Below are 71,850 nucleotides of genomic sequence, written 5' to 3' on the forward strand. Positions count from 1 at the left end.
ACAAGATGGAGCAGCTGAGAAGAGCCATTAGCATTTACACCAAAGGAACATGGTCAGTTTCCCACCAGCTTCCACCACTTCTCAGAGCAACATAAAGTCAATAGTGCTCACTCTACATTACTAACATCCCAGATTATCTCAGCACATGGACTAAAAAGCCACAGTTACCCCACAATCTAGTATCTTTCCTTTGCTTCCCAGTCAAATGGACTCTGTGGCCAAGGGGACAGCTTAGCATGGGGGACTGTAAAATGTTCTTACAAAGGGTTAGAAAGTCACCTCCCCAAATTCTAACCACAAAGAAACTTGGCTTTTATAGAAAGCATCCTTCCTTCAGAACATATCCAAGTTCTAACTTCCTTTCTTCCACCAAACCCAAAGGGAACACTGGCCAAGCCCAAGATAAATAATCAAATCAATTTTTTTTCCTAGGACAAAGAAAAATGTTGCTTACTAAGTCTGCTTTGCAGTTCAAGATGGACAGCAACGATGTGCCATAAGAAGTTGGGCAGCAAGGGCATGGAAATCCTGGCAGGATCTTGAGCTAAGAATTTGTGAGGTGGGTCAAGGGAAGGATAGAGGCAAAGCTAGGTGAAGACCCAAGGTTGATACAGGGCAGGCAGAGGCAGCAGTGTGCTTGGATGGGACACAAAGCCAAGAGCGAGGCACAGCTATAGGGACAGTTTGGGTTCACAGGCAGATTTGAGGGAAACAGACATAGAGTGGATGCCAAAGCTCTGACATGCACCAGAAACAAGGAAGACTCCTCATGACACATGAGCCTTTCATCATGCTCACTGTCAGGTCCCTGCTGCCTAGTGCAAGGACATCCCACAAACAGCCTGGAGCAGAAGTGATGCTGCCACAACAACTCCTGAGCTGATTCAAGGGGAAGGGCTGGTTCAGCAGCAGGGGCTCTTTCTGCTGAGCCAAGAGGGAAAGACCCACAAGCTCTACAAACCACTGAGCATCAGTGCAACAGGGGCAACTGTCCCACCACTCTCTTGGCACAGATCTCTCAGCCCCACTCCCCGACTGCAAGACTGCTGGACACCAAGTCCACCTCAAAGGAGATTTCATCATACCTCTTAATGAGCTTGTCTTCTTTCATGTGAGCATTTCCATAGCAACAAAGAGGCAATTCTACTCTCCAATATAAAAGACAAAGCAAAAACGACATGTTTTGGAAGTGGGTTTTTTTGAGGAGTGGAGAGGTTGTTGCAGATGCAAACACCCCTCCCTGGGCTGCAGCATCCCTCCCGGGGATGCAGCACCTCTCCCTGGGATGCAGTATCTTTCCCGGGGCTGCAGCATATTTCCCGGGGCTGAAGCACCCCTCCCTGGGCTGCAGCACCTTTCCCTGGAATGCAGCATCTTTCCCGGGGCTGCAGCTTCCCTCCCTGAGCTGCAACACCGTCCCTCGAACCCTGCCAGCAGCATGCGTCCAGCACCACAAGGTGGCCGCAGCCCCCAGCCCCAGGTGCACCCACAGCAGGGCAGAGAGCAAGAGCCACGGGCAGAGTGATCCCAGAGCCAGTGCAGGGAAGCAGAAAAACCCGCTGAAACCATCTCAGTCATGCTCTCAGGTATAGGGGTGATGGGGAGCATTATGATTATTATCACCTCTCTCCTGGCAAGCCATACAGGCCTATACCCTAATTCATGATATGGCAATTAATTAGCCAGGCTGCAACATTCTCCCTCAGCAATGCTCTGATGGGTGGAGCAGAGGTGGAAACAACCCTGTGCTTCATTCATTGCAGACTAAAGCAATCCTTGAGGGATTAAAAAAAAGCAGTATGTAAAATGTGTAGACCAGCATATGAAAGAGCAAGGCACAAGGCTTATAGCAAGGCTCCTGAGTAGTGTGGTGATAGAAGTATGTGGTGGGTTTGTGTGCTGGTTCAAGGCCAGAGAGATCCTCTCTTGCCCAAAGAGGGACAAAAGAATGACACTCACACAGACGGATTGAAGAGTGATGGAAAGTTTAAATGGAAAAACAATTGGTGAAGTTACAGAAACTACAAAGCACAGTGGCAAAGATATCCCAAAGCATACAGTCCCGTACACAACACCCAAAGACCTCCCAACTCTTCCCTTCTCCCCACCTGAGGGTCTACCCAAAACCCCCAGGGCTCTTTCCCACTGCTAGGCTAGTCTCGAGCTGGCCAGGTCTGAGACTGCTCCCCCTTCTCCTCCTGGCATTAGGCCTACGCAGGCCTAAGAGGCCTGAGATACTCCCCCACCATTACCCGATAAGAGAGAATCTCCCACAGGAGCAGAGAGGGAAGAAAGAGGAAGAGAATGACTTTGCAGATGGATTTATAGGGCACAGGATTTATGGGTAGAAATACGCCGTGTCCTGTGTCCACCTTACTGGGTTGGACACCTGGGACACTGGAGATGTAACTTATGTGGCAGCAACAGGAGGCACCCAGCCTAAAACGCCACAGTTTGGCTGAGATAATTTTTTTTCATAGTAGCTCGTGTGGGGCTATGTTTTGGATTTGTGCTGGAAACACTATTGGTAACACAGGGATGCTTGCTTTATTGCTGAGCAGACCTTACAGAGAGTCAACGCTTCTCACACCACTCCAACAGCAAGTAGGGTGTGGGTGCACAAAAAGTTGGGAGGAGACACAGCTGGGACAGCTGACCTCAACTGACCGAAGGATTATTCCATACCATATGACATCATGTTCAGCATAAAGAGCTGGAGGAAGAAGAAGGAAGAGGGTAAGAGGTTCAGAGTGATGACCTTTCCCGAGTAACAGTTAGGCATGTTGGAGCCCTGCTTTCCTGGAAGTGGCAAATGAATTCCTTCTCTTGCTTCACTTGTATGTGTGGCTTTTGCTTTACCTATTAAACTGTTTTTATCTCAACCCATGTGTTTTCTCACTTCAACTCTTCCTATTCACTCCCCCATCCCACCCAGGGGAAGTGAGCAAGTGGCTGTGTGGAGCCCAGTTGCCAGCTGGGGTTAAACCACAACAAAGCAGTAGAAGTATATGCAAGTAGTCACTTCAGAAACAGCCTGTGTATGCTAGATGAATACCAATACCAGCATGGTGGTACTAATATTGCTTCTGCAGCTCACTGGCACTGGTCTCCATGAAAGAGAAAACTCCCATTTTCTCTGGCCACATCTCCCTGGTTGTGACATTAACACTGAAACCATATCACCACCTTATTCAGGCCTACAAAGTCCACTCCAGATACCATGTAAGTGTAGACACAATCCCAAAACCAGGCTTGGCTTTCAAAGCACCATTCTTCAAAACAAACAAACAAAAAATCCACACACCACCTTTAAGATTTTTATTTCTTTTTATTATTATTTATTTTATTTTATTAGAAATTACAAAGATGCTCTCTCCCGGAGAGCAAAAGAAAAAAACCCTGAAACAGTTCCAAGCAACTTTGTTCCATATAAACACAAGCAAAGCTGCATATTTCATTCACACACATATACCAAAAACATTTTAAGTAAAACATCCTTCACACAGAACATGTACATTAGTCTGAAAATAGAACACATAATCAGGTTGGCCTCACCTACCCTAATCTTACTTTCCTGTTTTCTTTTTAAATTGTAAATTTCTATGCAGGAAACATCTCTTTTTCTACACAGCATTATGCATATTCAAATTAGTATGATTGGCCTTGTAATTAAATCACTGTGTAGCACACAGCATGACATACAGCTATATACTCAAGTTGTCACACTGCCATTTAGACTGTGAAAGTTCAGTGTTGGACACCAGACAAAACTCTTCAAAAGGAATAAAAAGGTATTGCTGGAGGGAAAAAGGAATAGAGCTCTCTCAACTACAATCATCTATGATTCCCATGCAAAACACTTCAAAAGCCAAGTAATTCGCAGATCTTGCTCTCCAAATTGATATCAAAGTTCCCACCAATTTCAATCATGGCAAAATAAATCAGTAAGACATCAATGCTACTGGATATGGATGTGGTCAATATTCAACATTCCAATTTGCCACCCACCCACCTTTGGAAAGGAAGGGAGAAAGATGAAAAAACTAACAGAACTGCAGTCTACTGAAGCAGGTTGGTCAGCAGAGGACTTTACCCATGACCAGCAAAACAAGACAGCTGGAAGATCTGAACTTCATTCCAATTTGCTGCATAATCTAATGGTGGCTTGAAATTTGGGAATTACACAGTTAATGAACTCCCCAGTAGCTGCTCAAGGCTACATTAACACTTAACAAAATCTTATTTGATTCATCAAAAAAGCATACCGGCTGTATCTGACTTTGTAAGCTAGACTGGAAATTCCACTATTTCATCCACATTGAACACCACTGTAAATCTAAGGACAGGAAATGTTCAGAGGGAAGGGCTCACCCAAAAGGTAAAGCTTCCACCTGCATAAAAGGAAATGTTGAGTACACAAATGTCAGAAGGAACACTTACTATAACGTGGGGAACGGGAGGTATAGATTTCACTCTGCTGTCTTTAAATGCAGCAATGCTGATGCACTTCTTATCTCTGCATAAACATGCACCCTAAGGAAAATCAGTAACACCTCTCTCTTACACTGCAATGACACCGCTGAATCAATGGAGGGTGAATTTCCACTGTATTTAAATATACTCCAAGCAGTCAGGCTTGGTTTGTTGCAGTGTGTGTGCTATATGGTGAAATGGGTGTAGAAAAGTGATGTCAAATACAAAAACACAATTAAAAGTAAGTGAACATCTGTACAGGAGAGCGTCAGACTGACACTGGGGAGGCTTTAACCAAAGCCCTGGAGAAGAGCAGATTTTCATTTTTAACACACTTGAAATCTTGCAAAAGAGCAAGCAATGCTGGCAGCAGCCACTCTGTCCTCTAGCTCCTGAAAATAGTGCAAGGGACTTTACTTAGGTGCCCTGGCCTCAAGAATACTTTACTACAACAGTTTGGCAAAGCATCTACAGCAAAAGGCCCAAGGACAGGTATTCTCACACAGTTCAAAAGACACAAGGGCCAAATCAAGCTAAGTCTTGAAACCTCAGTCAAGAACATTCTGTGGGTTGTGGACAATGCTGGATCTGCTGGTCTATGTAAGATACGCAGCCTGGTTTTGGCCCAGTACTACCACTTCAACTGTAAGCTTTACAAAATGTGAAGAAGAGAAAAAGCACCTGCTGAGCAGAAGCAATCTCCGACTTCCAAATAGGAAGGGCTAAAGTCAGGTCACTTAACTCAGACATTGACAGTGTGGATGTCTTCAGCTGAGGTACTTAAGTTGAACTCACCTTTTTGGCATGCAAAGTAAAAATAGACGTTTCTAAAACTGCCATTCATCTGCCCTGCTTTATCCTTTTACTTCAAAGCCAGATGAATGGTACCTAAGAACAACTGTTCCTCTTCAGCTACAAGTGTGGCCCAGAGGAACAAATTTAGCTGTAGACATGTAAAGCTGAGTGACAAGATACCACTCCAAATGCCTTCCTTGTACTTGGGCACTTGAACAGCTCAACTATGTTGTGTGTCTTCAGGATAAGCAGCTTTACTTAAAACCAATGTCATAAAGGTACTCCAGACAGAAATAGTCCTATCCAAATAAAAGGAAAGCTCACAGCTCCCCAAAACTCTGAAGGACCACAATGCCTTTTCTGAATAGTACCTGAATCTCAAACACACTTCTAAGAGGCAAATACAAATACTACTACCCTCTTTCTTACAGATGGGAAAACAGGGACATTGCAGTATGCATAATGGTAACTAAAAGAGAATCAAAATAAAGAGTTCCTAATAAACTGACTGGTTTGCTGTGCTACTACTGACTAGGTTCCAAATTTACCCTCTAGATGAAACCTTTAAAACTGTTATGGACAATTTTATCTCCAATATCCACAAAAGCCTGTGGCCAAACATTTTTAGTAAACATTGAGGAATTTTATGTTTGCCTTCCACTTTCATAAAGTAGAAGAGAAATACAGTTAAGAAAAAATAATTAAGACTAGACATGCTATACAGAAACAAAAATACTATGCCTGGAGCTCATTCTTTCAAAAGATAAGCCTGCAATTTTAAGGACAAATGGGAGGTTTGGTAAATCTCCCTCAAACATCCCAATGGGTTACAGGTAGAAAGCCAGTTTAAGTGGCTGTTCATGTCCATTCTAGCTTTTTTGAGAGACACTCACTGAATCAAGTTAAGGACTGAGTTGATCAGCTGAAGATTGTGCAGAACAAAAAAAAATGCCATCAGTCAGCTGAGCCATAAAAGCAAGCAGCAAAATAGATTTTATTTCAGACTAAGTCATCAAGATAACAACATCCTCAGCCAGTCTGAAGCTGGTGAACTTAATCCAATGAGAGCAATGGAAAAATTTGCATTGCCAGTACCAGTTCACACCAATAGCAAAAGCTGTTTCATTCTCTCCAGAAAACCACATCAACTTCCCTGACCAGATGATCAAAAAATCAACTAGAGAAGAAGCTCTGCTGGACTTGTTACTAACAAGGAATCAGTGGACAGCATGAAGGTGTTGGCTGCAGCAGACATGGAATTGTGGCATTTAAAATTCTGAGAAACACGTACAAGACAAAGAGAGTTCTGGACCTTTAGCACAACACAGTTTCGTTTATTTAAGAAATGCCTTGCCAGGATCCCAGGAGGGACTGCCTTGGCCTCCTAAAGGGAGGGTTTTCCTCAAAGGCAGCCTGCTCAAAGTAGAACAGCCCTTTCTGATGAGCAAAAAGTAAAGGAGACATGACAGCAGACCAGCACAGATGATCAAGGAACTTCCAACTGAGCTCAAACACACAGATAAAAGTACAGAGATGTTGGAGTGAGAATGGCTTGGCCAGCAAGGATATAGGGACACGGACCAAGTGTCCAGAGACAGCTAGGAAGTCAAACCTCAGCTGGAGTTGAAACTGGTAAGAAATGTGAAGGGCTTTTTTAAGAAAGGTTAAGAAAACACAGGTTTACTGTTGAATGATGAAGGCAATCTGGTGACAAATCATGCATTTTGAAGCGAGTATATTTAACACCTTTATTGCCTGTTTTCACTGGTAAGGTCTGCCTTCAGGCCTGCCAGATCCATGGGTCTATTAGCAGAGTGTCACCCACACCAGAGGAAGATTACTTGATCAAAAACCTAAGGCAATCAGCCATGCGGATCAGCCATGGAACGAGACAGGATGCACGTGAAGGAACTGGCTGATGGCTCTTTGAGGCCGCTGTACAGCATCTTTGTGAGGCCAACAGCAACGCTTCCCAAACCAGTGAAATATCCTGTCTTGTTAGCAACAGTTAGCACTTGTGAAACCATATCTGGAGGACTTTACCCACTTCTGTGCTCACCCTTACAGGAAGGGCACTGCAGCAATTTTAATGAAAGGCCACAAAGCTGGTTAGGGGGCTGAAGCACAGGGTGTTCAAGGAGAGGATGAGACAGCTTGGTTTCATCAGATTTAGGAAAAGTAAAGGCTCTCATTGTATACAACCACTTAATGGGCATGCATCTCTTCTCAGAGATGTACAATAATAAAAGAGAGGCAATGACCACAAGCTGGAACATGGGAAATTCCAACTGGTACTTAAATATGGAAAAACATCCAAAGAGGTTTGGCATCACCATCCTTGGAGACATTCAAAACTCAACCTGACAAGGCCCTGAGCAATCTGATCTAATAGGCTGTGCTTGAAGCAGGAGGCTGCACTAGACTAGAAACTTCAGGATGTCCATTCAACCCAAAGTATTCAATGATTCTGTAATTCAGCAAATTTCCTCACAACTACTTTCCACTACTAACTTCCTTGTTACCTGTCAAAGCAAGGCATGACACCATGAATCAGGATGGTGTTACAGAAGCCAGAAAAGAGGGAAGCTGAAGTGCACTACACATCATATCTCACAAGAATTTTATGCAAGGTCCCTCATACCAGGGCCAGCCCTGTTAATCAATTATAGCCATCACAGTGTTCTCTTAGTTCAAGTCTATTACATACCATCAGGATTAAATAAAAAGACCATCTCTTTTCACATCTTCTTCATCTTTTTCTTGCAGCGCTGGTTGAAGACGGGTGAGGATCCCATCAGACTGTCAGCAGAATGAGAACCATAGCTGCTCTCAGAGCCATTGGGGCTCTGTGGCATCCCTGCTTCACTCATGCCTGACATTGGTTCCTCAAAGACATCACTGCCTAGGACTCCATGGCCATGTACATTGGCCTCCTCATTTTCCTGTGGCTCCATTTTCACCTGTGCCAAATTCCAGAGAGGGGAAGCATTCACCTCAGCCCCTAGAGAAAGAACAAGCACACAGTAGTAACTGAGCAAAACCACAAATTTTAAACAACATGCAAGGGACAGCAGCGCTGGTAAAGAATGAGAAAAAGCAAAGCTGCAGATGAACTAGACCGGGTGGGGAAAAAGCCTAAAACACAGCAACCAGCATGAAACAATAAATAAATAAATAGATAGATATAGATAGATAGATAGATAGATAGATAGATAGATAGATAGATAGATAGATATCTGTTGGCTTTAATAGCCCAGTAATTGCAGCTTTAAAACTATATTATCCTTTCACAGAAATCACCCAAAAGAAACAAAGAACCCACATCACTCTACAAAAGCACCATGTCAGCAGCAATGAATACACAAACAGCACATGGACTAGATGCTGCATAAGGACTTAGAGGCAATCCAGAAGTCAATCATGATGATGAGGTCCTCACAACATCAGCAACCTCCTTTAAGCTGTGAGACATACTAGACTTCTGGTACTTCTGCAAGGGAAGTGAAGTGAGAGGGCAGGGGAGTAGGCAGATCAACAGTCTCAAATGCCACTTTCAGCACTGAAAAGTAGGGACATTAGAGCTGCAGTCAGCCAACAGCTTGCCTCCTTGTACTCAACGATCACAAGTCTCATCTCATCCTTCAGCAGAATGGCAAGAAACACTCTTACCTCAACCTTACAGACACTCTTCTGGGAAATAACTCCCTCTCTCTACTTTTTTAATTTTTTTTTTTAACTTCTGGACTAGTGTACAATCTGAGAAGACTGAAGATTTTCTGTACAAGATTATGAAACTGTATTTCTTGAACACCAGATGTTTGCATTTTTTTCCCCAAGAGCAGTAATTATAGATTGCACTATTTCTGCTTATTTAAAGTTTTAAGAGAGAAAAATCCTATTAAGAAGACATTAATTGGGCCCCTTGCTGAGATGGGCATAAGCAGATCAGAACTTAACACTCAAATCTTCTCACTTTTAAATCTGGTGTGGGCTTAAATTCACGTGGAAAAAAAAATTTAAAAAAAACTTGATAGCTTTTCCAAATCTTGTGTCTCGAGAAGCTTGGCTAGTTTGAAAGCACAACCAATCCTCTTGCACTGAGCCAAACCTACTACTATTCTCTATACTACTGACAATATTCCCTTACTACTAGCAATTGCACAGAGAACAAATCTTCCACCATGTTTGCACTGTGACTTCTCCCTTACAGAGTCAGGAATCTTTGCCAAAGCAGCTTAATCCAAACAAAGGTTTTGGAGACCTTTGCGGTAACAAAACCTACACTAGCTCAATAGTCAAACCACAAGCCAGAACAGAAGGGCTTGCTGGTGTCCAGATGCCTTACTGCATAGTCCTTTTTATGTTAATTGTAAGTACACCTCTCAAAAACAATGCACACATCATTAAAACACTACAGAGCACCACAGAGCTGCAGCTTCAGTCTACACAATAATCAAAGGTACTCATTGAGCTTACTGTGTCTGTCTTTCATCAACAGCTCTTCACTGCTCAGCCTTACTCTTTTTAGCTCTATCACCTGTCAGTGTGAGTGTCACTAATGACTAACAGTACTTAAGCATCGACACAGGACCACAGGATGTTTCATCTTCAAAGCACTTTAACTTCAAAGTACTTTACAAATGAGCTAATCCTCATGTTATCCTACTGGGTGGAGGCACATGGTCCCCCGTTTGCCCAGGTTTCCCCAACTGCAATGAAACTGAGTACCTAGCCCACACCCACGTCAGGCATAACCAGAAACACAAGCAGAACACTGGAAACTATAACAAGAGTTTTGCCCTCAGACCTCAAAGCCATGCTGCTGCCTTCTCTAAGGGCCTCACATGTATTTTTGAGATGGTGGTGTCCTAATTGCAGCAGCTTTTTCTCACTTCTTACAGTATTATGCTCTTTAGCCTGCCCACCTCTAGACTGGGACTCCTCACAGTGATGAGATTTCCACAGGCCCTTGTGAAGTGAAGAGGGATTTTCAAGGAGGAACAGAGCACTTGTATACTTAATTAGAAAACATCAATTCAGTATCAGAGAGGCAAGAGGCATTTAATATACAGCTAGCAGGCTAACCTCTGGGTCTCAAGCGGTAGATGCTAATACAAGGCTTTCCAGATGAATCACTCACAACCCCAGATGGGCCAGAGGAGTCTGCTGTTCCCTCTCCCACAAAAATGCAAGCACTTCACATTTCAAAGGTACTATGGAAAACAGTATGAGCTTTCAGAAAAAGCATCACATGGATTTGTGCTTTTTTAAACTTACCAGAATGTGTTATTTAAAAAATCCAAACTAATGGACTCAGAGGTATACTCTAACCTCACTATATATGCTACTTAGCCTAGGGTTAATAGGAGGACAGATTTCATTGGTTTTAACCAGATTTTTAACTGAAATAAGTATTACTGCAGGGACTTCCAGAGTTCAGAAGGTTCTATAAAAACAAAATAAATGAAACAACAATCAAAACTGGCTTTCTTTGTGAAAAGAATGTCTTCTTCATTTTCCAGAAAAATTAGTGCTACTGATCAGTGCACGTAATAAAACTTTTATAGAGATATAAAAGTGGCACAACAGTAGCAGATTGTCCCATGCTGGCCACCAGTGTGCTCCAATGCCAACATCAAGGGATGACACTTTGAGGAAAATACTGCAGTCTCCATACCCCATTACTTTACTTACCATTTTCCACAGACTCAGCTAACTACAGCAGGCTTTGGGGTTGAAATGCTAGAATAGAAGAGACTCCAACAAGCCCACTTCACTAACTCAAAGATAGCTTTCACAAAACAATTACGGTTACTATCAGGGTAATTTTGGAATATATAGAGGACTTTACCAAGTATCATTAGTATCTCCAAAAATTATTAAGTGCCCTACCTATACAAGGTCTTGAATTTACTCCAGCCACAACATTGCCTTAAACTTATGTGTAACATGAATTTCTGGACAAGAATCCAAAACCAACCAGAAAATAACCCCAAAAGATTAAAAAAAAAAAATCAGTACTCTGCTTTCTAGAAATAAGGATAAAACTCTAATCTCTTTTAAACTAAAATATATACATAAAAAAAAACAATTTTGGGGGGTTCGTTTTCACATCAGACTGGAAAAAATAAACCAACCCAACACTCGTATCTGCATCAAATACTCTAGTTCACAAATCAGTGATGGGGGGCCCAAGGGGCCCAAAACCAACCTACCTCACATAAATAAAGCCAAGAACTTTAACAATCCTGTAAAAATAAACACCATGTCAAGCACTTTGTGTTCTACAGGGTCCACGAATGGAGTAAATATTTAACAAAACTTCATAATTGATACCTTCAATTCTTTGGGTTTGAATTTAGAAAGGAAGGAATGGTTTCTCTACCATCCAAATGTTTTTATTAAAACCTGATTTTTTTTTCCTTCTTCACACTGGGATCTGCTATTAAAAATGGAAACATGATCAGATGGAACAGCTAACAGACTGTTTCCAGCAGTAGCAAGAAACCGCTACCTGAAGTCTGTGGGGAAGCTTCTACTTCCAGGTTGGCTGAGAAGCGCTCACTTTGAGCTCCAAGGACTCCAACAGGCAAAGACTGATCGCCAGAAGCCAAATCTCCCTCCAGTTCCTCACTTATGGGGAAGGTAATATCACTAACAGGTTCCTCCTTAATCTTCACAGGCTTTGTGTCTTCTGTTGCCTTTTCAGGGTTGACAATCTTCTCATACTCTTCAGAGAGCTGCTTGCTAACCTATTAAAGATCAGCAGGGGTGAAAAAGAGGCCAAAAAGGTCAGAGTGACTTCAGAGACTCTGATGGCAATTACATTGCAGTGCACTCTGTTTCCAGAGTATTATTAACATCTGACCTGAACGAACAAGTAAACAGGTTATCAGCTACACAGAAAAGACTTTTTTCCTCTTTAAGAACACCTTCTGTCCTGTAACAAGGGATTTTAATAAGAGGTTCAACACTTTAACATGTCTGCTTGATAAATATGAGCACATTTATTTCACAGGCAGTGAGGAAGGAAGAGGCCCAGGAATTTAAACAGAGCACAAAAGAAAAGGAAAGTTTCTCTGTCTTGCCTTTGATTTTACATACAAGACTACCCCTCATCCACCAGTAACAAATTTACCCCAGCAGTAAAAAAAATAATAATCAAGCATCTCAAGATGTTTATCAGCACTGTAGTCACCACTGGGCAAAGCCTGGGTACCTTCTGCCAGATTCACAGCAAAAAACATAGTTTTCTTCAGCCAGAGAAGTGAAACAAACACAAGAATGAGATTTAGAACTACCCTGTACTTCCAGAAACATAACAAATAAGAGCAATTAAATAAAAATTTCAGGTTTCATCTGCGTCTAAATGTTTGTTTACACCACTGAGCTTTTTAACAGCAGGAGCAAGAAGGAACAAGAATAGCAAAGCCCCTTATAGATATACTTCCAAATACAGAGGCAACTGTGGACCTCAGTCTTGCATGAAGAACAGAACGAATAAGACAGCAACCAGCTGCAGGCTGAGAGTGAACTGCATCAGTAGAATGACACACGAAAACCAAATTCTGAAAGGAGACATTTCAACAAAAATGAACTGTTTTTTTTCAACAAAAATCTTAATGAAGACAAATTTTGATGGTGTTGGTTTTATGCAGAAACCTCAGAGTCCATCACAATTACACACCACAGGCACTTACAGGTGTGTCTGATTTATATCACTTCTGTAAGCCACAAGGTGTAAAGCCTGGGAAAAGGAGGAGCACAAGGTAGCTTCTTCACTGGCACTGAGATCATGTGACAAGGAGGAAGGGATGGCAGGTTTTGCTTCAGTCATGGGCTACCTAGTTGATTCAAGTCTTGTTTTTTTACGAACAGAATTTCCACTTCAAATCCTTGGAGTTTTTTGTAAGTCCACAACAGGCAGAAAATTTTCTATCATTCAAATAAAATGTGTATGTTTAATTTCAAAGAATAACTGGAGAAATCATACTCTTATTCTTACAACCTATGTTGATACACCTCTTATTGCAAGGAATTCTTCTATCTCCACAGAAGCACAGTTCTCTCTAGAGTGGAAAGTAGCGCTATCATGACAACTCAGATCAGCACAATACTACCCTATACTTTTAAAGCTTAAGTAAGCCACCCATTGCTCAAGCAAACACAAGCCATGTACAACCAAGTAATTTTTGTTCATCTACTTACTTGTTTTCTGAAATTGTAAGTAGCCAAATATCCCACTAGAGCAAAAAATTCAGTTAATCCATCAGTACTGATTTTATATCTACTTGGTATTTTTGCCTGGGCTATTCAAGGCACGAGGCCTCCTCTTAAACCCAGATAAACCATCATCAAAACATTATTAGCCTCTGTATTGAAACAAATAGAGAGCTCTATCTTCTAGTCAAAAAAAATAATTTTTCTCTTTGCCTTGATGACTCACCTTCACACCCAAAAGGTTTTGTAATTGGATTTTACTTCAGTAAGACCCAGGGCTTGCTGCAGGAAAAAAACAACTGTACTGGAGGTACATTTATTGGTGCTGTGAGTCCCTACTGCTCTTCTCACCTGAAGCATGTAGCTGTGATAATCTTTAATGCGGTGTTGCCAGAATTTCTGCAGCGAGAGCACACTGCCAATGCCCACTTCATGGAAGACCTGCTCCATGACATCAGGGAAAGGGGTGTGCCCAAGTCGAGCTTCTCGATCCACAGCAAAGCGCAGCAGTTTGGTGAACTTCAGGCAGTACTCGTGGGCAATGTCCGTCAGAGTCTCCAAGACGCTCTCGTTGGCACACTCAAAGCCTGTGTGAGCCAGGATGGTCGCCATTGACTGGTAGAGAAGCTGCCGGCAGGAGGACCAACTCAGCTCAGTCACTGGCTCCCCTTTTCCTCTACAAACCAGAAAAGACAAAAATAGCACACCTCCAAAAACTCAAAGGAATGTATTGGTTGGAGATATTGTCAATAATAAGGTGATGTACAAAGGAAAAGCAGATTGTTTGAGATTCTCCACATCTTAGGAACACTACCTAGTAAGAGTTTGATTTTCCTGTCTTCCTGTATCTCCATATCAGCACTGTCAACTCTTATTTTCCCTTCTAATGCTGGAAGATTCCTTGTGTGATGCATGAATATGGAATGCAAATCTTCTGAACCCTTAAGCAATTCCCTTCCCACCCAAGAGCTTTTCTCCTGGAGAAGTGAATTAAATAGGTCCTTGACATAAACAAAAAAAGACATTTTAAATAACATGAATACAAATCATTTCATCTCTCAGTTAATTACATTTTTCTTCCTTATTATCTCTGATGTCATAGGCCTAATAGATACAAAAGCTTCTGGGATAGACAAGATATGAATATATAATGCAAAAGACACACATAAAAAAAAAAGGGATACACATACATTTCATATAAGTACACTACAGCCAGAACAACCATCTGCCTGCCCTCATTTCCAGTAGTCATGAAGCACAATACTGAAAGAAATATCCCTACATTCAATCTAAGAAGTCAACACTAGGCCTGGAGAGGTTCTACCATAGACCAGGATTCCTCAGCCTTGGGTTTGAGACCTCTTTTGAGAAGTGTTGCTAAGAAGGAAAGAGTTATCACACAGCCTGGAGGAGATGGAGAGCAACAGTCATGATCACTTCAAACATCATTAATTTATTAATGATGAATTAACAAACTGAAATTCCACACAGGAAAAAAGAGAAGACGAGGTAAGACCAGGCCTCTGAAAGATAAACATATTTCTGCCAGATTTCTCAACTCACAATTAAATATATGTGATGTATGTGCCCAGATCAGTAGTACAGTCTTCAAATGCTGATGTCAAAAAAATCAAATTTCCTTTTAGCTAAGTATGGTATTTATGTACTTTCACACTTCATTCAGCACCAATGGCAGAATTAAGATAACAATTTCACCCTTCATTTGTTTCTGATCAATTTCTCTCAACATCTTCCGCAGCCCACCCTGAGATTCGCCTCACTCTCACCCTACATTACTTGCCTATCACCACACTATCACACACTCCTTCCATTAACAAAACCCGATTAAACACTACACAGACAGCATTCATGCCTTCATAAAATTCTTGCTAGTCTTGTTTTTCCAACAAGTGCATTAAGTACGCTTCAGTCCCACAGACACTGGGTCACAGAGCCTCATCTCCTTCTGATCCTTAGGATTGACCCACAGAAAACCACTGAAATGCAGCAGTAAAAAAGGTAATATTTCAGGGGAGAGAAAATGGAAGGTTAAACTTAGAGCTATCAGGATGAAAATAATTCATTTTAAAAATCATCAACTCAGCACTTTCTGATAATTCAAAGAAAGGGGGGGGGGGGAAAAATCACACTATATTAGAAGCTGCAGATGATGATATTTCTAAGTGGATATTAAGAGCAGCATGTAGATCTCAGGTCATGGAATCATCCCAGTTATTAAATGCTGGGAAATGATTCACATTCCAATTCTTACTCAATTATGTAACTACTTTATAAAGAAGACAGCAGGTGCTGTGACAAAATTAATTAAAAGATCATCAGTTCCTTTATAAACCAAGTGTCACCCATACTGGTTTTACATCTCCTTCACCTTCCCCTCCATGTGTTTGTGACACTTCTAACACAGCCACATGTCTTCTACAACACTGGGACCAGGAGGTTACAACAGAAAAAAAGAAAAAAAAAAACAACAAACAAACATCAAACAAAACCAACTGGAAAACAATAATCACCTTTTATGCCAATAAAAACCAACCCCTTCATTTTTTAACACAGATAAAGGACATGTCAAACTGTCAGGCAGCCATCAGTTAAGAGCATTTTATGCTACCAAAACCACCAAACATCAGACTACTATTAATACAAAGACAAATAGAGAGCCATTGAATCAAATCTGCCATTCAATCAAAACACTGTGAACAAACTTAAAGTGACACAGAATTTGGCAAGCCCAAGCAGGATACTCAGCCACTTGTAAAGTAGAGCAGAGCAACCACTTAGCAATGCATATCACTGCTCAGAAGCAGCAGAGACTGTCACATCTCTCAAACTCCCAGAGGAAAAGAATTAATTGCCAACACTAATATGCAGCTAGGTCACTAATACTTAAAGGGATATAATCAACTTGAAATCTAATAAATTACAGTCAGACAGAAAAGACATTTCAGGTACTGTACTCAAATCCAGATTCCCACTTCCTGTTCTTGGTAAGGTCAATTACATTTTATTCTTCTTGTGTTTTCTTCTCTTGTTTTCCTGTTTCCCACAATAAACAATAAAGACAGCAAGAACTGAAATGTTGTACATGTTAATGGAAAACAACAAATGAAAAAATATCTTTTTTTCTTCATCTCCTTTAACCTTCAGTTTCTGTTTGATAAGAATGCACATAAACAACAAAACAGTCTTATAGACACATTTAAGTTGAAAGCAAATACCTAATGTCAAGCCTTCCCAAAAAGGCACTGCAAATTTCTTTTCCCTGATGACCACAGGCAAAGAGCTTAGTCATCCAGATACCTAGCAAAGCACCCTTCCAGATGTTATCATTGCACAGATTGCCACCCTCTGCAGCACTTAACTGTGCTCCTGAAAGCCTCTCCATCCACCTACCATCAAAAGCCAAGCTTATTTAACATATTACTAGGGTCATACAGCTCCAAGTAAACAAGAACTCTTTGATATCTCAAATCTCTCACCAGAGTTTAACAAAACTGGCAATTAGGCCTGAGATTTGGATCAATCTTATAAATATCAAAAGGGCAGGTGTCAAGAGGATGGGGCCAGTCTCTTTCCAGTGGTGCCCTGTGACAGTACAGGGGGAAATGGGCACAAACTAAAACACAGGAATTTCCACCTAAAATTCAGTAAAAAACTCTTTATTTTGAGGGTGACTGAGCACTGGAACAAGCTGCCCAGAAAGGTTGTGGAGTCTCCTTCTCTGGAGACTTTGAAAACCCACACGGACACATTTCTGTGCAACCTGATCTAGGTGAACCTGCTTCAGAGGTCCCTTCCAGCCCCTTCCATTCTGTTATTCTGTGAATACATAGTAGGAGATTTATTGCAAATACTGGCGCACTTAATACTCCTCAATTTTATATTTCTAATAGTACCTACGCTTTTATGTAAGGGTTGTCAACACTACATAATGTTCCAGACAAAAATCTACCTGCCAAGCTACAAGTTCATCAGACCCAAAGCCCAGCATCTCTCACTGCTGCCACCAAACCTACAACATGCAGAACTTTAAAACAGAAAAAAGTGTCCTTTTATACCAATCAGGCTTATTTTCAGGATTAATAAGGTTTCAGAATTTACAGAATGTCTACCTTCTGTCAATAAGTCATTCTCCAAAGGTACCACAATCCATTCACCCAAGCTCCCCTCTTGTAGGTCTTTCTTAGAGGAATCTCAGGGTTCATGCAACTATATTCAGGGCAAAGTGTTTGGGCTAAGTCAGAACAAGGATCAACAATGTTCACTCAACTGCAGCAATGAATTCAACTGCTCTGCTCCTTCTTAGGTAAGCATAAGCTAGCAGCAGATGGAGGGAAGGATTGTTTTTTCCTGTAACACATCAATTTTATGAAACATTACATTGTGGAGCTGAATTTCTACTAAATTAGGTGCAACAAGGTTGCTTCACAGCCATTTCCCCCAAAACAGTAAAATAAAGTAGAGCATTAAAAAACAAGATTATACTTGTCCATGCTTCAAAGAACACAGCACAGTAACTCAAACCAAGAAGTTATTTCCTTTTGAGAAAGGACCGCTTTCTACCTCACCCTTTTTAAATACCCCTACAGAAGGCTGCACAGGTATAAAGGAGATGTCAAATAGTAGTAGATAACATTTGGAAAATCACTTGGATGCCAGTGGCCCAGTCCAGAAGACCAGACAGTTTAGGGGCTAAGCCAAATGCTTAGTCCAGCAGCAGAAGCACATTCTGCCTGCTCTAGCTGCCAATGCTCCAAATCCTTCCCAGCATTAAACCTGCTATCCCACCAACATGTGCTTCCCTACTTCTGTATAAACATTTCTTAACTACAAGCCCTTCTCCCACAAGCTGTCTTCCCATTGCAAGCTCCCCATTTCATTCACAAATTATCTTTCAATGCAAAAACCTGTCTGATGTGGTCAGGGACACAAATGAGAGAATGGCAGATAAATCTGTTTAGGAAATCAACCATGCACATGCAGGAAAAAGCCTCTGAAAAGACACATAAGGAGTAGGTTTGGTTTCTTTTGAAGATGGATCCATGCTAATCAGAATAAGCTGAACAACGAAGGAAAAGCTAGCAGCCATGTCGTGGCAAGGGCCTCATTCAAATGGTAGTTTCAAGTCTCCCGTTCATTCTTCAATGATTATGCTTTAATTTTACTTTCTGATTCTCTACCAACCAAAACTAAACGTTATCCCTTATTGTGTATTCCAAGAATTGTAACATCAACAGTCACAAATCACGAGGACCAGATGGTAATTCATCCAGGGATACTAAAGGAATTCAAGGATGAAATAGCTGAATAGCTTTGGCAAGTCACCTCTTGCTTTAAACTGCCTTGGTCCCTGAGGACCAGAAAACAGAAAATGTGAAAAAATTTTCTTCTACTAGCTTCAGAAGAGATACATAGAACTGCATCTGGGAAGCTTCATGTATTCTGGTGCATCGGGGAAATGCAAAGAAACTATAAGAACAGAATTAGAGGACAAACGGATAAATACGTTAAACTCAGAGAGAGTCCAGACAGCTGTTGTAAAAGGAAAACCTTCTTCACAAACCTACTAGAGTCCTCCAAATCCATCAACAAGCAAGCATGTAAGAGATTTCTTCTGTGGTGCCCAGGTATTCCCTTGGGAATCCATGACAGAATTAAGGTTTGTTTCAACATATTTATAAACAGTCTGGAGAAATGGAGGAGAAGAATAGCATTGTGATTTAAAGTGCTCATGGTACAGACTTTAAGGGTCTGAAAAGTCTGAACCAACTGAAAAATAGCAGTAAATTAGGCTTTCCCTTTTACTCATCTCAAAAGGGACAAGGAGGTAGGGGTTATGGGTATAGGGGGGAGGTCAAAGAGAGGAAAACCAAAATTAATCCAGTGGATAACAAAATAAAAGACAAGAATGTGGGGTCTAAGGATTAAGATAAATAACAAGGAAACATAAGAAGACATATTAAAGAATTCAGACTGGCCACTCTTATCTTCCTTTCTTCCTCTATCTAAATATACTTATATACTGCTTCTTAGACCCAGGTTAACTGCCAAAGAAAACAGAACCAAAATAAACATTTAGCTGAATATAGTAACTGACAGTGACACTTCAGAAGGCAGCATAAAACTAAGCACTATCATGTTTTCTCAAGGGAAAGAACAGTCTTCAATTGTTTTCACATACTAACAACAAATGCCGGTAAACAGTCTAACCAGTTTTACTACTGTAACAGCAGCTGCTATTCTTAATTCACGTAAGTGTCTTAAAACAGTTAAGAACAAACATGCAACAACAAACTCAAAGCATAAATGTGTTTGGTTTAGCAAGCACACAATTAAATTCTAGGCTACCCTGCAGCTCATTATAAATCCGCTCTCTGCCAGCCGCAGAACATCCAAGTACAAAATATTCTATTCGGTTTCTACAACCTGGTCCTTAAACTCCCCCATGTGGTTGATGACTGCTAAGTAACATTGCTTTACTCGGACCCCTGAAAACTCGCAAGGGACAACAAAAAGACAACGCTGCCCACCAAAACATGGACATGGCCACACAAAAAATGAAGTGAAAGCTGAAGCCACCAGGGAGAAGGCAGAGCAGAACACTGCAAAGAGGACATGACTGCTCCATTCTACAAGTCACAGCACCAGAAAGAGATGGAGTTACAGACTTTATCATCACAGAACTGGATTTCCCTTCACCCCTCTTGACTAATTACTTTACTTCTTTTGAGAAGGATGATGGTCCTTCTCCACAAATAGCACTAAAGAATCACTCTACTGTTCACAGACACCATGTTACCAAAAGCAGTGTCTTTCAATAACATGCATTTTCTATGACCTTGCATGAGACAAGTTCTCAGTGGCATTTCATTGATGAACATTGTTCCCATTTTAAACAGTAAAATGTATTACCCTCTCCAACATCAGGTTCATCAGTGCACAGACTTTGATCTAAGAACAGAAAATTTTAGTAGTAAGAAATGATCCCTGAATTTAAATGCATGCAACTTACAAATTATCATGAGATTCTGCAAGAACTGCAATACCTCCTTGTGAATCTAGTGCTTGTCAGAGGGGCAGACAGGGAGGTGGTGGCAATACTATTTAATCAATCATATAGCTGCAGAGGCCAACAGACAGGAAACAAATGCACATCTATTTTAAACAATGTGCGTGTTATCCACACAGGAGAAATCTAAATCTTCCCTTTTCAAAGCTTGTTTTATTCTTTATATACAACTGCTTGATCCTTCAGCCTATGGGAATTCACATATACATTTAAAAACACTCAGCTTTCCTGCAGCCAAGAACTAGCCCAAAGAAATACCAACTTACCTGTAGAAATCACTTTCTGGGTCACTATGCCTTAGCTGAAATGGCATTTTGGGAGTCTTGCTATCCAGAGGAAGCAGGTCATCAGGGAGAGGTGGAGAGGCTGGACAAGGTGGCAGGGGTTCATTATCTTCAGTTTTTATGCCTTCTGCTTGCTGCTGGTTTTGGGCCTGAGCCATGGCAATCAGGCTGCGTAGACGCCTGTTGTGCTGGATGAGCTGAATGGTGTGAATTGTGAGGCTACATGGCTCTGAGGGAATGTCCAACATGGTGGTTGGCCGTGGCTTGTTTGCAGATGGCTGATGCAGCGGAGGATCTTGGACTTCAACAGTACGAAACTCACGCTGAAGCAGGTCAAAGGAGCTGCGGTTGGCCTGGTTAGATGAAACTGGAATCTCACCCCAATACCGCAGCATTTTCACACAAGTCATGTATTGTCCTAAGAGTCCAGAAGACAGCTAACAAATACGGTAGGACAAAGGAGCCTCGTCGCCGGGAAAACTGCTAGATTTTGTGAACCAACAGAACCTAGAACTGGGATGACCCTATGAATAAAGCAAATTATAAGTATCAAGAAATCAGTTGTTCAGCACCTCACCAAGCAGTGTAGTTTCCACAATGGCAATAGGATCCAAGCTGGCAGTTAACTGATTACATTGCTGCTTCTCCTGGGGGGAGGAGAAGAAACAAACGTGAGATGTAATTATTTCTGGTTGTAACAGGGGCTGGGCCACACCGACACCTCACTGAGCAGGGCCCACGGTACGCCCTGACTTGCTTGGAGAAACTTCATCCACCGCACCCGGCTCGCCCCCCGCCCCCAAAAGGCCTCGCCGCCCGCTCTCCCTCCCCAGCTCCAGCTCCGGGCCCGCGGCTGTCTCGCATCCCGACCCGCGACTCGCCCCTGGGCACGAGGCCCACCCGGCGCGGAGCTCCCCCCCCGCCGTACCCCGCAGCATCCCCGCCGCTCCGCTCCGGGCCGCCAAGCCGGAAGTGGGCCCCGGTCCGCCACCCGAAGCTGTTCCCCCACCACCAGCCTTCCTTTGAGGAGGAAGGGAAGCGATCGCCGCTGCTACAGCTCTCGCCCCGCTGCTGCTGTCTCACGCCTTGTTTTACTCCTTAGGCTACCTTGGGCCATGGCCGAAGCAACGACGTGACCCACTGGAGCTGCACCCTCCCCGCCCCGGTACCGCAGCAGCAACAGTGCTCGTCCCCGGAGGACTCCATTTAGCAACGGACTCGGGAAGATGGAGGAGGCCATGGAGACCGAGGCAGTTGCAGAGTCCGTCGCCTTCAAGCTCCCGAGCAGGCCGCTGCCTGCTGCGCCCCGCGCAGCGGAGGGCGGCGAGCCAGGACCCAGCCCGCCACTTCCCCGCCCTGCCGCTGCGCCGGCGGCGGCGCCGCGCTACGAGGAGCCGCCGTGGGGCAGCCGCCCGCCGGCCGGCGCCGGCTATGGGCTGGAGGTGCTGAAGGGCGGCGTTGTGCTGGGCTCGGTGCGGCTGGAGGACGGGAGTTGGTTCCTGGTGGGGCGGCTGCCCGGCTGCGCACTGACCCTGGAGCATCCGTCAGTTTCGCGGCATCACGCCGTGCTGCAGTACCGTGGCGCTGGCAGCTCCTCCGACAGCCCTGATGCCGTTGACGCTGCCGGCTTCTACGTGTACGACCTGGGCAGCACCCACGGCACCTTCCTCAACAAAGCGCGGGTGCCGCCCCGCACCTACTGCCGGGTACGGGTTGGCCACGGACTCCGCTTCGGTGGCAGCTCTCGTCTCTTCCTACTGCAGGTGGGTCGGGACCTGGGCGGTTCTGCTGCACTCCCTGGGGCATGTGTCGGGTGACTTAAAAGGTAAAGGTTTCCCCGGATCTGGATCATGAATTTACCCGGCTTCGTCTGCATCTCCCTGGCGTTTCCGGGTGAAAGCCACTTCTGAGGAGTGAGGCAGTTTAGATGTTTAGGAACGCTGCAGCACTTCACACAGCCAGATGCTGCCGTAGTTGTTTTACTGGGGAAAAGTCGTGAGCTATAGGTATCCACTGCCAGCTTCCCGGAAAGGTTTGAGGCTGAAGGACAGAGCAGGGCCGTGGGTTCCCCCACTGATGCATCGCTCTGGTGCACAGGGCAGCTCTGCCGAGGGCTCAGCGTGAGAACAGGCATGGCAGCTTCATCCAATATGCAATAGGTGCAAAAAGCATTTTTCTCCAACAGCGTGATGCATCAGGACAGTTTCTGTGACAGTATGATGCGTCAGGAAAGTAAAGCACTAATACTTCTTTGTGAACAAGGGGAGCTTTTTTTCAGCAGGCACTTAGAGAGCCCTGCATGCATTTCAGAAGCTGCTCATTCTTTCAAGTTCTCCCATTTTGCCTTCTGCCTTTAAAATACAGATACGTTTAAGATTGATCTGTCTACCATAATGCTCGTGTCTTACTACCCACCCACCCCTTTTAGGAAAGAGCATTATTTTTATTTATGAATGCAAACCATAACAAATGGTCTAGTAATTCCACTTTTTGAAGAGCACTATAACAATGTGTTTATGTTATTGTACATAATCTGCATGTATGTTGAAAATACTTCTCTTTGTTTAAAAGAACCTTTCTGCTGAATTGCTGTTTGTGACATAGGGACCCAAAGAGGACCAGGAGTCTGAGTCAGAACTAACTGTCACTCAACTGAAGGCACTGCGTAAGCAGCAGCAAGCAAAATTAGAAAAGACAATGTTGGGAGAGGACTCTGATGAGGAAGATGAAAAAGAGGAAAGAAGTGAGAGGAGTCAGAACACTGATATGAGCTGCTCATGGGGAATGGGTAAGTGATAATGTATAAATTAGCTGATAGACCTTGGAAGGTCTTTAAGCCATTTTTCAGTGAATACTCACATTGAAATTCCAGCTGAATGCCAAGTGTCCCAATCCAGGAGAAGTTTGAGTACAAGTTAAGCTTTTTCATTATAGAAAGAGAAGTATTGTGACAGGGCAAGCTTATATCTGGTGGAAAATATGCTAGATCTTTTAAAAGGGAGAAGGTAATTTGCCTGCACCTATAAAAGGCCATGAAACTCAGAGTTTATATTAATACTTTGTTCTTGTGATCATGTCCAAACTTCTGCCTGAGGTAAGATTTGATTAATTGAGACTTTTCTGCAGTATGACTGTTTTTAAACAGGAAGTCCACATCTTAAAATTACGAAAATTGTTATTAATGAGCTTTTCAGTATGAAATGAATTGGTTTTTTTAATGGAAATATCCAAGCATGTAGACCCTTGAAAGTGCTGAAACTGCAATGACATTCATCTGCAAAACTGTATCCCATGATGGAAAAACTAATAGCAAAAAAAGAAGCAGAGTTGATCTTTTTTTTTTTTTTTAATAGGATGCAGAAATAATATTCAAGTTAAGGGAAGTAATCTTAGAATGATGTAGCAGCTACTTCCTTCAAGCTAATGAAAACTGAAATATGCTGGTTCTCTAACAGGTCATTTTTTTCTTTTGCATTTTGTATGTCTTCTTCTAGGGGAGGATGCTGAAGAGGATGAGGTTGAAGAAAACCCTATTGCTGTTGACTTTCAGGATGTACAAGATGCCTTCTACATGAAAGATCCTAGGAAGGCCTTACAGGGATTTTTTGACAGAGAAGGTACCTTTTTTCCTAAATACAGTTTTTTTTTCTATTTGGCAGAGTGTGATGTTCATGCTCATATTTTTCTTTGGGAATTAAGGTCTGGGAGGTAAACATTTCTGTTACACTGTAACTGAGGTTTTTGTTTGGCCAGGTTTTGGAGGGGAGAGCAATGGTGTTTTGGTGTTTTGGTTTGGTAAGGGTTTTTTTACTAAAACTTAATTCATCATTGTTACCTGAGATGTAGTTACTAATTCCTAAACTGGGAGTTGCAGAGAGCACCTTGGTATCTCTCTTGAGTGACACTCATCCACATGTGTGCTTTGAAGCTATACTCAAAAATCCAAACCCATCAAATTCCAGGCTGTTGTGTTTGGAGATGGCAACAATTGTGTGACAGAATTGGAAGGTATAAAAAGATAGAGGACAACAATGCATTGGTCTAAGTTTCTGATAGTTGCTAGTAAAACTTAGAGATGACTCAGATATTTGCTAAAGTGAAAAATTAATCTTCAGGATAAACAGCATCTGTGAATCCAGATTGCAGACTGTTGATACTTAAGTGTCATTTACTTCAATACATACAGAGACAAGATTGTTTTTAATTTGAATTGCATATTCTTCAAGAGGCCACTTAGACGTGTTTTTTGATCTAAAAAAGTCTTGATTGTGGAAAAACAACCAAAGAGTTGTATCAACGGAAGATACCATGGCTTAAAAAAAAACACGCAAAAAAACACAAGGCAGCAAATTCAATCCTTTGATATGTAACAAGAACATTTTATCTCTTTTGTTTGACCATGGCATTCTTCGCTGTAAAGATCATTCCTGCTTATTTCAATTTTGGTTACTACATCAACTTTCTTTTCCTCTCTAGGAGAAGAGTTAGAATATGAATATGATGATCGTGGGCACAACAGCTGGCTTTGCAGGATCAAGTATGTGTATCTCCATTCATTGAGGAAGTAGAAGCTGACTTCTTTGAATACACAAAACAAGAGCTGTAGGAATTACTTCTCCTGTGACACTTGGCAAGGAAAGACCAGCTGTAATTAGACCGAACCCCTGATACCCACACAGGAGTTCAAGGATCAGTGTGTAGTTCAGGGTACTCCTTTCTGGTCCAGCAGCATTTGGTTTTCCCTAGAGATGAAAACTGCGAAAGCAAGAGTCCACTTGTTTGGAGAAAAAAGTGAAATTGAAATAAGAGAGAAGAAACTGGCAAACAGTATCTTTCAGTTCCTAATAGGACACATAAAAAGATCATTCATTCTACTGTGTACCCAGTTTCTGATATAAGCCAGTTTTTGATGAGTTCCTGAAAGAAGCTGATAATGTCATTCTTTTATTAGACAGGAGAGAATGAGGTGAAAATTAAGTCAAGAGGATAGGTCTCAAATGGAGAGGTACAACATTTCAATAATTGTACTAGTTAAGAAACCTGTACTTCAGCATGGAAAGTACTTGTTACTGGTGTTGCATGGATTCGAGATACTGATGCTTACAATGATTTGGGGATTGGTGTTTAACCTTTTAACTGCCTGTATTCCCAATGGAATTAATATAGGAAGAATTATTTTTTAGACTAGTGAAATAAAAATGTATTTGCATGTTTTAGGAAATCCATGCTTCTGTTTTGATTGGTACCATATGAAATAAAAAATTAAAATATTTCATACATAAAAAAAGCCTAGAGTGAAATGAAAAAGTCAATACCCCTGTCATAACTAAAGTATTTGGGCAGCATCTGTGAAAAGCTATTTGTATTTGACCTGTTCTCTGATCCTTCAAACTGAACAGGTTGCCTGTGGATGATGCATCAGGGAAGCAGCTGGTGGCAGAGGTTCTCCATTCTGGAAAGAAGAAAGAAGCAATGATACAGTGTGCGCTGGAAGCTTGCAGGCTACTTGATGCTCGGGGAGTACTGAGGCAAGAAGCAGGTGAATAGCTAGTCAAATGCTGTGATCATTCTAAAAGCCCAAAATTACAGATTTGAGATTGCTATCTTGAACTTACTTGCATGCCACTGAGCAATAAAATAATTCTGTTTCTTGCATTCTGCCTTACCTTTCCTAGTATCCCGAAAAAGGAAATCGAAGAACTGGGAAGATCAAGATTTTTATGACAGTGATGATGACACCTTTCTTGATCGAACTGGTGCTGTAGAAAAGAAACGACTCAACAGAATGAGAAAAGCTGGTAAAATAGAAGAAAAACCAGAGACATATGACTCCCTGGTAAGAAGAATTATTGTGACGTGCTAGGCTAGTTCTCCCATGTGCATGTATTATTACTAAGAAGGAAAATAAAAAATACTTACTTATCTTTTCCTGTTAGCTTCAACTCTGAAATAATTTCAGACCTTTAGTTCTCAGTTGGCCAAGTGAAAATAAAATCGTGGGTTTTTTTTATCTTTGGACAATACCTATAAATACCTGAAAATATTGCTTACTTTTTTTAGTGGAAGCATACTACCCTGCTTTTGCCTGTGTAGTATTGCCTTCTACTTGGTAGATCGTGACAGTGGGTGAATGATATACCAGAACAGGATGTTTTTCAAAACTCAAAACAGTTTTGAAGCATCAGAAAATAACTGCAAGCTTTCAGATGCACAGGGCACATCCCAAAGATGGATCTTAATCTTTTCAAAGAATAAGCAGCCTAGATTGACAGATGTATAACAACTAAAAGTCCTACACAGATCATAGCAGGGGGTTGAGAGGGACCAGGGTTGGAGGATCACAGTGTCAGTATAACATTACTGCAAAAGTATTATACACATTATTATGTTTCAGAAAGAAAACTATATGAACAGTATGTGAAAGGACTGATAAGTTGTTCATGAACAATCTAGACTATATTTTTTTTCAGCCCAGAAATTTCTGGTCAAAGATCAGAAGTAGAAAGAAGGAGGTAATTTGGTAGGATATTTGAATAATTCTTAAAATGGAGTTTTAAGAAGACAAAAAGATCTTCTAAGCATGTTCTTTCATAGGTCACAAAGCTAAATGAAGCTGAAAATGAGCTTTCTGAGATAACAGAGAAGCTGAAGGCTTCAGGGAAAGGTAAGGCATGACCTTTATTTGATTATAGTACTTTCCATAAAGAACAGTGAAGAGATAAAAATGCATCTTATGGATTTCTGTCCTAAGTGCTTTTTGCTTCTAGTGTCCACTCTTTGCAAAGGGGTAGGACAATTTGCAAGTCACCGAGTTAGCTACAGAGGATACCTCATCCAGTACTTTATATACTTGCTAATGAATGCAGTTTTTTCCAAAGCAAATGACATTTAAGATAAGGCGGTGAGTGTACAAGCTCCTGGATCTTAAGAGAGTAAGCACTGTTACTATTTATCTGCCCATACTAGTGAAACCAACTCAACTGAGGAACACTTTTTTTTTTTTTTTCTGCTCCCTCCAAAACCATTTGTAAAGGAAGAACAAATAACTGGCAGAACAGGTAGTATCTCTTATTTCATTTTTTTTCATTGTAAATGCACCTTAAAAATGAAAGTCTGGGAAAGAGTCAAAGAAAAGGAGTCAAAGAAGTTGACACTTAGTCCATATGTTCAGTGAACTTGCTAGCTTATGGGGGTGCCATTCCAGTTCTGGGACTATGCCTTTGTAACAAAGGCAGAGCCTTTCCAAAGTGGTGATTGCATCTGGTAGTGAGTTAGATTTTCAAATCATGGTGTACAAATAGCTGCATTTTGCTTTCTGTTACCGATGGTGTCTTGTGGAATAAAATGAAAGCATGAAGGAAATGTATTTATGCTGGTTCTTCATACAGAAATGTTTTTAATGGAGTTGGCATTAATAAAGATTGCAGCATCAGTCAGAAGAGTTTCTTTCCAAGAAGCCTAACAGCAATCTGATAGCTGGGCTAGCCTTTGTGCATCATATGGGTATGTTTCTTTCTAGCCAAAAACTCATTTGTATCAGCCTTTTGCTTGGTGATTCTTTATACAAGATCACTGTTGAGGAAACAATACTGTTCCATTCTAACTGAGGGGTCAGCTCAGTGACTTTGAAGGAATTGTTTTCTGTTGTGATAAGTAGTTAACAATTGACTAGTTGACAAATTGTTCTCTAGAGTTCTCCACGGCTAATTACTGACGGGCTGATTGGTATCTTTCATTCACTGATGCAGCTGAATGAAAATCAAATACATAGAGCTCTTCAGTGTCACCTTTGGTTGCCTGTTCAGAAAGAAAATTATCAATATGTTGGTGTAGTAGTAAATAGTTCTATAGCTTTTTTTTCCATTGGAATATGAAGTATAACAGCCATGATTGATTCACCTTCTAGTTCTGCAGCTAAAGCAGCAAGCTGTGGGACTATACCTTTAATTTTTCTGAATTACCTGACTAGAAACTGAGCTGCATCTTTGAACTTTGGGTTAAGTTAAATGATCATTCTGCTCAACTCCTGTCTGCTGGAAGTTCTGTTTATATGTTGTTTGTCTTGGTCCATAAATAGTATGCAGAACAATAAGAGTATTTCTATCTTGATTTCCTTTATGACATGTTTTGCCATCATTTATCTTGCATGGACGTGAATACTACAACTGCTTCTTACCTTTTGAAGACTCTTAATTCTTTACATCTTTGAACAGATACCATTGGGACTTTCATATATTTGCTAATTTAAACTGTTTTGTTCTAGATCAGAAATACCCTTTTCGATCCAGGCCTTTTGTAAACATGACCTTGTTAGACTTTTCTGTAAATATTTAAGTCATGCTCTTAACAATAACTTCTTCTGTTTTATTATGAAACATTTAAAATGTTGAGTGCTACTTAATTACCTCAAAATAACTCACTAGTCACATAGTGATGCTTGTGCATATATGCTTAAATGCTTTTAATGCAGCAAATGTCAAATTTGCCACTTTTCATACAATATTAAAAGGCAAAAGACTGCCCGTCAAAAGACTAGTTAAAATTCTAGCAACATTGTTCTTGCCTCCAAGTTATCTTTTAACACCATATAAAAACTTAAAGCATTGTTCAAGCTAAAGAAAGGAGTTTTCCTAGGGTTTTTGTTTGTTTGCTTGAAATTCATGTGTCAGAATTATGTGTTTATTGTTCTTAGTATTTAGAGCTTTAGGTTTTCCTTCTGAATTTTATTTTAATTAATCAAATATGCATAGAATTGTTAATATTTGCAATCAGATGGAGCAGAAAGATTGTTGTTACTTCAAGTACTTTTCGAGTGTTTTTTCGTTAGAAAATCCGGTAAAACAAAGATAAATTTTGTGTGATTGGCCTAACATATGAAACTATTCTTGTGTGCACTCAGTCATCCAGGGGTAGGAGGCAGCATCATATGTTGATTCATTTCAAGCTTTGCAAATGTTATTACATAAACATTCCAGAAAAGTCAAAGTGGGAAACACAATGCAGTGGTATGGGATTCTTGGCAGTTGTGTTTATTGTGGTGTGACTACAAGAAAGCCATAAGTCACTTTTTAGGGAGAGCAGACCTTGAAGTGAGATGAACAATCTAGAACAGAGACATTTATTCATACAGAAACATACAGTTTTAAGGGAGGCTTTGTTATGCAAGTGGATTAAAGTTTACTGTCAGGCTTTTGTTAAGAGAACCTCTATTGTTTCACCTTTCAACAGAAACCTTCAGGGAGGATACTTGTACCTTATTGTCTAAAGGTAGGACTGAGTTCTCTGGCCACCTGTTACAATATGTATCTTCCCTTTGTATTGCCTAGTCCAGTCCCAGCCAGCAGCTCAAGATTCCTTGGATGAATTCATGACTGAAATAAAAGCAGGATCCACCTTAGACAGTGTGGCACGAAAGAAGCTTCACTTGCGGTCGTTTGAACTGAAGAAAGAGCAACAGAGACTGAAAGCGTTAATAAAGCTTGTCAAACCTGCAGAACTGCCTGAGCTAAAGCCCCAGTAAGTCTTGGCTAAAGTGTCAAACAATTACTTTTATCATTGTTCTTATCCAGAAGCAAGCCAAATAAGTAGACAGCTTTCTAAACACAAAAGCCGTATGGCCTCCCAAACTACCTGTCTCATCTAATTCAGGACCTGCTGTGTCTTTTGGCTGCTGCAGCATCTGTTTGTGATGCAGACGCATCACAACACTGGAGTAAGACAAGCCAACACTGAGAGGATGAGGGGGGAGGCATTGGAAGCATAGTGTCAGGTTTTTAAATACTTTCTTAATCCCAATCCGCATCCAAAAGGAACTAAAAAAAATTACAAGTACTATGCACAGCATAAAAATGATTATCAGTCTGTGAAATGTGCCTGCAAGTCAAGTGCAGTGGCTGTTCAACTACTGCCTAGCAGCACTACTGCAGTTCAGGAGGGTGTGTGCTGGGTTCATCGTTTGCTAGTGGCAGCTTTATTAGAGCTTTAATTACTTAATTATTTCATTTAAATTAAACTTTGTCCTCTCAGTGTGTTTTTATATATACATGTGTAAGTATGTGTATCAACTGAATTTGAGGGAGATTCTGTGATACAGATGTTGGTGCTTTTTTTCGTATTTATTTATTTTTTGCTTCCTTTTACGGCAAGTGTTTGAATCCTACAACATGTATGTGGGATGGAGGAGTCATCTCCTCCAGCTTCCTCCTTGGGTGCTGCAAGTGAGAGAGAAATAAAAGGATTTGTATATATCCACTTCTAATTTGCAGATTTATTTTTGCATTTGTAAACATAAGACTTGTTTGGTGCTTTATATGCTGTTTTCATTTGTATCTAATGTTTATTAGGAGTGGGAGTTACACTCTGGAAGCAGAAAGCAAGCCTAAAAAGATCACCCTCCCTCTCTTTGGTGCAATGAAAGGGGGGAGCAAATTCAAGCTGAAAACTGGAAGCCTAGGGGTAAGTTGGACTCATAAGTGCTGCGAGCCAGAGGCTACTTCTTAGACGCTTCGTCAGGCTAAGGAGACTGTAGGTAGCAACTGTGTCCTTTCACATGCACATGGAAACAGCGTAGAGGCACAGGCCTGCAGCAGTGGAAGGTGCATAGGGCAGCAAGCAGTGGCTGTTGGATGTTGTTTGCTGCCAGCAGTTCCCATTCTGAGCCCTCGTGAGCCAGTCTCCTGGGGCACAGCAGCAGTCAAAAGGCAGTGGATTGAGTAGAGGCATTCTGGGAATATCAAACTCTCAACCATTGCTGTATCTCAGCAGCTGGTCCTTTACTTTCTTTTGGTTTTCTTGATCTTAGAGCTAAGATCATATCCAAGATTGATGCAGTTTCTTGTGTCCCTCTTACGAAAGGACTGCACTCCTCTTCTGTGGACTGGACATAGACATCTTCTGTCCCTGCTAATAGCTATTCCTTAAAACCTAACTATTCTTCATCCTGAGAATGTTTCCTTACCAGATAGCTATCTGTCACAGCAATATGCGTGCTTTCTCTTGTAATGAACATCCGTGGCATCTACCTCCATTTATCTTAGCACTGATGCACAAGTCTTTTGCCTGCAGAAGTTGCCTGTTAAGCGTCCAGATATCCCTGAAAGCTTGCTGAAAATGAAAGATGATGGACCGGAGGAGGAGGAAGAGGAAGAAGAGGAAGAAACGGAGGAGAAGCAAGTAGAAGATGCAAAAAACAGAGAATCAAGCATGGAAATTAAAAAGGCAACAAAGGAAGAAACAGGAAAAGAAACAATTACTCCCAATGGTTCTCCTTGCAAGAACAAGAGTGTAGAATCCCTTCAGGATGGTAAACCACTGTTTTTGACTTTTCCAATAATGAAGCTGTGTCTGTTAACTGCTGTATTTTTCAGAGCTGTGTGAGTCTCCTAAGGTTTGATTCGCAGGTTCTCCACCAGGTGTCTCTTCTGAAGATTTTTGCCATGTGTCCAGAGTGTGTGTGCCAACAGCTGAGTTCCGCATGGTTCCAGTTTTTCATGGTTTTGGTGAAATAGAAGAAATCTCCTAGGCTCAAGAAGGGTCTTATTTTGATACACCCTGCTTTCATTAAATTGAGTGTCCATACAAAAACAACTACAATGAGTTATTGGCAGGGAGAGTGCCTGTGTTTCAGATCAATTTGTAAGGAGGAAAAATAATTTTAAAAATGGTAATGGAGTTATCTTTCTTGTATCTGTGTGATTTATGTCCAGACCCTCTTTTTCTGTATAAGCTTGATGCATTTGAAAACCCAGCAACAATGTTGCTCAGTAAAAGATGTGTTTGACAGAAACCTAATTCTAACTTTTTGTCTTAATGCTGGGCAGATTGCTCTTGAAAAGCATGTTTTAAGTGTTCACAAGTTTTTCTTTAATATTGTTCTTGGTGGATGAAATAATTTGGAGAACTTTTGAGAGAAGAGTTCTTTCTGCAAATGTAACTAAGTGTTCTCTTTTGTACTTTGGCTCCGAGATGCTAGCACTTTACTCAGACTTACTGCAGAGCAGTCACCTAGCTCGCTCTTTTTTCTTTTACAGGGGTTCCTTTTCAGCCTGAGCCAAAGATACTGAAGAATAAATCCCAGATGGGACCCTCACAAGAGAAACCTCAAGGTGAGTAGCACAGTTTAGGTTCTATTGTACAGTAGCAGGTGGGTTTACTGTCAGTTAAAGGAAACTAAATCTAATCTAGAGATTAAAGAATCTAGAATTGAAATAAACAATTGTATTTTGCTTGGAAAGTGGTAAGTGTATGATGAAGACAGGTCACTTCAACAATATTTCAGGTTTTGCTTTTCGTAGTCACTACCTGCTTTGAGATTTTGTTTTAAAAAAATATCGTGAGATGAAAAGAAAAATTATTTTAATTTAGGAGCACAAACATAATGCTTTTTCCACCCTCTTATTCTCTTACAATAGCTCTTAACACTACAGAAGGACAGAACTTTCCTTTGTAGTATTTGTCACTTTATATAATGTTAGCTAGGAAGCTGTTAGTGACCCAGATGATCCCCTATTTGTACACAAAAAAAGACATCCTCAAAATGAAGACTGTTTGGTGTACTGAACATGAAGGATGTCTGTATGAATCGTCTGTTTTTTCATAACTCAGACTCTCAAGAATGCTATCCTGTCATCATCTCATCTGTAGACTAAGGCACAAAGTTACAGCTTTTTAGGAAAAAAAATGTGTTGGTCCTACACATTTCCTACAGTTTCCTTCTAAATCCATCATGGCAGTGATTACAGATAGAGACTATCCTTTAGAAAATAAACATCTACCATTAACTAAAATGTCTTGGAGACCCCCAAATAGAGGACCTTATTAAAGTGCATTCAGGTAAGTGACTGACAGTGTATTAAACGGAAGTTAATAAATCTATGAAAAACAAAAATATGTTCCATAGTCTTAATTATGAATTTTGTTGCAACGAACTGTCTTGGATTTCCTTTTAGATGTTTTTTATGTGAACTTCCTATAAGATTGTTTTTGATAGAATTGGTCATTTGTGATGTATCAAAAATTTTTCTTCACAGCGTCTGAAGCAGTACATAAGGAACCTGAAGAGACCTCTGAGAAGGTTAAGAAAATCAGTTGTTCAAGCAAGGTCAGTTATGATACAATGATTCCCATAGCTTAAGAGTTTCAAGGAATCATTTAGTAAACTCTTTATTAGTGAAATGGCAACAATTGGTGACTGGAGTCACCATCCCGAGAGGTGTTCAAGAGGGGATTGGACGTGGCACTTGGTGCCATGGTTTAGATAGTCATGAGGTTTAGGGTGACAGGTTGGACTCGATGATCTTTGAGGTCTCTTCCAGCCTTCTTGATTCTATGATTCTATAAGTATCACTTGGTGATAGTAGTGCTTTTCTGCTGAGTAAGACCCAAATGCACAACCACACAGATTTTAGTCTCCAATGAAAAGGTCAAGCACAGCATATCAGGCATGACAGAGACTCTCAATTCAGTCTTTTTTTTTTTTTCCCCCCACTTTTTCACTTGGCAGTAAGCCAAGTGTTGTAGAATATATGTGCTCTCTGGGCTAGTATGCATTGCATATTCTCTGTAAGATGTGGAAAAGGATAAGTCTAAGAAATTACTGTCTTTGCAACCAAATTATGAGTGGCTATACCAGATAATGTTCCTCTTATATAGTATTGTTCCAGTTGGAAAAGACCTCAAAGATCATTACGTCCAACCGCTGATCCAACACCACCATGGCCATTAAACTCCGTCCCAAAGTGGTTAAGTGTATGAACCTTGTACATTCTGGGACACAAGCAATTGTTGCCCCCTGAAACAGGGAAGGGAATTCTTGTGACAGTGTGCTGTTAGCCTAATGATAATTGTGAGACTCTTCTCTTTAGAGTGCATCCCACCCTTCTGTTGACTGCCATCAGAGAAGATTACTGTACTTCATGGGCCAGAGGTTCTGACCACTATGACAGTTTCTATCTGCTGGCCATTTAATTTTATCCCTGCAGCCTGTGTGTGCTAACTGCTGCTTTGTTAGTCCTGGCAAAGGACCCAAGGATATAAAGGCACAGCAGTCCTTTGTTGCTGGACTACAAAGTATGTTGATAAAAACAGCAAGAGTAAATTTATACCGTTAAAGTCTAAGTTATGCCATTTCTATGAACATGGGAGAACAAGGCAGCTTTTCATGCTGAAGCAGTCAAGTCAGCACCTCTCATCAGCACAGAGCTCATTCTCACAGTGAACATTCTCCAAATGCCAGGTGGCTTAGCTGTATTCTCTCCCCCATCACAAATCACCTTTTCTGCATGTTTTCTCTGTCTTGGGGCTCAGATCTTGATATGGAAAACATCAACCAGAAGTCAGCACTTTTTTTGTTGTTCTTGGTGGTGGGTCTTTTGTTGGGTTTGCGTTTTTGTTTCGGTTTGGTTTTTTTTCTTCTAATATTTGAATAATAACTTTGAATCATGAAAACCTGGAAAAACAATTATAAAGTGACTGTTCTAAAGCTTTATTTTAAAAACTGTTCAAGTCTGCAGTCTAATGTTTTGGAAAACATTAGTCTTTGGAAATTTTGGAAAATAGCAGTCTTCGAAAAGAACTGTTTTAGAGCTTAATTTGGGCAAGGAAAGTTTTCTGAGGGAATGAAAAATTGCTTGAACTGCATAGCTTAAGACTGTGTCATGATACTACAGAGTAATGCATTAGTGCTGAGTAACCTGGCTACATTCTGAGCTCTAAAATCTTTCTCTCTATAGTTGTATGATTTTTTTTTTCTCTTTTTGCTCTTGATCACTACCTGCAATTGTTGACAACAAAAGTTATTGAGTAAAGGTGATGCTGATGTGGCAACATTTTAAAATCTAGGAACAAAGAGACATCACTGTGTTCATATTTAAATTGCAAGTGACGTATTTGGTTTGCTTCAAACATTTTAGTGATGCCAGTGACATAAAAAATCTCTCTTTTCTTTTGAAAAACTAAGTTACCTTTACATAACAGCTGAACTTTTGTATACTCCAGTTTGAAAGTCACATTAAATGTGAAGTTTTCAGTGGGATTGCACACTGAAATCAGTAAAGCACTTCTTGGAAATTCTGCTCTGAAACTTTTCTCTGCATAAAGAATTTTTTTGTCAAATGACACATGAGGATGACAAGAATAAACTCTCCAGAAATGGATGGTTGTTTTGAGGGGCAGATTGGACTGGATGACCTCCAGAGGTCCCATCTAACCAGCATTTCTATTACTCTGTGACTCCACTAGGAAAAAACAGGATGTTTGAGGGTTTAATATTTCTTCTTTTTTCTGTGTTACTGTTTTCATCCCTGACCCTTGACCTTCACTTTTCAGTATTTAATGAGCAATTTAGTGGCTTGTGGCACATTGCTAGAAGGGTGCAGCACCTTAAAAGTATTTTCTCCTTTTGCAGATCCAACAACCTTTCTTTTCCTCACAGTACCCAGATGATGACCCAGACTACTGCATATGGGTTCCTCCTGCTGGTATGAACCATTTCCTTGGCATTTTTAGTCTTACAATTCAAGAATCTAGCTAATGGGTAGTCAGGGTGTCCCTTTAACTTTTCAAGAAAATTCAGCAATCCTTTATCCAAAACCTGATGTTTTTTGGCATGTTGTGCCCCATATTTGTTGTATGGCCCTGCAAGTGTTGCAGTGATATAAAGATCATAAATGTTGTAGCTTCATCTCAATGGACAGATGTATCTGAAATTTGTTTCCCAGTTTTGTAACAACTGAGAGAGCTAACTTCATTCACACATAATATGACGATTTGTTGAATGGCAAGCTCAAACCTTCACTAGGAATAAATGCTTCAGCAATCTTAGTATCCTTAGCTTCTTGTAGAAGTCTGAAAATCTTGGGTTTTGCAAAAATTATTGGATTATAAACGTTGGGTGGTGTTTTGGAGAGAATGCTTTGGTGACACTCTGGTGAAGGCACTGAATAACCAATATACACATCCAGGATGTGTTAAAGTTGGGGAGAAATGTAATTTAGTTTCAGAGTGGTTCTAGCCAAGTGAGGTTATTCTTAAACGGTGTAATGAATTTTCAGTTTCTCTAAAATAGAAAATTAATTTTCAGACACTGAAGTTTTCACAGTCAGATCAAAGCTTAGCTTTTCACGTGGTAGATTCATTACTATAGTTTTTATGAGGCTGTTGTAGGCTTAGAATATAGATAGGCTCCCAAGGGAATAAGAAAAAGGAGAATAAATTTCACTGAAGAAAACATTAATGTGGTGAATCATCCTTCAATCAAAAGACTGCATTCTCTGGCACAAAATACATGATTCAGTGGCTCATGAGGAGTGACCTGGAATAGCCAAGTGAACTATGTCCATAAGAGGGAGTTTCTTTTTCTGTCTCTGCCTGCTAATCAGATCTACCTTCTAAGCTGGCATAATGATGACACCAGAAGGGGAAGAAGAAGAAAAAGAAAACAACAGAAAACCACACCACCCATCAAAACGAGGAATATATCATGTAATCTTGACACTATTAGTAAGGTTAAGAGGAGTTACATACACAAATCGAAGGACCATTTGACTTGTAATAGCCAGTCCAGCTTCTTATCCTCCTTGTGCTTGTCTGACTGGTGCTGCCTAGAGACTCTTCCATACTTGGATACACACTTTTATCATGGATGAGTGCAGGGGAAAGAATTAATGCAACTATTTCTCTTTGTCCATTAGGTCAAAGCGGTGATGGCAAGACTCATCTCAATGAAAAATATGGCTACTAGTCCCCCAGAGTCTGTCTGAGGTTTGAAGGACTGCTCTATTTTGGACTCTTTTCACCAGACGTTAAGTGAGGGATAAAAATGTTGTTTTTTCACATGCTGTTCCAAATTCAAGGGAATCAGCAGCCACTCTGGCTGTCACCTTTCCCTGTGTGCTCTTTGTTTGTCTTTCAGATAACTTTTTTAAAAGTAAAAAGCTGTGTATTCTTCTGCCTCTTCTTTGCCTTTTAGCTCTGTCCATTTTATTTACCTTCAAACTGTAGGCTCCTTTTGTAAATAAAAGTATACAAAAAAATATATAAAAAGCTCCCAACACCTGTGTAGTTCCAGGCTTCACAGAATTTCTTCATATTGGTTTTATGCAGTTAGGACAAATATCCCTGGTTTGCTTCTGTGGCTGCAGTTTGAAAATACTGTCAGGATAAGTGCAACCTAAAACTTGCTGTGTGGTTGCTTTTGGTTTTTTTTTCTTCTGGATGGGAAAAAGCCACCTATTTAAAAAAGAAAACTGTTTTCACTTCTCCCTTATGCAGAATACGTGGAATGGACTGTAAAGGGTGTAGAAACACTGAAGAATTGAATTGGCTGAGTGGAGACCTTACTGCTCTCTATAGCTACCTAGAAGGAAGTTGTAGTGAGGTTGGGGGGGGTCAGTCTCTTCTCCTAAGTAACTCATGATATGAGGAGAGAAAATGGCCTCAATTGTGCCAGAAGAGGTTTAAATTAGATATGAGGGCAATTTTCTCTACTGAAAGAGTGGTCAGGCATTGGAACAGGCTGCCCAGGGAGGTGATGGGAGTTGCCATCCCTGGAGGTGTTCCAAAGCCATATAGATGTAGCAGTTCAGGACAGGGTTTGGTGGGCATGGTGGTGTGGGATTGATGGTTGAAGATCTTAGAGGTCTTTTCCAACATTAATGATTCTATGAAGGTAACAGAAGAAATGATACCCTGGAATTAAAATGAAGCCTGTTTTTCCCCTGTAAGAGCAAAGTATCATCTTAATGCAGTTCAAGGCACATTTCCTCTTAATTTATCACAAATAGATTCATAGATTCACAGACTGCATTGGGTTGGAAGGGACCCTTAAAGGTCATCTTGTCCAACTCGCCTGCAGTGAGCAGGGACACTTCCAACTAGATCAGGCTGCCCAGGGCCACATCAAGTCTGATCTTGAATGTCTCCAGGGTCAGGGCATCAACTAAATCCCTGCAACCTCTTCTGGTATTGCACCACTCTCACACTAAAGAACTTGAATGCCTCTGTGATATTCTTTGCCAACAAAGGTTGTAGAGCTACAAATAAAGGTTCAAAAAGCAAACAGGCATCTTTATCAGGAGGTAACATTTAGTACTGCAAATGTTTACTAGAAGGAGCTAATCCTTTGCCCTGCACAGCAGGGTACCTTGATGCAGGCAGCCCCCTCCCTGCTGCACCCCGGGCAGCCCCCTCCCTGCTGCAGCGCAGGCAGCCCCCTCCCTGCTGCAACACAAGCAGGCTCCTGCCAGCGCAAGGCCAGGCCCCGCCTCATTTTCGTACTGCTCTCCGATTGGCTGCTTGCTGGTTCACTGGGGAGACTGTTGCTCACATGATCTCAGAGCAGCCTCTGATTGGCTGCCCGTCGCCTTTGGCCCCGGAAGTGCTCAGGTATGACACTCCAGGCTTTTCTGTGCCCTAGATGAATAGCTATCTGAAGGAGGATACTAACATTTCCTGCGTATTTTGTTACTTGTTCATTGATCCACTTCCTATATGTGTTTATATATGTGCCTGCTGAGTGTGTACCTGCTACATATATTTAAAAGTTTAAATAAGCATTCATAAAAATGGAAGTTTAAATTGGATAAACTCCTTAAGAGGTAATAAAATGAATAGTGGAAGCTTAAATGTGAATGGAGGTAATTAAACAAAAACAAATAGTGAGTTCATGCTTTCCACTTTCTGAGGATGCAGATTAAGCTCTATTTGAGGTGTAGGGGGAGTTAAAGAGGGCAGTGGGCTATGAGCAAACTAGAGCAGGGCTATGGACCCCTCCAGGGTGGCCACCAAGTCCTGCCTGTGTCTGCTCAGACCCTGTAGGCTCTCAGAGTGAAACGGTCTTTGTCTGGTCTTTGCACTTGAAGTCAAGCCTTGAACTTTGAAGCAGTGCTTTCCTCCAAACTGCAGGCAGTGGTAGCATTTGGGATCTGAAGACCCCAACTTGGTAACATCATCATCACTCATCAGTTCATCTAAATAGTTGCTAACTAAGGGGATCTGGTCTCCTCGATGACCTTTATAATTGTCCTAGAGACTCTGCTGTGGTAAAGGCAAGGATCACACAGGGCATCTGAGGGATTGTAAAGCTCTAGGTACAATCATACACTGGCTAGAAATGCTAGTGTTGAGCTCCAGGGTCAGATGGACAGGGTTACATCTTCATGGATAATTTGTAGGAGAGAGTGCCAGAAGCTGTGGAGAAGGGATAACCATACAACTCCTCTGGTTCTTGCAATGGTAGTGTCGACTCAATGGAGCTCACTCCAGTTTTATTCCACAGAGGACATAAAACAGTCTGGCAGCTTGCATTTTGTAGTGTTTTAGTTAATATTCTCCAGCTGCACATCAGCATCTTCTTTCTGCCTGTAATCTTCAACATACTTAGCTTTCTTTTTTTGATTTTTTTTGGGGGGGGTGGTTTTGGTTGGTTGTTTTTTGGTTTTGTTTTTTTGTTTGTTTGGTTGGGTTGGGGTTTTTTTGTTAGTTTTGTTGTTGTTTTGTGGTTGGCTTGGGATTTTTTTGGTCACCATCTGTGCACCAGGCTGGGCAACTTGAAGCTTCCAATTTCTGGCAGAGATGCTTATTTATGTAATCCAAGGAAAGGCTGTTGCCCCTCCATTCAGAATGCCAAATCTCATAGGTTTCATAGACTCTCTAGCCCTTCTGCAGAGCCTTGTTCAGTTTCATGGTGCACCAGGGGGCTGTAAGGTAGTTCTGTTCATTGGTGGGGTGCAGAGATCCTGGCAGGTTTCAAAGTACAGCACAGAGGACACAGAGCTATTTATGCTCATGAGAAGCACAGGTAAAAAGATCCCACAGGTGGGTACACCTTTGTTCTGACCATTCCAAAGCAGGTGGTCAGTGTGTTGAAATTCTCAAGGAAAGGAATTCTGGATTCTGAAGTGGGTGTTTTTTAGTTTTGATGATGAAAGGATGGAGCTAGCAAAACCATAGCAATGTGTCTTCGGACACTGGGGCTGCTTTGTGGTATGGACAAAAGGTATTTCTCCTGCTGCCAAAAAGCACATCTCCAGGGATCAGGGACTGGGTAGTTTGGTCCTGGCTCAGACCATGAGCTCTGCATCAGTTTATGTTCATAGCAGCTCACTTGTGCTCCCATACAGATCTGATGGTAAAACCTGCTGACTCAAGCAGCCCATGCTTTACAGTTCCACTGTGTAATACAAATATCAAGAGGTGGTCCTCACTGGATGGCTCCAGTCGTTTTCATGGTAGAATTGAATACAGCCACAGAAAAAGCACCCATTAGACTTGAAAGCTGCTGTCATTCCACAGGTAATCACTTAACCATTCCAGAAGCAAGTTCCCACTTGGTACTCACGACTGTGTAACACATGACAGGTATGAATATTTTCCTCTTTGCCCAGGTGTATATTTCATTGACCAAATATCTTTTTCCTCCAGCAATAGCCATAAACCGGTATGTAGGCATGCAAGTAGAGTCCACTATATCATACAGAAAGGGATCTACACAGTGATAAACATTCACCTTTTCATGATTACTCTCATCCATTGTGTGGTGGGCCATCACCATAATCTTATTTCTGTTTGATCAGATGATGTTCTATAGTTCCATTCCTATTGCAAGTCAAAGATCCGATGGTCTATCAAGAACTGCATTGCTTTTTTTTTTTTAACACCAGGCTGTGCATCCTGTCATAATCCCACTGATTTTCAGCAGCATTGAAAAACTTTTGCAGCCCTTGATACCCAGCAGTTAGTGAAAACTGCTTCGTTTCATGAGTAAAAAATGTAGAGTCTTTGAAAACAAAAACTCTAGATGCACATCAGTTTAGCACTCTGGGTGATTAATTTGATGCCCATTTTTTTTCTTTCAGAAGCTAGCTAATGAGCAGACATTGTAGAGTTGGGTGTTAGGTAAGTGAATCTTGGAAACTCTGTGATCAAGCACCTGACTGAAGTCCACGGTTCCCCTTAAGCTCCAATTCAGTTTTGCTTTCCCTGCCTTTTTCATCCCACAAATCATCTGGCACTAACTTTATGGCAAAAATGTAATTTGGGCTGTGTATCCAGTTTCCTGAGTATGTCCTATGTCACAGAGAAGAGAGCCCTGCCCCACATCTGGGGTTTTGATCCCATGCATGGAGTGTTGCTGCTGGCTGACATTAAAGGTCTGTACATGGCACAAACAGCACTTCCAGCCTCTGTGTTTGAGGTGCTTTGCCACACTGATCATGCACTTCCTCCTGTAAAATCAGAGCCAAACAATCTGGTCTCCCCAGGCCCCTACAGCGGTCTGGAGTAAATCATCAGAAACTTGGTCTACACACCTAAGTGTTTTGTGAGCTTCATGCAGCAATACCTCACCCAAATTAACAAACTTGTGTTTTTCTGCATACTGCCTAGTCTTGAACCTCTGGAATGGCCATTCCCATTGCTTTGCATGCTCTGTGGAAGCCACAGACTGGTCTGACATCTCCTCTACCACCACTCTTACATTTAAGGGAAAGGGTAAAGAGAGGCTTTCAAATACCATGGGGACTTGGGAGGACAGCTGCTCTGCCATAAGCAGTCTAACAGGACAGCATGCTGAGTCCCCTCAACACCTTAGGGGAAAGGAGCTTACCTCACCATTCAGGATTCTCTGTGTCACCTCTACATCAGCCAGCTCTCCTGATTGGCAAGGTCATTATTTTCCAGCTGTCCCTAGAGCTTGTAGTTTTGACCCAGCACTGTTGCATTTCCTCTCCAAGGCTTTCAAAATCACAGATTAAAGCGAACAGCCTCCAGATGGAGCTCGTGATGCACAGACCTCAAGACTACAGGGAGGGAATCCCTGGTGCAGCTCTGGCTATAGTCTCCCAAAGAAGCTTCCTCTTGCTTATCTAAGGAAAACTGAAGCTGTATCTAACACTCTACTTTCAGGAATGGAAAGGAGCATCCATACGGTCCTTGAAAGCATTCAAAGGGGCAGAACATCTACTTGGTTTCCTACTCATCAAATTGGGTTTACAGCACCGTGAAAAGCTATAGATGCAGAGAGGTATCTTTAACCTCCTGTTAGGTTAAAGGCCATCCTGTAGCCAGCTCATAGGCCTTCTGCAGCATTCAAGAAGTGATTGTTTAAAGCTGCTGCTCCTGCATAGAGGGTACCATTAGTTGTTTTTTTGGTTGTTTTTTTTTTTTACCATGTTTACCTCATTATCATACTTATTTTCCACTGCTACAAAACTTCCATTTCTGTATTCACCTAATAAATATTTGTGGGGCATCGATACCCTGAGGCCCATGTGCACCTAATATTTGGTCAGCTGGCTGCAAGACATTTTGGTTTGATACCTGTATAGCATTTTGGTTTGATACCTGTATAGCAACACCTTCTGCTGTTCTGGGGCACAGAATTATATGTACACACTCAACAAAGCTGTAAATGTTGGAAGGAAGGGGAGTGGGATAGGATTGCTTTTTATTCTGAAAATAGAGTGCTGTCTTAGGAGTGCTCAGTTTCATTTTCAAAGTGAATGTGAAGTAAGATGTGAAGAATGTTCTTCGAGTCAGAGGAAAGATCTCTATACTACCCCAATTTGCTCAATTATGCTTTTAAATTTTGGAAGTGTTTTGCTGATTGTGTAGCTGTGTGGATGTATATGCAGGTGTATGCACACTTTCAACCATGTTTTTCTGCTTTAACCTGTTAAACCACTTGAAACTCAAATTCCTGATTTGTTGGACAAAGCCTGCTGAAACTGCAGTCTTAGGGCATTGTGAGCGACTTGTCTGTTTGTGCTGAGTACTTGTTTCAAATCCAGCTTCTTGTAACACCTGAAAATGAGACGTGCAGGCTAAGAATCACATGAGTCCACCTCCAGGTGATTGCTCAAGGGAAGTCTAATTGAGATTAGGCTCATGGAACAGCAGATCAAAACTCACCATGCTGGCTCAAGTGATGAAGGTACTTGAGCACACTGTAGAAGGCTCACCAGCTCCCCCAGACTCGAGGTGAAGTCACCAAGCCTCCTTTTTTTAGGCATCATGTTTATACCCCTGTATATAAAGGGGTACTTGCAGAAGTCTTTGACCATACATTCATTATGCAATGTGTGCAGTAACTTTGGTTTAAATGCAGCACATGAACTCTGACAAAAATTGATGTTTATGCGAATTGCAAAAACACTGATACATAATGAAATTTGTAAGAGTTGATATGTGTCACACAAGCAGAGCATAGTAAGTTCCAGAGGGAAAGTTGTACTCACTGGCTTCTTACGCTTTTGTCCAGGGTTAGGTAATAGATTATTTTTTATTTTTTTTTCTTTTAATGCAGAAGCCAGGGACTAGCAGACACCTTTTGAAGTTGTCCCTTGGCAACAGCTTTTCTTCATTTAATTTGATCCTGTATCTTTTCTTTCACCAGACTAGTTTGCTGCTGCTGGCACACCTCTGTTCTGCCATTGTTTCTCCTGTACATTGAGTCCAGTTCAAGCTTCACTAATCCCTGTGGGACAGAACCATTGTGCTGAGCCTTCTCCTTTCTTTGTCATCATCCTCAAGCCCACCTTCACTATACCTATATCCAAAAACATCCCCTTCATACTTTTCTCCCATTCCAAGAGTTGCACAAGCGGTTTTGCTCTAACAAGAGTTGGGGTTCACCATAAACCAGCATGAAAAATTTTCTTCCTCCTCCAAGCAGAAACTGAATCTGAATCTGTATTTTGAAATTTTGAGTGGGGCCTCCAGTCTCAGTGAAACCTGAGCCAAATATTATTTTGTTGGGTGTCTGCTCCCAGCTGCTCCTTTCCTTTGGGAGCCTTTTCTGGGGGGCCCATTCAGTGCAGAATAAAGTGGGCAGTACACTAGCTAAACACGACGTCACCTGGTTTAGCTCCAGCCCCAGTCTGAGTCTGTAGGCTGTGTGCTTACCTCTGCCAGAAGTCAGCTGAAAGGGTTGGCTCCCAAACTGACAGCTGTCCAGTTTGCCACTTGAGCAGAGCTAAGCAGGCTGAGTTGGGAAAGATCTGAAATTTGCTCTTAAAAATTTCTTTGGGAGGAAATGGCAGACTTGTAAGCTCATGATAGGGTTGGATGATGTTTCTTTGCCAAAAGCCAGAGGAATATCAATGTGAAATCTCGTAACTTACTCATTCATCTCCTCATTTCCCAGCCATAAATAACTGCCCCATTTCCATTACACCTCTTCAAGAAACAGCAATCCAGACTGCTCCATAACAGCAAGGGAGTAATATCCTAATTGCTCTTACATGCTAGTGTGATTATAATGGGGTCAGTGCTGAAAAGATTATTTATTTTCCAGTGTTGAAAGCACAGCTGTAAGTACACAGACCTTCTCTGTGCTTCCTCCTGAAGCAGCTCTCTTGGCCTCTCAGGTGTCTCACCGCAAAACAGATGAGACTATTTTCTCTCTCCAAATTAGCAGATTTGACTGAGAAGTGTCATCTGCTCTTGTGAAGCAGTCAGACAAGGAGACATGCTGTGAAGAGCTGATGCTCTGCAGATTCTCTTCTGCTGCTCAAAACACATAGACAAGTATAAAACAGTTTAGGCTCATGCCCAAGCATAACCAACTACTGAGGTTGAATCCTGACTCACTCCCAACCTCTGACTTCCTTACAGCATTTACCTCTTACTGCCCAAGCTGCCCAGCAGTAAAATGTGGCTAATTTCACAGAAATACAGCTGTACTCAAGAAACGAAATCCTGATCTCTCTGAAAGATATTTGCACTAGTTCTAGGACTTCTGTGAAGTGCTTTGCTGGCTTAGATTGAAAGGTGACATCCTTCTGAGGATGGGAATGGTGTTTGGGGGTGGAGGGAAAGAGGAGAGGATGACAGGATCTCTTTTGTGCAGGGAAAGGCAGGATTCAAGCTATGCTTGAAATTACTACAGAAAAGCTTTCTAGGTGTTTGTATGGGTCACTGAGAGAGAGCACATGGACAGGAGATACAATTCTATCATGCTTAGCTGTTGTGACACCTGTGTAATTAAATTCCTGTCTCAAATTAGGCCCTGATTATTCCCCAAAGACAAAAGTGAAGACATGCTCTTTTTACAACATAGAGCAATGGTTAAAGTTTACAGCTCTGACTGATGATTGCTTTCATTTTATAAAATGAGAAAAGCATGAATGAATAAAAAGACCTCTAACATCCATTAAGGAGAGAATCAGCAAATACACCAAGTTGGGAGCAGATGTTGATCTGTTAGAAGGTAGAAGGGCTCTGCAGAGGGACCTTGACAGGCTGGACAGATGGGCAGAGTCCAACATGATGGCATTCAACAAGTCCAAGTGCCGGGTGCTCCACTTTGGCCACAACAACCCCATGCAGAGCTACAGGCTGGGGTCAGAGTGGCTGGAGAGCAGCCAGGTGGAAAGGGACCTGGGGGTACTGACTGACAGCCGCCTGAACATGAGCCAGCAGTGTGCCCAGGTGGCCAAGAGAGCCAATGGCATCCTGGCCTGCATCAGGAATAGTGTGGCCAGCAGGAGCAGGGAGGTCATTGTACCCCTGTACACAGCACTGGTTAGGCCACACCTTGAGTACTGTGTCCAGTTCTGGGCCCCTCAGTTTAGGAAAGATGTTGAATTGCTGGAGCATGTCCAGAGAAGGGCAACGAGGCTGGTGAGAGGCCTTGAGCACAAGCCCTATGAGGAGAGGCTGAGGGAGCTGGGGTTGTTTAGCCTGGAGAAGAGGAGGCTCAGGGGTGACCTCATTGCTGTCTACAACTACCTGAAGGGAGGTTGTAGCCAGGAGGGGGTTGGTCTCTTCTCCCAGGCAACCAGCACCAGAACAAGAGGACACAGTCTCAAGCTGCGCCAGGGGAGGTTTAGGCTGGAGGTGAGGAGAAAGTTCTTCACAGAGAGAGTGGTTGGCCATTGGAATGGGCTGCCCAGGGAGGTGGTGGAGTCACCATCCCTGGAGGTGTTCAAGAGGGGATTGGACGTGGCACTTGGTGCCATGGTTTAGATAGTCATGAGGCGTAGGGTGACAGGTTGGACTCGATGATCTTTGAGGTCTCTTCCAGCCTTCTTGATTCTTTGATTCTATGATTCTACAGATAGTTTTACACTCTATTTTATACTCTTATTGTTTTATACTCTTATTGTTTTATACTCTTTTATTCTCTATCAGAAACAGTTTCTGTGTCTGCAATCATTTGCCATATATTTCTCTCTAATCATCCTTTCACAGGCTAGATCACAGCAGCTATGCTTCTGTGCAGGGACAGACCGACTAAGAAATCTGGAGTGGCTTCCCTAGCAAGAGGATTGCTTCACAATCAAACAGCTAAACAGCTTCCTTTTTTTTTTTTTTTTTTTGTCATCTCCATGTTGGGAGATAAATTTGGCTTCATTCTGCATATGGCAGTAAGCCCAAGATCCATGCAGCTGTGCCCAAGAGAGTCCTGTATCCAGCACCATTTTACAACAGCTCTTCTCCAGTCCTGTAGATCTGAGTGTGGTGGGTAGAGAGAGAGGTGCAGAGTATCCACAAATAATATTGTTATCTTGTTTAAAAAAAATACATAAAATCTACAGCAAATTAGAGTTCATTGTTTTTCTTACCTTGTCTCTATTTGGATTTTGCTGAAATGTGTCACAACTGTAGGGTTAAATCAAACTGCTTTAATAATGACATGTCTTTGTCTTTACTAGCTGCAAAGACTTGCTTAATGTTCTGCTGTAGTTTTTAACAAGCATCCAGTGTCAATGGGACTCCATCAGAAGAGCTTTCTTAACTATGATTCTTGCTCTACTTTGTATTTTGTAATAATGATGTTTGAAGAGGAAAGAAATGTCGTGTCCCAAGCCATGAGGGAGGCATGTGTCTAAGGAACTGGAGCGGTACAACAGCAAAAGGAACAAAATGCTAGGTCTTTCCTGAAGCCACTCAGAGTTTTCTGGAAACACAAATACTTGTGCTGGGACAGACCAAGACTCTGCTTAGCTTGTTATCTCTTGGGTGCACAGAGGAGGAAGCACAGTAAACTCTGTGTTTGTATGCTTACATACACATATATGTGTGTATGCATATAAACACATACACATGTATGTGTCAGACTATCCTCAGACGTGCACAGTGGTAATACAGAGGCAACAGTCACAAGTTGCAGAAAGGAAAATTCCATGCAGGTATTAGCAAAAATTCTTCACACCTGGAGAGGCTCGGGACTCAACTGGAAAAGGGCCTGAGCAATCTGACCTAGATTCAGCAGGCTTTCTGCAGATTAAACATGATAACCTCCAGAGATGTTTTCCAGCCTGAATTATTTTAATTCATCTATCTATCTATCTATCTATCTATCTATCTATCTATCTATCTATCTATCTATCTGTCTATCTACCTACCTATTTATTTATTTACATGCATATAGAATCATAGAATTATTAGGGTTGGAAGGGACTTCAAGGATCCTCTAGTTCCAACCCCCCTGCCATGGGCAGGGACACCTCGCACTAGATCAGGTTCCTCAGAGACACATCCAGCCTGGCCTTAAAAACCTCCAGGGATGGAGCTTCTACCATGTCCCTGGGCAACCCATTCCAGTGTCTCACCACCCTCATGGTGGAAAACTTCTTCCTAACATCCAACTTATTCTATTTTTATTCCATTCCCCCTAGTCCTATCATTACCTGACACCCTAAGAAGTCCCTCCCCAGCTTTCTTGTAGGTCCCCTTCAGATACTGGAAGGCCACAAGAAAGTCACCTTGGAGCCTTCTCTTCTCCAGACTGAACAGCCCCCAACTCTCTTTCTCCATAGGAGAGGTGCTCCAGCCCTCTGATCATCGTCATGGCCCTTCTCTGGACACACTCCAGCACGTCCAGATCCTTCTTGTAGTAGAAGCTCCAGAACTGGATGCAGTACTCCAGGTGGATGCAGTACTCCAGGTGGGGTCTCACCATAGCAGAGTACAGGGGCAGAATCACCTCCCCCAGCCTGCTGGCCACACTTCTCTTGATGCAGCCCAGGATGTGATTTGCTTTCCAGGCTGCAAGTGCACACTGCTGGCTCATGTTGAGCTTCTCATTCACCAGCACCCCCAAGTCCTCTTCTTCAGGGCAATTCTCAAGCCAGTCCCTGCCCAGCCTATGTCAATACTTGGGATTGCCAAAACCCAGATATAGGACCCCATGAGGTCTTGTTGAACCTCATGAGGTTGTCGCGGACCCACCTCTCCAGCCTGTCCAGGTCCCTCTGGATGGATCCCTTCCCTGCAGCATGTCTGCTGCACCACACAGCTTGGTGTCATCAGCAAACTTGCTGAGGGTGCACTCAATGCCACTGTCCATGTCACCGACAAAGATGTTGAACAAGACTGGTCCCAGGACTGATCCCTGAGGGACTCCTCTTGTCACTGGCCTTCACTGGGACATGGAGCCATTGGCAGCCACTCTTTGGGTGCGGCTGTCAAGCCAGTTCTTTATCCACCAAGTGGCTCATCCGTCAAACCCATATTTTACCAGCTTGGAGACCAGGATATCATGTGGGACAGTGTCAAAGGCTTTGCTCAGATCCAGATAAATGACATTGGTTGCTCTCTCCTTGTCTTTCGATGTTGTGACCTTGTCATAGAAGGCCACCAGGTTTGTCAGGCAGGATTTGCCCTTGGTGAACTCATGTGGATTGTACCAAATCACCTCTTTGTTATTCTTCTGCCTCAGTAGTGCCTCCAGGAGGATCTGCTCCATGATCTCACCAGGCACAGAGGTGAAACTGACTGGCCTGTAGTTACCTGGGTCATCCTTCTTTCCCTTATTGAAAATGGGAACTTTTTTAAATCTATGAAGATACATGTATGTATGTTTGTGGTACTCTCCCTCATCATACTCTGTGTGAAAAAGGGTGACTTAACCTGTTGCAGTGTTGGCTAGTCTTCTCAGTGGAAGAGGGAAGACCTTTTGGCCATGATCCTCCAGACATGTTCAGTCAGTGGTGTTACACATGCAAATGTCAGTGAAGAGATCATTCCTCCTGAACTGAACAGCGTTCCTGGCATGGGCCATTGTCATGAAAGAGTTTGCAAAATTTGACTTGGAACTGTAACTTAAGGTCAGAGAAAACATGCTATACATCAGATTTCTGTGACCAGCTGGCTGCTGGATCTTTCTTTTGTGAATCTCAGTGTTTGGCCAACAGATGAGGATGGTTGTTGTGGAACTAAAAGATCAGGGGAAATTATGACCGTTCTGTAAGGAATGAGTGTGTGACTTGAGTGCTGTGTGCGAGGGAGTGAACAGACTGTTGGCTCTTAAACTTTGGGTTTAAGAGCCAACAGTCTTTGGATCCTATTGTCTTTTGCACAGAAACAGTTTATTTCTACATTCCCTTCAACCTAAACCAATTTATAGCTCATCCTTCCCCTTGTGAGTAGGGGGGAAGCTCTTATTTCAGAATTCTTTAAATAACCAGACTCAGTTTCACCCTCATAAATTTGATCTCCTCTTACTAAATAAGCAAATATTTTTCCTAAAACCAGTGTGGCTTATTCCTAGGTTGACCTTTTGTCAACGAAACATGAAGATATTGTCACGTTTGGAAACACTTCTCTTAGGCCCATAAACTACACAAACAAAAAGAGGAGAAAAAGGAAAGGCTGGAGCTTAAAAAACTCATTTTGGAAATGTCAGCTGGGCAACCAACAGCATGAATCATATACAACAGTGAAAGAAGCAGAGAAACAATGTGTGTACAGTAACTGCAGTGAAAGAGCTGGTAACTCATTGTATACATAACAAATCTGTTCATTCAGGTAGGAAACAATATTTCACTTAGTCTCATGGCACAGCCGGGGGTTTTCCACACAGCAAGCTGGGTTCAGATGGCACAGTCTCCTCAGGCAAGCCACGGTGGAAGGAAGCTGTCAGGGTACCCTGCAGAGGTCCTCAACTGCCACAAATGGCTCTCCAAGGCTTTGCCAGGAGGAATGGTAGGAAGTCATGGAGTCTCTCCTCCAACTGAGCTGTGCTTACCAGCCTGGTAAACAGTTTTTATGTGCTGCAGGTGAAGGAGCAGCTCCTCCAAGGAGCCTATCACCTTCTCTTGCCAGTGAAACTAAAGGTAAGAGGTGTCTGCTCTTCATTCCCCCCAAAGGAATTATCTTCCTGGCAAGGGATGCCAGTCCTGCAACTTCCTCTAGAGGTCCTCCAGAATTCTCCTGCCTGTCCACAGAGATTCAAGGGAATGAGTTTGACCCACGCATTAGCAGGATGGCCCAAAGCAGGCAAGTGCAGTTGGCAGACACAAAGCTGGTCTCTGTTTTTCCCCTTCCAGTCTGAGCCCAGGCAGGTGTCAAAGGAAGCCTGTTCAAACAAGTTGCTTCATAAATCTAAAAGTAAAGATCTCTCTAGAAACTGAAAAACACTGTTCCCATGACAGTTTTAATGTTGTTAAGAAGAAGGGCTCAGAGCAAGCACAGGAGAGTTCAGGAAACTTGAGTGGCACAACTCCTGCTAGGAAAAGCTTGCTACTCATCATACAGGTCTTCAATAGCAGCAGGAAGAGATGACCTATCTCAGTGACCTCTCTTGGCTTTGCCCTTTCATAGAATCATGGAATCATGGAATCATAGAATCAACAAGGTTGGAAAAGACCTCAGAGATCATCAAGTCCAACCTATCACCCAGCACCTCATGACTAACTAAACCACGGCTTCAAGTGCCACGTCCAATCTTTTTTTGAACACCTCCAGGGATGGTGACTCCACCACTTCCCTGGGCAGCCCATTCCAATGGCAAATTACTCTTTCTGTGAAGAACTTTCTCCTCACCTCGAGCCTAAACTTCCCCTGGAGCTGCTTGAGACTGTGTCCTCTTGTTCTGGTGCTGGTTGCCTGGGAGCAGAGACCAACCCCCACCTGGCTACAACCTCCTTTCAGGTACTTGTAGAGAGCAATAAGGTCTCCCCTGAGCCTCCTCTTCTCCAGGCTAAACAACCCCAGCTCTCTCAGCCTCTCCTCATAGGGCTTGTGCTACAGACCTCTCACCAGCCTCGCTGCCCTTCTCTGGACAAGTTCAAGTATCTCAATGTCCTTCTTAAATTTTGGAGCCCAGAACTGGACACAGTACTCAAGGTGTGGCCTAACCAGTGCTGTGTACAGGGGTACAATGACTTCCCTGTTCCTGCTGGCCACACTATTCCTGATGCAGGCCAGGATGCCATTGGCTCTCTTGGCCACCTGGGCACACTCTTGGCTCATGTTCAGCCTACTGTCAGTCAGTACCCCCAGGTCCCTTTCCACCTGGCTGCTCTCCAGCCACTCTGACCCCAGCCTGTAGCTCTGCATGGGGTTGTTGTGGCCAAAGTGCAGCACCTGGCACTTGGACTTGTTGAATGCCATCCTGTTGGACTCTGCCCATCTGTCTAGCCTGTCAAGGTCCCTCTGCAGAGCCCTAACAGATCAACACCTGCTCCCAGCTTGGTGTCATCTGCAAACTTACTGATGATGGACTCAATCCCCTCATCCAGATCATCAATAAAGATATTGAACAGGATGGGGCCTAGCACTGATCCCTGGGGGACACCACTAGTGACAGGCTGCCAGCTGGATGTGGCACCATTCACCACCACTCTCTGGGCTCGGCCCTCCAGCCAGTTCCTAACCCAGCTGGTTCAAACCCCTCTTATCACAGCAGCACCACTGAGCCAAGAGACAGTGTGGACTGCTAAGTATGTAGTGCTGAGGAAATAGGAAGGACATTATCAGCCACCAAAAGTACTGGCAGGTAGTTGGACTCTGATAGATCTTTTTCTCACCCACTGCCAACGCACCAGGCTTCTGCACGAGCCAACAGCTGTTGATCCCTCCTTTTCCCTATCATACTTACAGGCCTGAGTAAGCCAAACAAGAACTTTTGCTGAACATGAGAGTCCAGTCCAGGCTCCTGGAGCAAACTGTGTTTCACATCTGTTCAGGGAGCCATCTTCTCCTGACCCTTGCTTGTGACTTGTACCCTCCCTTCTGGTGGCACATGCTTGCTTTGAAACACACACACATAAGGCATCATCAGCCAGACTGAAGGAGAAGGAATGTGCTGAAATCCATCATGGGATTGGGTTAGGTCTACTTCACCAGTGGAAGTTGCTCACTTGTAGAGAAGTGTCACATCGAAGAGGTGACTGGGAAGCCATAGGGGCAGGCAGGCAGGTGGCTGAGTTGACTGCTCACAGAGCTATACCATTCTGTTTCCATCTTTTCTTCCTTGACTTAGACAAGGTGTATGCTGGGCTAGCCTCTGTGAATCACCACCAGTGCTGTCATTAACTGCAAAACTGGTGGAAGAACCAGATACTGAGTTTACACTGCTTCACTAGAGGATCAGCCACAGGGCAGGCACTGCCCATTACTTGCTGCTGTCAGTGGAGTGACAGGAGTCTATATGTGTTTTGATGTCCACATTACAGCTTCATATGCTTTTACTGATGTCCCCCTGCCACCACATTGGGTAGAGAGCATGGGGAGAAGAGTTCTTAACAGATTTAGGGCAAGTACTTAGCAAGAAAACAAATGCATACACAGGAAATAAGGAACAGATGCATGACTGCATATTGGGAAAAATAAATTAACATACAAGTAGGCAGGCAGGAGCAGCAATAAAGGGTAGTTAGACCACAAAGGCAGCATCAGCCTGGGACCGTATCTCCAAATATTAGCAACACCTAAGAGTGCTACAGCAAAGTGAACTCTTCCATTTTCTGGTGGTGATAGTCCTAGGCCAGGACTTTGGCTACAATTACCTGATGCTTTGATGACTGGTTAGTAATGCTCCCCAAGAACAATCACTGAGGAATAGGGGAGAGAACCAGAGAACCTCTTGGTTCCCTCCTTTTGAGGCAAATTCTCTCTTTCTGCAGCAACTAAGCAAACCAGACAGAACTTTGGGGAGAAATTTAAAAGGTACCATGTCCTGCAGCTGCTCTTGGGTTTGAGTGTGGCCAGCCCCTTTCATCTCCCACTCTGTATACTGGAAGGTGTTCGTTTTTCTGCTGGATCTGTTAAGGTTGTTCTGCTGGATCTGTTCTTCTATTGTACTTAGTGCTCCATAAATCTTTACCCAGCAGTGTCCCAGGGCACCAGCCTGCAATACTGTGCTGGACATGATCCTGCAGCATCTGCAGGCATGCAGTACAGCCTTGGTGAATTCCTCAAGGGCCAACAGCAGCCCTTTGGCACTGTAGAGTTTTAGATGGTTGTGCAGGGTTTGGGTTTGAGCATGCTTACCATGCACCCATCTTGCTCTCTTATTTCCACCTGTGGCTCTCACTCAGAGGTCTGCCCAGCCTTATCTGAATAAACTGAAGGCATCAATGGCACAGTCAACACAGTGATTTGTACTTAGGTCCAAGTAAAAAATAAATTTAGCTCTGAGTGTCTTTTTATTCCTTTGCATTGCCCCAGGTTTGATTGCACCCATGTAACTGCAAATGCAGGGAGGTTCTGATGTATATTGTATTTTTGATCATTCACTGAGCACCATCAGATACCTTGAGAACTTCATGGACCACAAGCTGGCCAGTGCTGCGCTGCATGAAAGGAGAGATGACTGCCCTGCTGTAAGGACGCCTGAGGTGCTGCAGCTGTCAGAAAAAAGGAGAAACAGTGACACAAACACAACAGTAGCTGGATGGCCCTTCTGTGCCCAGCTGTTGGAAGGGCAGCTCTGCTAATCAAGCACCATGGGAAAGCTGACTCTCTCAGATTAACAGGACCCACCACAGCTCCCAAAACATCCTCAATGCTCCACCATCAGGCAGTGCCAACCATGCACAGTCCTTCAGGCAGCTCCTTTCCAGTCATGCTTCAGGACTGAGATGGCATTTCTTTATCCAGGTTCATTTTCAAAGTATCCCCAAGATACTCCCAAGGGCTGGGAGGTCCCCCACTCTTGCTCCCTACAGCCCTCTGTGGTGTCTCTGAAGATTCAGGAAGGTCAGACGTCAATGTCCCCTGACCTCAGTTAATTAGAGAACTGGCAAAAAGTCACTAACGTAGTCCTTGTGACCAGCCCACCTCCACTCCAGAAGGGAAGTGGGGTCTCCACCTCCTGCCTCACTTGTTCCAGATAACTGCACTCTGCTTTCCAACTAGATTTTAAAGCATTTGGTTAATATCCGAGTTCATTCCTTTGTTTCCCAGATAGGGCAAAGGTTGGGCACTTGGAATAAAGTATCCACACAAGACCTTCCTCCCAAGTTACAAATTACACAAGCATGCTCGCTCTTTCTTTTACCCCTTCCCTCCAAACACAACAGGTATTGTTCCTCTTTTGCCTCCTTTATCTGTCATCTACCTCCCCTGAACTTTGCTTTTCAAGTCCTAGCAGCTCCCTACTCTCCTCTCTCACTGTAGACTGCACAGATCACTCAACAGTGCACGTAGTAGGAGCTGGCCTTCCTTAGGTCTCTTTAGTTATCATGCTCTTTCATTAGCTGCCCAGAGACATGCTGGAAGCACATTGCAGGCTGTCCTTCAATGGTCAAGTATTTTGGTGGTGTGTTGGCATGAAGATCTTCTCAAATCGACAGAGCAGTCTGAAAAATAAAGCAGCACCAACTGCTGGAGCTCTTAAGCACAGTGTGCAGGCAGGAGTGAGGTGGTACTTCCCAATCTCAGAAGAACATTTTCCTTCACGTCCTCCAGCCTTTTGCTGGGGGAAATACTTATATCTTCCACATCTCTAGATTAAAAGGACTGCTGCCCCTTTCTGCCAAACAGATCAACTCAATGCATATACATGCAGTCTCAGAAGTCATTTCCCCACAACAACAACCATTGTTTTCTTCCTCGTAGAGAATTCCCTGAGCAGCCTGCTCTGGTCAGTTTTCCTCTTTAATCACAGGATAATGTGAATGGAAGGGACCTGCTGGGTTGTATCAAGTCCTTTGCTATCATAGGCAACTAGGTCATAAAATCTCTGTAGAGATCTATCCTTAGCTCCATGGAGCTATTCCAGAGAATGTTTGGATAGCAAGACTAATGTTTATATTAAACATGCACCAAAATCCAACCTCAAGTGAAGGTTTCAATTCTGGTTTGACATTTCCTGAGCACAGTCACAACAACACATGAAATATCTAAACCTGCAGGCTTGCATTTCACACTCTGTCTTATGTGAGTGTGTGCCTCCAATCAGGCTTAGTATTCCGCAGTGTTGAAATAACAAGCTTGCATTTAGCTGAAAGGACTCAGATGTATCACCCACTGAATGGGTCCCATGATACAGAAAGGTTTCCAGAAACCAACTGGGGTCCTGCTGAGAAACAACCACCTCTGAAGACATTGCAGCACTCCCTGAATGGCTTCCAACAATGTGAGAGCTTCATTTGTGAAACTCCTAAGGAAATTTCATCCTGTTGTCACTGCAAAAGAGGGAATTTAAGGCATGCAGAGTGTAATTATTCCCACTGGGAACTGACAAAAACAACAAGGGTGGCATGCCATTGCTTTGAAGAAAAAAAAAAAAAAGAGGAAAAAAAAATATAGAATATCTACTGCTGTGTGTGGCCAGAACTTTTATGTCCCATCTCCTCTGCAGCTCTCCTCCTATCAGCCTCCCAGGCCCTCGAAGTGTCACAAGAAAGCATGTACCAGGCTGAAGGTACACTCAAATGCCACCAAGCGACCACAAGTTATTTGGCTGCCTGGTGTTGGAGCACAGATGTACTCTGACAGAGAACAATGACTCAGGGCCAGGCCACCAGATAAAGGTTTGGAAGGTAAAAATTTTGTTTACAGCATGTTATCAGCAAATCACTTAGATCCAGGTAGGCATTTAGGCATTGAATTCTCCTGGATTTAACTGGGAGTTTGATGTCTAAATACTTGATTTGTAAAATACAGATAACAGCACCTCAAATTTTCAGAGTTTCTGAGTAGACAGAAACTCCACCTGGTGACATGGGCAGCACTGGCAGACACCAGGAGCTCCTGAGCCAGGACCAGAGCCAGAAGCTCAGTGCCCTCACACTACTCCTGCCCTGCTGTCCAAAGGACTTCCTGTCAATATCCACAAGCCACGAGGCTTCCTACTTGGGTAACTCACTGCTCCTGCAGTGGTCCTGCTGCAATTAGCCAAAGACAGCCTGGGCAGCTGGACATCAGTGGGCTACCTGGCTGGAAAGGCCATGGAAATCACTCATCTCTAAACTGTCAGGAGTAGCCAGCATGGATTCACTACAGGGAAACCTTGTTTGACTAAGCTGATAGCCTTCTACGAAGGCATGACCAAATGTATAGATGAAGGGAGAGCAGTGGATATGGTCTATCTTGACTTCAGCAGGGCTTTTCATACTGTCTTCCATAACATCCTTGTAGGTAAACTCAGGAAAAGTGGGTTACATGATTGGACTGTAAAGTGCATTGGTAACTGTCTCCATGACAGAGTTCAGAGAATTGTAATCAATGGCACAGAATTCACTTGGAAGCCTGTGGTCTTCCTGTATACCCTGCCCTAGGTGATCCTGCTCCGGCAGGGGAGTTGGACTCCATGATCTCTGGAGGTGCCTTCCAACCTCTAACATTCTGTGATTCTGTGATTCCCAGGCTTCCCCACCACCCTCTGGGCTCTGCAAAGCATCTTCTGGTATCACCAGAGTTTCAAAAGACCTGGAAAGCAACACCTGGATCAGATCTAGGCTTCATTAATCTATAAAATGCCCTTTTTTCTCTAATCAAAATCTTCTCTTCCCAAAGTACAAAGGAAAACACAGCAAAGAGCTCTGGGGGAGGCTGGGCCTGGAAGAGGCTCAAAAGAACCTAATTTCATTCTGCGGTGTGGTTTTGTTTTGTATTGTCTTTTGGGTATGCTTTTGCTCCAGATGTCAGCAGTAGAAGTGAGCCTCCAAGCCGTGGGTGACAAAGCAGCAGGAAAGGCAATAGGGCTGTCACAAGCATGCTGATCAGCTGGTGTGGACATCCTGTGCAAAGGCAGCACCGCCCTCAACTCTCACCCATGGCAGCACCTGGGCTTTGCTTACATTTGCAAGGCTATTCACGTGGCTGACTGCTGATAGGAAAGACAGCCCAGACCCTGGTTGTTGAGGACCTATGTCTCATCTGATCTTCTGTGAGTGAAGTTCAAGTGAAACCACTGGATGGGTCTGACCAGTGGCTGGAGCTGGATGTCATGGGCATGGCACAGTCCTGCCAGCTGCCAAAATGCAGGAAATGTCCCACTGATAATCAGTTCACAATCACACAGAAACACTCCGGTTGGAAAAGACCCTTGGGATCACCAAGTCCAACCAATAACCCTACTCTGCAAGGTTCACCTCTAAACCATATCCCCAGGCACTACATCCAAATGACCTTTAAACACATATCCAGGGCTGGTGACTCAACCACCTCCCTGGGCAGCCCATTCCAATGCCTGACCACTCTTTACATGAAAAATTTTTCCCAATGTCCAGACTAAACCTATCCAGTCACAGCTTGAAGCTGTTTCCTCTTGTTCTATCACTAATTATCTGTGAGAAGAATCCAGCACCAGCCTCTCCACAATGTCCTTTCAGGTAGTTGTAGAGAGTGACGAGGTCTCCCCTCAGCCTCCTCTTTTCCAAACTGAACAGCCCCAGCTCCTTCTGTTCCTCCAGGCCCTTCACCAGCTTTGTTGTCCTCCTCTGCACTCACTCCAGCACAGTGCCCACAGTGATTAATCTACAGCATCAGATCTAGATTTCAGTAGTTGTTTTGATGTGTGCTAAATAATCCCAGTGCCTTACTGAAAGCATATTTGCAGAGGTTTAACAGTGATTAAACTCAGATGTCTCTCTTACATGGGAGCTCAGCTTCGGTGAATATGCTGTTAATTATCAAGTGGTACTTTGTTTACATGCCATAATTATGATATTAGAATCTATACACAAACTTCACTGGAGACAGTGATCTTTTAATGTGTGGTAGTCTTTGCAACTGACACCAGGATGTAGAGGTAAAGGTGACAAGGTGAATGTGATGCGAGCATCCATAAGATTAACCAACACCACAGACACTGCTCAGTGGGGTCCCTGGCATCCAGCAAGATGGGCACAGCTTCCAGTTCATCATCTAATAGCTACTAGATGGCCAGCTGAAATCCCTGAAAGATGAGTACTAGCAAGAGACCAGTTTGGGATGCTCTGTAGCTGTGTAAGCTTCACACAGATAGGGCTCACATTTAGTATGAGGATGATGCTCCCCTCAAGCAATAGGATGTAGGATCCCGAGCTGACAGAAAGAACTCAGAAACTTACCTTGTGGAGAAAAGTTTTTTGGACAACCAGAGAGACTTTCAGAGGACTGACAAAGACAGTATGATTCAACATCAACTGCCATAAATCAACCACAAATGTCTCAGTACTATTTCTTTTTCCAAAGCTGTCAACACCTCACTTTCCTTCTCTAGATTTGTATCTCCCACTTTGTGACTGTCTTCCCCACCTGCAGTGTGAGCTTTTGGAGAAAAAAAATCTACTGACACTGAATGATTTACCCAGAGATTTTTGCCTAGCAAGTCATAGCCAGAGAGGACATAGCCAGCACATTTAGGCTAGAAAAAAATCAGTAAGCGGCTAGAAGTATCTTGAGATCTTATGTTTTCCCTCAGTTCTGAATGTGGACACCCCTGCCCCTTTCCAAGGCAAAGTCACAAGATCACAATGGCATGAACAAATCTCTCTTCCCACAGAACTGGTGGAAAGAGTCAGTGCAATCAAGTAAAGGTGAGAAGAAGTTGCATTTTCATGCTTTTCACCTGTGCCCATGTTCTTTCCTGTCACACCCCATCATCATCCCAGCCACACTGCAGAAAGGATGATCAGAGACTGTCTGGTTGAGGTGTGCTTCTCCAGCCTCCGCCCAGGGGTTTGGTGGGAAAAGTCAGTGTATGAGGTCTAAATGAGGGCTGAAGCTCTGGGCAAACCTCCTGTATGAACCCAGACAGAGTGTTTCGTTGGCAGTGTGGGTACATGCTGTGCCTGCCTGTAGGCACCCTCACAGCCAGCACCTGGGCACATCCTGCCAGGGATGCGTCAGCCCCACCTTGCCAGTCAGCTGACACCACTGCTCAGACTCTCTGGACTGCATTGCATGACCAGCTGAGCAGAATCCAAATGACTGCTCCTCTCTTTAAACTCTGTGTCAGCAAAGTAGACTTAATTTCTTTGTCATGTGTTGAGAAGATGACTTTCTCCAAAGCAGAGAGGAGTCATGGGGAGAGAGGCAGCCAGTGGCTGAGATTAAATGATACCTTCAGTAATAAAAGTGAAGCAGATTTGCCTGTAATGAGTTTTTGTTTCCGAGAGCCATGCCTGGAAAATCTCAGTTTTTACCTAAGAGATAGCAGAACTGTCAGGACATACTCCATGTGGCCACACAAAAAAACGCAGGCATGACCCCTGGGCTCTTAGGAACAGTTGAAAGGGGAAGGGGAAAAAAGCACTAGCAGAGGAAGAGAAAACAGTAAAACCCACATTCATACAGCAAACAAATGTAAGAGCTCCTCAGTAATTTACACATCTGGCCCTCTTCCTATTTTTTCCATTTTTCATCTACAACAAGTATCTCTGAGCTGTGCTGAGACAATAAATCTGGGCCCCTTTGAAGACCTTGGGCAGCAGTACAACCACAATACACTTTATACACTGAACATTTTAGAGAGTCATTTTCCCTTTGATCTGCAGAGTAGTACCCCCCTTGCACACACCAACGCATATACGCAGCCTGCTGAACCCACCATGCTGTGGTCTATTGTTCCCCTGCCACTGGTGATGGACATTAGAGAGGTCGTAGCTGGATGTAATACACAATATACATCCTTGCAGAGATGCAAATCTGAGCAAAGCCTTTTTGGTGAAAAAAAAAAACCATGATAAAAGATGTGACTACTCCAAAACCAGTAACAGACTGTAAGGTCACAGTGGAAGAATTAATTGTTCAGTCATAGGGGCAGGAAGTGGTTGTAAGCAATTTTAGAGTTTGTTTATTTTTAAAGCAAGTGAGAGAAAAGGAAAGAAGCTTTATTTCATGATGTCTTTCTTGTACCCCCAGGGACCATCGCCAGGGTCACGTCCATGAGATCTACTATGCCTCTGAACTAGCAGAGTAAGTGAGGGCAATAGCTATTTGTCATCCTTTGTGTAAGCCTGCTCTGAACAATTTGCCTGTGGGTTTCGCAGACAAGTGTTGACAGTGAAAAAATAACAAGGCACCAATCACTGCCACTCTAGTAGCTGTACATCTAAGTCCACGTGTCTCCCACCACCATCAGGCTGAAGAGATGCAAAGTATTTAGGAACCGCATGTTACTCACCTGTGCCTCACCCACGTACTTCCCAAATACGTACCCAAGTACTTCCCTGGGCCTGCAATGTAGCTGTAGATTAGCAAGCAAGATTGGTCTCTAAGCACAGATATTTGGGGCAAGAAATAAAAACTTCCACAGCTCAAAGAAAGAAAGTGGTATCTGGTGTGAGAGGAATGCATGGCCCATGCTCATATTTCCTAGTCATGGCGATGTGAAGTCCCTGTTTCATCAGATCAGTCTTCAGGGGTCAATACTCATAGAACCCTGTTTCAGTAGGTAAGGGTGAACGATCCTACTGAGCCAGAAAAGAGGTTGTCATGTCTGGTGACTCTCCTCAGACCACTGTCAACCAAGAACTGACCTAGATCGAACCTCTTTGATGTACATAAACTAAGAGGATCACAGCAGAAGCAAGGAGGTCCATGAGCATGTTACCTAAGTTGCAAACAGATCAGCTACAGCACCATCTGTGTGGTGTGCATGTTGGCGAAGCACGGTGTTAAAAGCTGAGGAACAGACAGAAGGTCCCTCTCTCGTTCTCACTCACATTCTCAATATCCAGTCCCTTGCTATTCTGCCATTCCGCAAGCAATAATTCGAACTCTAGAACACTAACTTCTACTGAAGGTGAAGAGTTCAGCTCTTGTACCCATAGGAAAGCACACTCAGAGTGTGGAAGAAAGTTAATGCAATGTTGTCTTCCTGAGTCTGAAGAGAGCCTAAAACAACAGCTCTGACAGGTGGAAAAGCCTTTATTCAACAGTAAATTCCTAATTCTGGGACAATTGATTTAAGTATCATGGTTTGGCTTCCTAGGATTTTAGTAGAAATATCTAGCTTAGATGTCCATGCCAGGTCTTACTCCTACACTTTCCCTGCTGCCATATTGCCTTTTGTTCAGTAACAAGATATTCAGTTTCTTCCCTGCCATTTTTAATAGAGACTGAGTTTGCCAGTGCGTCAGTCTGGTACCGTTTCAAAACATGGATCCAGCAAAGGAAGGGGCCCAGAGAGGAGAGGGAAGGATGCCCAAACCATGTTCTAGAATCAAGATGCTTTTTGGGCTCATTCCTGCCACCAATCCCCTAAGCAGCTATTGTCACTGGGAGTTTTCACATATTTCTGGGCAGCAGCATGGGGAAGAACTGCACAAGGCACACACAGCCAGAAGAACAGGGCAATAGCTGCTGCTTACTAAATTAACAGTATCCTCCAACCCCTGCCCTCCAAGAAGCAAAGGAAAGACAAAAGACAATTGTCTGACACAAATTAATTTCCTGGAAAGACTGCAGAGTTAAAAGCACAAACAGTGCATACACATAGAGCCCAAACTCTGCAATCTGACCCAGCACAGGCTATGGTGAGCAAGCCTGACATGGGAGATCTGGAAAGCTCTCCATCCCTGCAGGAGGAGATGGATACAAACTGTGCTTATCCCCTGTTTGGTGCAAGTCAGCAAGAGGAGGGAAATTCTGGTGTTTGGAAATATGCAGGTCTGTGTCACAGGCAGAAAAGCTGAGCGAAATGCTGCCCTTTATGGGTCCCTCCTTAATAATTTTTCAGGTTCTTTCTATCCATCTCAAAAGGACTTGCTTCCCAGCTGCTTCCCAGGTTCCTCTCACACCTGATGTAACAGTAGGTGTCAGCGAGGACATTAGCAAAAAGTGATTCAAACCCTAGATTGCCCTCTGATCCTTCAAACAGGAGCTACAGATAGCAAAGTCTTAAGGAAATACATTTCAGGCTTTTCCATCTTCCTTTCAGGGTCCAAGAAGTGACAGTCTTCAGGGGTCAGACACTGAAATGTGCAGTCCAGCTGTACCCCAGTAGTGAACTACCTCTGAGAGACTACAGAGAGAGCCAGACTGTGATCTAGGTCTTTTAACTGCCAGAATTATTAAAACCAAGCTTCAAGTTGAGAGTTCTCCCAAACAAAATCAGAAAACCCTTAAAATGTAAGGTGTTTTCTAAAGGGTTGAGTTCTTTGGTTTGCTTTCTTGCTTTGAAGGTTACATGCAAGCTTTCCCCTCCCCTCAGAAGCCCTGTTGTCACTGCTTTTAGGACAAGAGAGATGAGAGCCACATGTAATCACAGTGCTCCTAGAGCTGGAATTTCAAGAGAGTTCAGAGAACAAACCTGAGTGCTAGGAAAGGGGAGTAAGTTTCTCTCTACTTTCTCAAGTCACAAATTGGGGCTGGATGTACAGAGCTTGGAATTTGTTGGCGGGGGCCAATGTTTTTCCCCAAACAATTAATTCTGCTTTCAGACTGTTCACATGGAGAATAAGTATGGAACTAAACACTGTCTACCTCCTCTGTGTGCATATAATTAATGGGGATATCAATTTTGACCCTCCCTTCTCATACTCTGCCCCTTAGATGCCATGCCAGCTCACCACACCATTGCACAACAGTGAGGATGCAATACAGCAAGGGTCCAGTGCCCATGGGCACAAAGCACATGTCAAAGTGTCGTGGACTGCTGCCACTGGAAACACTGAAGGGCACTGACAGACCCTGTCTGTCATACTCTCTGTTGAAGATTAGAGGAGCTCAGAGATTAGGACTGGAAAAGACCTCATGAGGTTGTTTAGCTCAACACCAGTCCCAAGACAGTATCGATATCACTTCACTGCTCCCAATGTCTTTGTCCAATCTCTTCTTTAAGACATCTCCTCTAATAGATTTTTCACCACACTTTATATGATCCATTAGTAGGGAAAACCTAGGACATGCTTAACAGTTTGGGTAGGGACAGAGAAAATAAACATATGAGTAACTTTACTTTCCAGGCTGAGGGAAGAAAAGTCAAACAGAAATAAGGAGAAGAATGGGAAAGTTGAGAAGAGCAGCAAAAAATCTGCACAGATTTTGATTCACATCTCCTTCAAACATCCAAGAGCCCAAACAAAGCCCAATCCTCCTCTCGTCACATCTGGAGACCCAAGAGACTTCCAGATGGTCTACAAATGAAGAGTGTTTGCCATGTCTGCACCCCATGAGGTCACATCACCACTGGGAGGTGATGCGTGAGAGTGTGACTGTAAAACCCTAGTCTTTGTTACAACTCAGTGCTAACTCCAGGAGTTAGGAAATACAGTCAGTGGCATATGACACTGCTTCCTCATACTCAAACAGCCTCTTCAGGTTGTCAGATGTTGGTAGTGCCAATGTCAGGGCCTCGATGCCACAGCAGCTCTCTAGCAGTTGGTTTGTTTCAGTCCAAGGTTTCTAAGGAGTTACAGCTCTGCTCAGCACACTTTAACATTACCCCTACTGTTGATCTTGGCATAGTATTTAGCCATCTTCCCAGCCATAAATTTCCTTCCTGGACTCCACGACTTGCTTTGTAACTGTACTCCTTGCACTGGGACTGCAAAGCCTAAGGGACAAGAACTTTGTCTCCATGCTTTCTATTTTAGGTCTATGCAGCTTTACAATACTAGCAGACAGAATAACTTCCCAGATGACTTTGCAGCCAGTGCAGTTCTTTGAAACGGTACTTTTTGGCTACTTAGATGGTCAACAGTAAGAGCAGAGATAAATTTCAAGCCTGAGCTGCTACCACATGGGGAGGAGAAGATCTTTGTAGCTTGCATGCAGACAGAACCTGCAACTAACTGTAAAGTCTTTCTCCTGTTCTCCTAATGGATCAGCATGAAATTCCACCTCAGAGTCTCAGCAGTGTGCCCAGGTGGCCAAGAAGGCCAATGGCATCCTGGCCTGTATCAGGAATAGTGTGGCCATCAGGAGCAGGGAAGTCATTGTGACCCTGTACTCAGCACTGGTTAGGCCATACCTTGAGTACTGTGTACAGTTCTGGGTCCCTCAATTTAAGAAGGACATTGAGATACTTGAACGTGTCCAGAGAAGGGCAATGAGGCTGAGGAGAGGTCTGGAGCACAAGTCCTATGAGGAGAGGATGAGGGACCTGGGGTTGTTTAGCCTGGAGAAGAAGAGGCTCAGGGGAGACCTTACTGCTTTCTACAACTACCTGAAGGGAGGTTGTAGCCAGGTGGGGGTTGGTCTCTTCTCCCAGGCAACCAGCACCAGAATAAGCAGACACAGTCTCAAGCTGCACCAGGGGAAGTTTAGGCTCGAGGTGAGGAGAAAGTTCTTCACAGAAAGAGTAATTTGTCATTGGAATGGGCTGCCTGGGAAGATGGTGGAGTCACCATCCCTGGAGGTGTTAAAAAAAATTGGAAGTGACACTTGGAGCCATGGTTTAGTTGTTGTAAGGTGTTAGGTATTAGGTAATAGGTTGGACTTGATGATCTCTGAGGTATTTTCCAAACTGGCTGTGATTCTGTGATTATCTGGCCTCTGTTTCCTAAGTTTAAAGCCTTGAAGGAGGTGTATTATCATCAGAGGCTTGCACTGATCTGTGTACCAAGCTCTGAGAGCTCAAGCAAGACCCAAGTTGGCCTCAGAGAAGCCCAGAACTTGTCAGGCCCTTGGCTTACACCAACGACCTCAGAAGGCGTCTGATGACAGCACGAGCCAGCATCAGTTGGCTCACACTCTAGCGCCGCTCCTGAAGTCATTTCTTCCTACCAGTCTTCTTGCTCTGAACCTCTGCATGCAGTCTGCTGTGGGTCTCTTTTCATTGGGGTGAATAAATTTGAACAATGCTTTCCATCCCTGCCTGCCTCATCTCAGAGGAGTCCCTTGAGCACACCATGAAAGGAGAGGCACATCTGGGCTGGATTACAGGGTGGTGCAGTGCCTTTTATAGCTACAAATTCCCGCATATGTTTCCGAGCAGGATGTATACATTCATATATCAAAATGCAGAGAGCCCCCAGGGCTCAGGGCCCTCCTTATGAGTCGTTCTTGTTTGCCCTCTCTTTGGAGGGCTCAGCTACAGAGACTGCTGGCGTCAGCAGGAGGAGATAATCGGGGCTGCTGACAACCATCTCTCTCTCATGGAGAATTGCTTTCTTTAGATAACAGAGCCCACACAGAAGGAGTCATTTACACCTTTGAGGAGTGGGTGAAACACTGCAATTTACTGGCATATTACAGCCACATAGACACTGACTTTGCATGGATAAGGACAACTGTGAAGAAAACAAGGGAGAAGGCAATGAGACTCGGAGAAAGTCCACAGAGATAAAAAAAGTTGTATCAGATTTATGCCAGTTAGTAAACCAAAGGTTGCTGCTCTCCCCAGCATTGGTTTATCACATCTTCAGATTTTATACCATAATCACTGAAACCAGGATCTCTCCTCTGAGGTTTTAAAAATAACCTCTTTCTCTCAAAAAATCTCCTCTTTATCTCTCCAGGGCTTGAGAAAAATAGACAATGATGTGTGGATGGAAAAGCAACAAAAAAAGAACTAAATTAAAATGCAGCAAGGCTCCAAAGAATGTACAGATGTCTCTCCTCTTCTTCCCCGCTGCCTCTCTGTGACCAGCTGTAAATATTTATCTGTCAGGCCATAGTGAAAGGCATGGCCCAAAACACTTAATCACCATTTCAATGTGGCTGTCCTCCAGAGTGCCCCAGACTTGTTTTTTTTCCTGCAGCCTTGCCTGAGAAAGGTATCTTGGGCCTTATGAAGGCAAACAAGCACTTTCAAATGCAACTCATAACATCTCCAAAATGGGCTGCACTTTTCCTCTTCTTAGGATTTTTTCTTTCTAAAGAGTCTGATTATCTTTTTTTTTCCAACCCCAAGGAATGAGGTGGGCAATTCCTGCCACCCCAAGACCACCAGTCTGGTGTTGATTGCCATAGAGAAGTAAAGGGGGAAATGTGAAGCTGCACTGTATCAGCCAGGAGCTCTGGGAAATCTTCCCCAGAAGCTAAGGAATCATGATATTTCTGTAGTTCCTCCCATTGTGTTTCACAAGTGTTGATGAGGCATTACCCCATCTCCTGGCAAGGGTGGCTGTCTCTAGGGAAGAGTCTGGCAGATCGTGGGGGGGGCTCAGCTCTTAGTAGAAATTTGGGAGAAGTGGAAGTACTCCCAGAAGCTATTTTGGTGATGCACTTTGCCCTCCTACTTTGAAAGCCAAGATTCTTTTAAACCGAAAGGGAGAAGTGCCTTTTCTTCTTCCCAGCACCATTGGCCCTGCTTTCTGCTGCAGGTGCTGCTTTTCCATGTGCCTCCAAGCTGCACATAGGTCTCTGCTGTTCATTCTTCGTTCTTGTCTTATTAAAGAAAAATTAGATGGAGAAAAGAGAAAAGAGAAAAAAACCCCACAACTCTGTGCTGTTTGTTTTTCCTTTCTGGGAACTGATTACACAGTGAACAGCAGTTTGTCACCCTGACCAGTGCCACCCTCCTGCCCTCCCGTTTTTTGCTCCAGACTTAGCAAAGCAGCTGGTCAAGCAATAGGCTCAATCACTTGCAGGCACCATGCACACCTGTTTGCCTGGAAGTGGCTCCATTTGCTTTGTACATCACCTCCAAGGGTCATAGAATCATAGAATCAAGAAGGTTGGAAGAGACCTCAAGGATCATCGAGTCCAACCTGTCACCCTACACCTCATGACTAAGTGCCACATCCAATGCCCCCTTGAACACCTCCAGGGATGGTGACTCCACCACCTCCCTGGGCAGCCCATTCCAATGGCCATGCTGGGTTCAAGGCCACATCAACTCAGACACAATGCCCACCAGCTTGGCTTTAGTCTCAAGGTCTTTCTGCCCTTAGCAGACCCAGGGCCAACTACCTGCTAGCATATGTGGTGGGACTCCTGGGATGCACACAGCACCAAGAAGAGGGATGGGACCTGTCCCCACTGTGGGCACTGCTGCGTGTACCCAAAAGCCCAGCCCAGACAAGCTCATGACATGAAAGGATGACTTCAGCTATACTTTCTGTACTTCCTGACCCAGAAAGCCTAGATTGTTTACCCAATACATAGGGACACAATGGAGTGATTCAGAGATCAAGAAACATTTCCTTTTTAAAAGAGGGAAGAAATATTGCCCTGCTCTTTTGAAGTACCTAAACTATCTGACCATGCCAGCACCAAAAGAAAACATATTCTTCCAGGTTACAGAGAAGTCAGGCCACCAATCGTCTTTTTGCATAGGAGGAACAGCCATCAGCCAGAGGCAATCTCCAAACTGTGATAGGGGCTTACAATCTGTGAAAATCTCCTGGACTTGGCCTCATGCACTCCAGTTGCAGCCAGCACTGTGGCTCTTCAGGAAAAATTCCTTTCAAGTATCAGGAGACACATGATTACCATTCTAGGCATTCCAGAGCTAGGAGCAAATCACGGGGGGCAGGGAGGGGGGAGAGGGGACAGCATCCAGCTTTGAAGGAAAGTGATGCTCCTGGGTTGGGCAAGAGACACAAGTGTTGCCAAGCATCTGCTGCCAGTGCTCTTCAGGAGCCTTGTGTCAAGGTGTGTGCCTGAGGTGCAGTACTGGGAGGAGCAGTGCCTTGCCATTGCCCAGACCAAGAAGCAGCTTGATGATAAAGCAGGAGATGGCAAGGAAACATGAGAGGGAGCAGAAGCTCTGAATAAAGCCCATGCAGTGCTAGACACATTGCTGAATAAGCTCTCCTGTGGCCAATGCTGGACATTCAGAGCGTCCCTATCCCCAACACTGAGGGCATTTGAGAGTTGGGAATTTTGGAAACAAATACCTCATCTATGGACAAAGAACCTTGAGAGTTTTAGAAATGCACCCTACACCTTGGAGGGAAGATATTCTTTGCAGTGAGACCATCAAGGCAGACTCTGGAGATGCAGGACAAAGTCTTCATCCAACAAAGTTTCTCTAAGAAAATAAATTATTTGCTTACTGTGCACCATGTTTCAGATCCAAAGGGAGGATCTTTTCTCTGTGCAGTACAAAAATAGCAGGAAAATTCAGTATTTCAGTATGCACAAGAAGTAAAATCCTATTTAATCTTGAATATTGTGCTGTCTCCCAGAGGCAATCATAAAACCATAGTTTGTAGAGCAACAGAGTAATGAAAGCATCAGAACTACCACTGGAGATAGAAAGGTTAGGTGATTTAATATGAACCATATGGGCTGCTCAGAGTTTTCTGAGTAATCCAGCTTCTGCATGTTCTCGCTGCATTACAAAAATGATGCATCATCTCTCTTTCTCTTGGCTTTGTTGCAGGGAATGAATCTCCCCTGAGACCCTAATTGCTTCAAATGCTCTCTGCTCTATTTATTTTTGATTTTACCCAGTGGTTTCAAGCAATACTGATCCTGAATGACTGCTGATTTAAGGCTGTACACTGGCTAACATCTGCTTTGAAGGAGTTGCGTGCAGGTCTGTTTGAATAATATTACACAGAGCATAGAGGATTTGGCTTTATAATGATCCAGTCAATACAATGTTTTTCTTCAGAAACAGAGCCATGTGACCACAATTGGTTTTCTATCTGTGAACACAATGTCAGGCTAACATATACCTTTCCACTATCCATGTGTTGGATCCTTGCCTTAGCTGCTCACTAACTCAGTTTCCTCCTTCAAAAATTTGCTGTAGTTCCCCTCAGTTGGGCAAGGCTACAGCTGGAACCTTGATAACGTATACCCTACCTAAAAAGGGATCTTTCCTTCCCTGCTTGGTGGAAATATCTGCAGAAGGCACCACTACTGGCAGCCCTGGTATCTAGAGGCCAGCAGAGAGAGGTGGCATGACTCGCTACTTCTGGGCAGAGCAGAGTGGGGGAACATCTGCACCTTTCTCTGAGCACACCGAAACCTCATCATGGCCAGAGCAAAGAGTTGCCTTCTCTCTCTGCTGTCACAAGGACAGAGACATAGCTCAGTCAGTGTGGGGTAGTGGGAGGAGGGCAGAAGAAGCACATAAAGCAGACAGATGGCTACAGAGCCAGCCCCGTTATTACTGGAATAAACTGGGTAAATCACAGGCTAAGCAGCTGTTCTCCTGTGGTAGAAGAGAATCTGACACTGTGATTGAAAATTAGCAGCATCTCAGAGGCAATCATGGCTGGGAAGCTTGCTGTGCTGGGAAGCTCTGCTCAATAGGGTGTTGCACTTGGACTATGTTACTACTGCACTTTAAACCTCAGGAACAAAATGTTTGGGACATGATAATGAGACCAGGAGAAACAGAAGCATTTTGATTTGGTAGTAATTGCTGTAATTATTTGCTACCAGAACAGACATAAATATAACATAACGGATCTGATTATTTATCAGCATGCAACACAAGAAAAAACAATGCTGGTAAACAGCAGAGGGTTTGTTTTAGGGAACTGTTTAAAGCCAGACGAGGACAAAACAGCTCTCTTCAAAACAGGGCCTGTGGAGGCTCCGCACTGCAGATCTGACAAAGGCTTTCATGATTCACAGAGCTGTATATGATTGAGGCTTTTGCCCTGATGTATTTGGCTTGGTTGCACTGCCACGGCAAGGTTTGTTGAGCAGCCTTCTGTTGGGCTAGACTCTTACAGACATGTTGCCAAATGTCACCCACTGGCAATGAAACCACCCAGAGTATAACGCTCTGGCTATCGTTTTTGGCAAAAAATGTCAAAGACACTTTCACAATTTCCAGGACTGACACATAATTTTGTCTACATTAAAACTTTCTTGCTGCTGAGACTAAAGGCTGAAACAAAGTGGCCACGGAAGAAAACGATGATGATAAAACTTGTGAGAGAAAAGAAATTGCACCAAGACTCCATCACCAAAACCTCTGTACTGGCTCATTGCAAGGTCTTAGAGGAACCTGAAACCATCACAGGGGGTGAAGAAACAGGTGTGGAAACAAGGCGTGGAAATTGTCACAGTCAGGTAGAGGAGAAGCATTACATGGAGGCCAGGGGGAAAAAGGAGTAGGCCCAAGCAAACAAACAAGAGAGGTGCAGGCGCACAAGGATAGGTCTCACACCAGCAATACAGAGCCCCAAAGTCTCACCATCTCTCAGGGGGAGCAAACACCTCTGACACCCACCAGTGCAATGCAGCAGTGCACTCCAAAGCCACTCTACACCCAGGACAGATGCTGGCTAGCCCTCTTTAGGGTGTCTGCAGGACATGCCAAGATGAGTAAAGCAGAGGACCCTTTAGTAGAGAGCAACTACCCTACTGTTGCAAATGGTGACCACTTTCCTTGTCTAAGGGGCTTTCGTTGTCTATGTTCCTGTCCCCGCTTGGCACCCCCTTCTCATGGCACTTTCAGTTCCTCCACTCAACCTGAACTCCAAGCTACTATGCTATGAACATGTCAGATGGGAACATGCAAGCACTGATGGCCGACCCACCAACAGTCCAAGCTATTATTACAGCAGGCAGCGATGTGGGCAGCCACAAAACGGAAAATAGATCTTTGGGTTCCTTATGTGTCTGCAGCTATCAGCACATCCTGCCCTGGGTTAACTGAAAATGTGGTCAAGTTCTGCCAGGCTGGTGTGTAGCTATAGCCAGAGCTAGCTCTCAAAGCATCTGCACCTTCTATTTCCTCACCTCTTTCCTTGAGTAAGCCCCCCACTAACCTCTAGCTCAGGAAATGGTGCGATACCAGCATGCTTAAACATTCTCCTTGTCACTGATGTTACTTCTTCTACAGAGCCTTACAGTTTCAGCTGTATTCTCTTTGGCTTGCTCACTCCCATGCAAGGGTTACCAATCATTGGAAGGCAATTGTCCTTGCATTCCTAATGCGTTCCTACACCAAAGGTGTATTACATGTATAATATACAAGAGATAATGCTCAAACCAAATTCACTGTGTCCTGTGACACATGGACATCAGCCT

General features: G+C 43.2%; 2 protein-coding genes across 2 annotated transcripts; one reads left to right on the forward strand and one right to left on the reverse strand.

The window, feature by feature from the left end:
* Window positions 1-8,006: 8,006 nt before the first annotated feature.
* SUPT7L (SPT7 like, STAGA complex subunit gamma) lies at window positions 8,007-21,254 on the reverse strand. The gene is made up of 4 exons (XM_054398966.1): window positions 20,842-21,254; window positions 13,840-14,164; window positions 11,783-12,020; window positions 8,007-8,269 (listed from the first exon to the last, which is right to left on the reverse strand). Exons 1-4 carry the CDS (start codon window positions 21,252-21,254, stop codon window positions 8,007-8,009), a joined length of 1,239 nt encoding a protein of 412 aa, XP_054254941.1.
* An 831-nt stretch (window positions 21,255-22,085) lies between these two features.
* Window positions 22,086-37,688, forward strand: SLC4A1AP (solute carrier family 4 member 1 adaptor protein). The gene is made up of 14 exons (XM_054396487.1): window positions 22,086-22,622; window positions 23,464-23,647; window positions 24,354-24,476; window positions 25,336-25,396; window positions 26,259-26,398; window positions 26,535-26,695; window positions 27,454-27,523; window positions 30,186-30,375; window positions 31,203-31,314; window positions 31,924-32,161; window positions 32,889-32,963; window positions 33,888-33,958; window positions 36,263-36,335; window positions 37,548-37,688. The coding sequence occupies exons 1-14, from the start codon at window positions 22,086-22,088 to the stop codon at window positions 37,595-37,597; spliced, it is 2,085 nt and encodes a 694-aa protein (XP_054252462.1). The 3' UTR covers window positions 37,598-37,688.
* The last annotated feature ends 34,162 nt before the right edge of the window (window positions 37,689-71,850 follow it).

This window comes from Indicator indicator, chromosome 2 (genome assembly GCF_027791375.1).
Source record: "Indicator indicator isolate 239-I01 chromosome 2, UM_Iind_1.1, whole genome shotgun sequence".
Taxonomy (NCBI): Eukaryota; Metazoa; Chordata; class Aves; order Piciformes; family Indicatoridae; genus Indicator; species Indicator indicator.

Bases quoted from the DNA above. Each gene is read 5' to 3' on its own strand.
- SUPT7L (XM_054398966.1), bottom strand. From the start codon at position 21,254: ATGCTGCGGTATTGGGGTGAGATTCCAGTTTCATCTAACCAGGCCAAC. The intron at 14,165-20,841 runs GTAAGTTGGTAT...TCTGGTTTGTAG, and splicing joins CCAGAAAGTGATTTCTACAG to AGGAAAAGGGGAGCCAGTGA. The intron at 12,021-13,839 runs GTGAGAAGAGCA...GATCTTTAATAG, and splicing joins ATCACAGCTACATGCTTCAG to GTTAGCAAGCAGCTCTCTGA.
- SLC4A1AP (XM_054396487.1), top strand. From the start codon at position 22,086: ATGGAGGAGGCCATGGAGACCGAGGCAGTTGCAGAGTCCGTCGCCTTC. The intron at 26,399-26,534 runs GTGAATAGCTAG...TACCTTTCCTAG, and splicing joins AGTACTGAGGCAAGAAGCAG to TATCCCGAAAAAGGAAATCG. The intron at 33,959-36,262 runs GTCAGTTATGAT...CTCCTTTTGCAG, and splicing joins AAATCAGTTGTTCAAGCAAG to ATCCAACAACCTTTCTTTTC.